The sequence below is a fragment of the Thalassophryne amazonica genome, chromosome 16 (genome assembly GCF_902500255.1).
Source record: "Thalassophryne amazonica chromosome 16, fThaAma1.1, whole genome shotgun sequence".
NCBI lineage: Eukaryota > Metazoa > Chordata > Actinopteri > Batrachoidiformes > Batrachoididae > Thalassophryne > Thalassophryne amazonica.
Window position 1 is genome coordinate 53,436,519 of NC_047118.1, and position 72,089 is coordinate 53,508,607.

A 72,089-nucleotide genomic window follows, 5' to 3' on the forward strand; every position below is an offset into this window, starting at 1 on the left:
GGAGAAGTGCTCACTATCACAGATTTAGACTGGTTTGTGAACAATATTTGAGGGAAATGGTGATATTGTGTATGTGGAAAAAGTTTTAGATCTTTGAGTTCATCTCATACAAAATGGGAGCAAAACCAAAAGTGTTGCGTTTATATTTTTGTTGAGTGTATATATATACACACACACACACATTTATAAAAACAACCATATGAAAAAACCTAATTATTAACCTTGCTTGCTCAGTTAATAATCCTTTAGTATTTATAACAAGGGAAAGCAATGGATTTCAAATCATACAAGCGAAGGAACAAAATTGTTTTCCTTATTTTAAGATGGAGGCTAATCTTAAAATAAGAATTCTGTCTAGTTTTAAGGCACATTTTGCGACCTTTGAGAATTCTAACCCATTGGCAAATTTTTGTTTGCATAATACAAGACAATTTGGCTATATTTCACATTATTTTGAGAGGGACAGTATTTGCAGTGTGTACTCTTGCTGTTTCTATGCTTGTGACAAAAGCAAAGCATAAAACCACAAAGCATGAAAGATATTTTGGTATAGTTCAGCATAAATAAGCCTTGAATCCTCCACTGGAATCCTCCATCATGGCTCATGGACACGGGCTGAGACTTGGACGTGATCAACAGCTGTTTTATACAACAGCTATGGGAGAAAACAAGAGCAGGTGTCCCCAACCGAACAGTCCACCCTAAAAATCAGTCCACCCTGCCTTCCCTCCGCATGCGTCATTTCGGAGCATTTACTGCTGATGAATTATACTTTAGCTGTAGTTTTTTTTAGAGCTGACTGATTCTGCTCTTTTTCTCTCTGTCTGAGGTACGAACGACAGATAGATCCAAACTGAAGGACCCAGACAGACTGAAGTAGAAGGCCTGAGGCAGGTGCTGCATGCCGTAGTCTGCATTTGAAAGTTACCCTGTTGTGGGGACAGGCCCACTGACTGCGTGGACAACTCCTGCCTGCGGTGCTGACGCCTGTGTGGACTTCTCATCTTCTTTATATTATTATTATATTGTTTGATCTTCTATTTTCTGTTTCTTCAGCTTTGTAAAACTTTGCAAAACCTTGTAATTGTTAGAATGGCCTAAGCATTGGGTCACCCCTTTGAGTCTGGTCTGCTTGAGGTTTCTTCCTCAGTATCATCAGAGGAAGTTGTTCCTTAACACTGTCACCTGTGTGCTTGCTCAAATGCCTTGAGGCAGCTTTGTTGTAATTTGGTGCTATATAAATAAAATATCCCCCCTTATCCAAACTATATACAGGTTAAATTTAACCTCAGGTAGACTTTGGTACATCTTGAGCTTTTACTTTATGATACAACATACACTAGCCGTATTATAACAGATGCATAATATGTGTTACTCTCCCTAGACTAAATAACAGTCCTCCCACTCGTTTCTCAGATGCGCTGCTAAGAGTTTCATATCATAAATTTCACAAAATGACCTCAGACAAAATGACAAATCCTGTGTGCTTGACCCATCCTTGGTTCTCCCAAACTTGCCTGGCAGTATCAGAAATAAATAGAGTTATTTATCACTGTCAGAATCAAATAGGTACCTCACCCTAGCAGACAAGTGAGTGATGGCAGTTTCTGAATAGGCAACAGAAACATTTTGAACAATAACTTTGATATATGATTGGCTTCAGAGCTGATTAAAGAGAGCATCGACCATTTAGAAAACCTTTTCTGTGCACTTCTAAAATAACAGAACTAAGCAAATAATTACACTGTGTTCTGGAATACTGTACGTCATACTTCCACCTGCAGTATAAATCCACCAGAAGAATGAAAATGTTTGCATACATGCAAACACCTTTGATGGGAGGTGGATTCAGGAGCTGAATGGGACCATGAGCAAAGAGACTGTGCCTGCAGCATGCTTAACCATATATACGATTCAATACAGCTGTTTTGACATCCATATCTCAGTAGTACTGAACGGGACAAAGATTATTTTTATGACAGGGGTACTTCAAGTGGAGTCAGTGATATCTGCATGATAAACATACTGAGAGGAATCATGCAGGATCTATTGCACCTGTAGTGCCTTGTTGTCAATATGACATAACCAGAAGTGGCTTTCCTGGAAGAACAAAACCAGTCTGACACCAATGGCCACTGATATTATTTACTTAATATTTACATTTAGAGAATAAATGACTACCCAATTAAAATAATACTCAATGCATTCGAAAGATGAAGACCCTGATGCTTGTCTTCCTGTAGAAGATGACCAGGATGTAGAAGACCTGGATGCTAACTAGTGACTGATGGCAACAACTGATAGTCTTTAGCACCAAGTCTCCTCAAAGTATCCTTAGGTATCACTGGAATTACTTTCCATTAACTTAGCAGGTACTTACAAGATCCAAATGAGTTATACTCCATACAGTGTGATGGAGTGTCAGCTGCAATACTACAGTCATGTGCCACATTTTTCCAATCATGGTCCAATATGTGAGTGCCTCAGTGCAGAAGAGTCCAGTGACTGGGAGAATCTAAAACAACACGTCACCTCGCTGATACAAGCAGAAGACTCATTTTGGAAACTAGTCATAGATCACAGGTCCATTTGGATGGTTGCTATTCAGAACCTTGGGTTGCTCAGTGGGGTTGTGGATCTGGCCCCATGCTGCATCATCGTATCCTCCTACATCTGACATAACACAACTTTTTCAGTGAACATAATATTCTATATGGGTAGCATAATGGCGTAGTGGTTAGTACTGTTTAACGTGCCTTAATTGAGAGAGTGGCGACATGACGAGTTGGAAAAAAACAGTCATGTGACTCATGGTGCCATCTTGGTTCCAAAATAGCGTTCGCTGTTAATCTGTCTGGATGTAAATCCAGCTACTTTATTTATTCACTGAAAATGCCGGGTTGTTGTGCATTTGGATACACAAATAAACACAACAAGGGCTTCAAGATGTACAGATTCCCTTCAGATCCGAACAGAAGAAAAATTTGGGAAAATTAAGTCGGCTGTGTGGGATGGAAGCCAACATCATCGTCAAAGCTTTGAGAGGTAAATTTATTGTTCAGTCCCATGTACAGTAAAACTCACCTAAACCGTCATCATATAAACCAGATATTCGCAGTCACCGGACAAAAAAGTCCCAATGTTTTTGTATTGTTTTCCATGTAATAAACAACGTATATAACGGATTTTGTACAACAGATTTTCACTCACATCAGATAAATGTCCCGTCCGATCACAATGTATTTCCATTAAAAACCCAGAGCAGTCTGGATGTGCACAGTAACAGAGGTACAAATTAAAGTTCAGCTCTGACTGGAGGGCAATTTTATGGTAACGGAATTACAACAGCAGCAAAATCTTGGCATATGGCATCAGGACAGATCAGCTCAGATTGTAATTCCATTACCGTAGAATTGCCCTGGAGTCATTTTTGTGATTAAAACTCAGACCGTTTATTTTTTTTCCATGCCATGCTCAGACTCGGACCCACAACCTGATGTGCACCTGTTAAATCAGACACAAAAGGCTGTGATTTGACACTTTTCTGCTTTTACTCCTTCGTCTGCCATCATATTATTAGTATTTGTGGTGCGCATGCTGATAAATGGATCAAAAAAGAGGAAAATGTGCAGCTTACCTTTGATTTGGAGGTGATGCTTGTAGAAAGAAAAGCTTGTTGAGGGTCAAATTAGTCCAGAATAAAGCATAATTCAGAGACGGAGAACTTTAAAACTGACATGAACGTCATTGCATGACACGGAGTTACAGAGTTGCAGAAGCATAAATCAGGCTTTAAATTAATTAAATAGATCATCAAAAATTGTAAATTTGATAGCGTAACTATTTTTATATTTATTTTCATACACCTGTACCTCGTTGTGCTGCTGTATGTGGTTAAATAATTTTAAAAAATGTTGAAAAATGTTAAAAGGTTCATTCAGTAGTTCAGTGCAGTTGGAACCAAAATGGCTCCATGTTCTGAGTTGACGCCGCTCTTTCAATCAAGGCGCTCTAGTACTGTTGCCTCACAGGAAGAAGTGTGCCAGTGTGAATGTCTTTGTCTAAATGTGGCCCTGTGATATACTGGCATCTCGTTCCAAGGTGTAACTTTAATTGGTGTAAGCGGGTATAAAACAAAGAATGAATGGTAGTACGCTAGAAGACATGAAGGCACGTCTTGGTGTAAGGCTGAGTCTGTCCCCTCCTATTATTTGAGCTGATAGCAAGACCAGTTTGAAGGGGGAAGACTGCAGCAGACAGCATGATACTGCAAACCCCAAGCAATGCAACGTTGGCCTTCAGTATACTACACCTGAATGTGAGAGGGTCAGGAGACTAGAACTGTGTATGCCAGAAGACCCCCTACAGTACATGTCCCAGCTTCAGCTGTGCATGCTTCCAAAAAATAAAAACCCGGCAAAACAGGACTTTAATTTTGTGCTTGAGCTTTCAGTGAGGCGTGACTCTGACATTGATAAATGACGTTGGCTATTGAATGTGAACTGGAACCTGCAAAATTACAAAGATAACTTAACTTGTACTGCAGAGCTGGTTGTAAATATGTTGAATAATTTAAACATGACACCTGATGAATTCACAAAAACTATCTGTACGGTGTAAGAAATTCTTGGTGATTCTTAAGGGAATAAAAGAGAAACAGTGTGGTTTTCTGGTATATATAACAGCCTTTTTGCACTCTCTTGGTCTGAGGGTGATTAGTGTTCTCTCTGATAACCACAGCGTACCTGTCGGTCTCAGCTCCTTCGGTCGCGTAAAAAGACCTACTAAGTTTACAGACTGCGAACACCAGCATTATTGATTTTGGGCTGGCATTTGATATTGTCACATTCTCAGATCTGTTTCCAGGATTACAGTCGTGTGCCTCAAAGTTCGCACAGTGAGCGTGCGGAGGAGGAGGTGTTGCAGTTTGCAGGGGGTGGGGTCGTGCTGGAGCTTGTGACACATGCGGACCTTGTCAGGATCAAGAGGCGCATGGTGGCTTGATGACAAGGCAGAGGCAGCCAGGAAAACCTGATCCTTTTCCTTCGGGAGGACCAGGATACAAAGCCACAGTTTGCCTCAAGACGCAGTATCACCTCCGCTGTCCCACGCAAAGCCACTTCGCCTCCCACTCTACCCCTATCCATACCCACCTCCACTCATGCTTTGATTCCCGGCCAAGGCAAACAGCAAACTGCTTGCAGCCGCAGTCCCCGTTCCCTTGGCGACAGTGCACAAGGGCACAGCGCTGGCCTTAATGATTTGGATCAGCAAGGGCAGACAAAGGGGCCGATTCAGAGCCAGTCCAGAGATGTGGATGCAGGCAGAGCTTCATGCTGGACACTGGGGCTGAATACACAAGGAACAAAATAAATCCGCAGCATGCAAAACGTATCGCATCCAATCAACCAAGTGATATTAACACATCCTGTCACTTGGAGCAGACTCATTGAACAAAGAGGGTACTTGTTCGTGCTGGATGTGACCATTAATAGCAGTATAAAAAGGAAGGACACCGCTTAAGCAAGTGTAATTACCTCTATACTATTGACAGGGTCCTGCTGTGTCAAATCTGAAAATACACTAGGCAAGTCATAATAACAAGCTGAAAATTTTGTATATCTAGACAGAAACATTGTCTTTTAATTAGACAAAATTTGTTTTGAGAGATGAAGAAGTTCAGCCAATCCATACCCAACGTGCACTGATGCAAATTAAAAAAAATAACGTTCTCAATTATACACCAGGAGCAATTTGAGGACTAAGTTCAGTGGGACCTGTGAGATGCATGTTGTTCCTTCATCAAACCCTACCATATTTTGTGGCTGCTTTTCTAACCTTTCTTCCACCAATTCCAGTTATACATGAAATCTAACACCACCTGTGCATGGGCCATAATTTTAAACCTTTACGGTTTTAATTTAAAGAACAAATTATGACAGTTTTGCTCTTCTTCATAACACTGTTAAACCACACACTCCATTTTAATACAATAATTAAGCTAATGTAACTCAAACTTTGAAAAACGTTATAGTGGCTCATTTCAATTAATTAAACTAACTCAAAAAGGAACTGTTGTCATAACTCAGTTCCTTTAAGTGCATTTAAAGTCTTGGGACATTTAAGTGTTGGTGATGTATTTCCACTGCATTCCATTCACTCATTTTAACTGAGTTTATACCATTATGAAAAACTGCAAGTTCTGTTCATGGTAGCATTTTTTCCATTCTGTTGTAGTCCTTTTAGATTTTTTTTTTTTTTTTTAGAAAGCAGATTATTGCCAACAAGTAAGCCAACGAATGCATCAAAAATTTAATCCAACATATAATGCAAATCTTTAGGCAGAAATTTGTCACTTTTTTATTGAAAAACATAAACTAGATTTACACAACTTTAATTAACTATAAATTGTTAAGTTACTAAAACTTTAACAATTGAATTTTTGAAAATTATTTTATTTAAGTTGGCTAACTCAAATGGTTTAAGGCAATCGGTTTCCTAAAATGGTTTGAGTTCAATTAACTCATTCAGTTTTACAGTGAAGAGGCAAAAATAAGAAGTAGAACAACTGCATTTCTACATTGTATCACCATCAAACAGATACTAAAAGCACTTTACAATGATGACTCACATGTACTTCCCCTTCCCCAGCCAAGGCTGGTGCTCATTTTTACACTTGGATGGGCTGAGCCAACACAGATGAAGTGCTGCTGCTCTGACCAAAATTGATTTATTTATTCATTCATTTATGGACACCTAATTAAAATTTAAAAATAAACTTTCCTTTAAATAAAACTTTAAAAATTTGTGTTGCCTCTTCGGTGACCCATCACTTTATCGTGTTGGAGAGCTGTGTTGTCTGGAGCCTTCAAGCTCCTGGTAGGGTCTCCTATGGCAAATTGGTCTCAGGTGAGGGGCCAGACTAAGAATGGTTCACAAAGACTCCATAGACAAAAGAGACAGAGGAAACATGACCCGGCCCAGAAGAAGCCCAGGGACCCCATCTGGAGTCAGGCCTGGGCAGAGGGCCCGTCAGCTAGTGCCTGGTGGCTGGGCTTGCCCACAGAACCTGGCCAGGCTCAGCCCGAAAAAGCAACATGGACATTCCATGTTGCCTTTAGTAGTAGGTGTCCACTAATTACAGGGGGAACCACTGGGGTCGGGTGCGCTGTCCCATGGATGGCAGTGAAAGTCGTGGGCATTGACGGACCAGACGTGGGTGGCAGAAGCTAGCTCTGGGGGTGTGGAATGTCACCTCGCTGTAGGGGAAGGAGCTGAAACTTGTGTGGGAGGTGAATCACTACGAGTTAGATTTGGTGGGCCTCACCTCCACGCACAGCCTCAGCTCCGGAACCACTATCCTTTATAGGGGTTGAACCGATTGAACTGAAGTAGTTCAAGTACCTCTGACTCTTGTTCACGAGTGAGGGGACAATGGAGTGTGAGATTGGCCAGAGAATTGGTGCAGCAAGAACGGTAATGTATTTGCTCTACCGTAATGTTGTGACGAAAAAGGGAGTTGAGCCAAAAGGTGAAGCTCTCGATCTATTGGTCAATCTTCGTTCCTAGTCTCATGAGGGTTGGGTCATGACCAAAAGAACTAGATCACAGGTACAAGCGGCTGAAATGGGCTTCCTTGGAAGGGTGACTGGTGTCTTCCTTAGAGATAAGGTGAGAAGCTCAGGTCATCCGCAAGGGGCTTGGAGTAGAGCGGCTGCTCCATGTTGAAAGGAGCCAGCTGATGTGGTTTGGGTATCTGGTAAGGATGCCACCTGGGCGCCTTCCTACCTAGGGAGGTGTTCGAGGCACATCCAGCTGGGAGGAGACCTCGAGGAAGACCCAGGACTAGGTGGAAAGTTTATATCTCTACACTGGCCTGTGAACACCTCGGGATCCCCCTATCAGAGGTGGTTAATGTGGCCTGGGAAAAGGAAGTTTGGGGTCCCCTGTTGGAGATGTTGTGCCCATGACCCAATCCTGGATAAGCGGTTAAAGATTAAATGAGTGAAATTTGTGTTTTCTGACAGTAAAGTGCAGTTGCTGTACCATCCACATATTTGAATAATACATTGGTAGATTGTGCAATACACATGTTCAGAACAAAGACTTGGTAGCAAGCAGCAATACTGTTGAGTTTCTTATTCCGATTATTGATTATTGACAAGAAATGAACACAGAAGATTATGCACGTGCATAACCAATTTCAGCTCCGGAAATTTACAGGACATATTTGCGATGCATTTACCTGCACCAAATGACTTCAAACAATATTTCTTTTACGGTCACTAATAAAACCACAGGAGGCAGCGCTGGAGGTGGCAGGGTTGTAACTTTCCTTGGGAGTGATGAGTTTGGACAGACAGGAAAATAGATAAACAAGACGTCAGAGGTGAGATTGATCTGGACATGCATAGAAGAGAGCTCCAGGGTATATAGGGAGAAGGATGGAGCCACCAGGCACGAGGAGAAGAGGGAGGCCAAACACAAGGTTTATGGATGTGGTGAGGGAGGACATGCAGGGGGTTGGTGTGACAGAGGAAGATGCTGAGGTCAGGGTGAGATGGAGATGGATGATCTGCTGTGGTGATCCTGAACGATAGCAGCCAAACTAAAAAGAAGTGTAATTTTAGAAATAAAAATCACACTGGCACTATGGAGTGGGTAAAATGTGGCATTGTGAATCGTTTTGCAATTAAGCACAGCTCAAAGCGTTTTCTGTTAACGCCTGAGGAGGAGGTCTGAGGTGGATGTGATGTGTAACTCAGACAATTTGTGCCAAATCAAACCTGAATAAATCAAAGCCATATTTCAGCATTGCCTCACTGAGATGTAAATCTGGGGCTCAGAGCAGCTCTGCGGCCTCACCCTGGGACTGGAGGTACTGTGTTATTGTTGATTAAAATGGATTAAGGCTGAGATTATGCTCTGTCCTCTCCCAAAGTCCGCTCTAAACTAGCCCCAATAGTCCAGGTCAAATTGAAGAAAAATAGTCTCGGTGAGAGACGCTCTTTCAAACAAGCTCTCAGGTCTGTCTGCATAATGTGGTTTAATGCACACAGTGGCTTTTTCTTTATCAATGGACCACAGTGGGGAGAGGCTGAATGAGAGAGCTGAGAAAATTAAATGCAACAAAGGAGACAAGGAGGAAGAGGAGGTTGGTAGACAAAACTAAAATATCAGTGATCGAAAAACATATTAAAACCCAGTCAAAGCATGCAGCAGGGGATTGTTCAAATTAAGAAACTGTCTCCAATGTTTTTGACAATGTTTTTAAATAATTGTTTTATTAAATTAAAAATATGAACAGTACTACCAAATAAAAAAGCCTTTGTCAACATCATAAAATTAAAAAAGAAAAAGTTTAACTTCTAATTATTTTTGAAAACAAGGTGCCCAATGTTTAAATAATGTGTTTAAAATAAAATAATAGTTTCATTAAATTGCAATATAAACAGAACTACTGAATAAAAAAACTGCCATCATAAAAATAAAGACAACAAAGCAAAAGCATTTTTAATTTTAAATTATTTTGAAAACAAGGTGTCCAATGTTTAAATATTCTAAAATAAAATAATTGTTTCTTTAAATTGCAATATAAACAGAACTACTGAACAAAAAAAACTGTCAATTGTTGTGTGGGCCGCTGAAGAGGAGGTACTGCTGGCCCACCACCACCAGATGGCGCCCTGCTTGGAGTGCGGGTTTCAAGCCCGAGAGGGCGCCGAAACCAGTGGAGTGACAGCTGTCACATCATCACCACCAGCTGTCACTCATCTACATCAACCTCCATAAAAGCCGGACTGCAACTCCACCTCCCCGCCGAGAAATCAGCTACCATACAGGTAATTTCTCTGCTGAATTTAAACTGACTAATAGTCTGAACTTCTTTGCAGCCGTTTTCCTGTGGGTGTTGCTTTATCTGTGGGATTGGCGTTTGGTGTGATCAGCGACGGCTTCGCTTCACACCCCAACCAGATAAGTGGTTAGACAGGAGCTGCACGAGTGTGTGACTGGAGGTGGAGGTGCTCCCTTCCTTACAGAACACAGACTGTGGGATTACTGAGTGTGCGTACTCACACTCATCAAAACTGTTTCTGTTCTCTGCCAGCAGTACCGGGTCTGACTGCTGAAGACAGTGGCCACCTGGGGCGCAGGGCTTGGCGGCTCCGGTGTTCTTCAGATCCGTTGGTGGTGGAAGCCGTGTGGGATCCGGCTCTTCTATCTCCAGATGTCTTCTATCTTCGAGCCTGCCACACGTCACCTTGTGCATGATTGACATTCCGCAATATTGTTATTGTCTGTACTTCGTTGTGCGCTTCACAACATTAAATTGTTACTCTTTGGCTTATCCATTGTCCGTTCATTAACGCCCCCTGTTGTGGGTCCGTCACGACACCTTCCCAACATCAATGTCATAAAATAAAAAAACAGCAAAGCAAAAGCATCAACTTTAAATTATTTTGAAAACAAGGTGTCCAATCTTTAAATATTTTAAAATAAAATAATTGTTTCTTTAAATTGCAATATTAAGAGTACTACTAAATAAAAAGCCTTTGTCAATATTCATTCATTCATTCATCTTCTACCGCTTAGTCCAATTAAGGGTCGCGGGAGGCTGGAGCCTATCCCAGCAGTCATAGAGCGTGAGGCGGGGTACACCCAGGACAGGACGCCAGTCTGTCGCAGGGCCACAAATAGACAAACAAACACAGACACACCCACACACACATCTACAGACAATTTTTTAAAGAGTCCAATCCACCTAACCCGCATGTCTTTGGATGTGGGAGGAAACCAGAGCACCTGGAGGAAACCCACGCAAACATGGGGAGAACATGCAAACTTCACACAGAAAGGCCACAGGAATCGAACCCATGACCTTCTCGCTGTGAGGCAACAGTGCTAACCACTAAGCCACCGTGCTGCCCGCCTTTGTCAATATCATAAAAATAAAAAAAATCAAATCAAATCAATTTTATTTATATAGCGCCAAATCACAACAAACAGTTGCCCCAAGGCGCTTTATATTGTAAGGCAAGGCCATGCAATAATTACAGAAAAACCCCAACGGTCAAAACGACCCCCTGTGAGCAAGGACTTGGCAACAGTGGGAAGGAAAAACTCACTTTTAACAGGAAGAAACCTCCAGCAGAACCAGGCTCAGGGAGGGGCAGTCTTCTGCTGGGACTGGTTGGGGCTGAGGGAGAGAACCAGGAAAAAGACATGCTGTGGAGGGGAGCAGAGATCAATCACTAATGATTAAATGCAGAGTGGTACATACAGATCAAAAAGAGAAGGAAACACTCAGTGCATCATGGGAACCCCCCAGCAGTCTAAGTCTATAGCAGCATAACTAAGGGATGGTTCAGGGTCACCTGATCTAGCACTATGAGGTCCCTAAGATAAGATGGGACCTGATTATTCAAAACCTTATAAGTAAGAAGAAGAATTTTAAATTCTATTCTAGAATTAACAGGAAGCCAATGAAGAGAGGCCAATATGGGTGAGATATGCTCTCTCCTTCTAGTCCCCGTTAGTATTCTAGCTGCAGCATTTTGAATTAACTGAAGGCTTTTCAGGGATCTTTTAGGACAACCTGATAATAATGAATTACAATAGTCCAGCCTAGAGGAAATAAATGCATGAGTTAGTATTTCAGCATCACTCTGAGACAAGACCTTTCTCATTTTAGAGATATTGCGCAAATGCAAAAAAGCAGTCCTACATATTTGTTTAATATGCACATTGAATGACATATCCTGATCAAAAATGACTCCAAGATTTCTCACAGTATTACTACAGGTCAGGGTAATGCCATCCAGAGTAAGGATCTGGTTAGACACCATGTTTCTAAGATTTGTGGGGCCAAGTACAATAACTTCAGTTTTATCTGAGTTTAAAAGCAGGAAATTAGAGGTCATCCATGTCTTTATGTCTGTAAGACAATCCTGCAGTTTAGCTAATTGGTGTGTGTCCTCTGGCTTCATGGATAGATAAAGCTGGGTATCATCTGCGTAACAACGAAAATTTAAGCAATGCCGTCTAATAATACTGCCTAAGGGAAACATGTATAAAGTGAATAAAATTGGTCCTAGCACAGAACCTTGTGGAACTCAATAATTAACCTTAGTCTGTGAAGAAGATTCCCCATTTACATGAACAAATTGTAATCTATTAGATAAATATGATTCAAACCACTGCAGCGCAGTGCCTTTAATACCTATGGCATGCTCTAATCTCTGTAATAAAATATTATGGTCAACAGTATCAAAAGCAGCACTGAGGTCTAACAGAACAAGCACAGAGATGAGTCCACTGTCTGAGGCCATAAGAAGATCATTTGTAACCTTCACTAATGCTGTTTCTGTACTATGATGAATTCTAAAACCTGACTGAAACTCTTCAAATAGACCATTCCTCTGCAGATGATCAGTTAGCTGTTTTACAACTACCCTTTCAAGAATTTTTGAGAGAAAAGGAAGGTTGGAGATTAGCCTATAATTAGCTAAGATAGCTGGGTCAAGTGATGGCTTTTTAAGTAATGGTTTAATTACTGCCACCTTAAAAGCCTGTGGTACATAGCCAACTAATAAAGATAGATTGATCATATTTAAGATCAAAGCATTAATTAATGGTAAGGCTTCCGTGAGCAGCCTGGTAGGAATGGGGTCTAATAGACATGTTGATGGTTTGGAGGAAGTAACTAATGAAAATAACTCAGACAGAACAATCAGAGAGAAAGAGTCTAACCAAATACCAGCATTACTGAAAGCAGCCAAAGATAACGATACGTCTTTGGGATGGTTATGAGTAATTTTTTCTCTAATAGTTAAAATTTTATTAGCAAAGAAAGTCATGAAGTCATTACTAGTTAAAGTTAAAGGAATACTCGGCTCAATAGAGCTCTGACTCTTTGTCAGCCTGGCTACAGTGCTGAAAAGAAATCTGGGGTTGTTCTTATTTTCTTCAATTAGTGATGAGTAGTAAGATGTCCTAGCTTTACGGAAGGCTTTTTTATAGAGCAACAGACTCTTTTTCCAGGCTAAGTGAAGATCTTCTAAATTAGTGAGACGCCATTTCCTCTCCAACTTACGGGTTATCTGCTTTAAGCTGCGAGTTTGTGAGTTATACCACGGAGTCAGGCACTTCTGATTTAAAGCTCTCTTTTTCAGAGGAGCTACAGCATCCAAAGTTGTCTTCAATGAGGATGTAAAACTATTGACGAGATACTCTATCTCACTTACAGAGTTTAGGTAGCTACTCTGCACTGTGTTGGTACATGGCATTAGAGAACATAAAGAAGGAATCATATCCTTAAACCTAGTTACAGCGCTTTCTGAAAGACTTCTAGTGTAATGAAACTTATTCCCCACTGCTGGGTAGTCCATCAAAGTAAATGTAAATGTTATTAAGAAATGATAGACAGAAGGGAGTTTTCAGGGAATACTGTTAAGTCTTCAATTTCCATACCATATGTCAGAACAAGATCTAAGATATGATTAAAGTGGTGGGTGGACTCATTTACATTTTGAGCAAAGCCAATTGAGTCTAATAATAGATTAAATGCAGTGTTGAGGCTGTCATTCTCAGCATCTGTGTGGATGTTAAAATCGCCCACTATAATTATCTTATCTGAGCTAAGCACTAAGTCAGACAAAAGGTCTGAAAATTCACAGAGAAACTCACAGTAACGACCAGGTGGACGATATATAATAAATAAAACAAATAAAACTGGTTTTTGGGACTTCCAATTTGGATGGACAAGACTAAGAGTCAAGCTTTCAAATGAATTATAGCTCTGTCTGGGTTTTGGTTTAATTAATAAGCTGGAATGGAAGATTGCTGCTAATCCTCCGCCTCGGCCCATGCTATGAGCGTTCTGGCAGTTAGTGTGACTCGGGGGTGTTGACTCATTTAAACTAACATATTCATTCTGCTGTAACCAGGTTTCTGTAAGGCAGAATAAATCAATATGTTGATCAATTATTATATCATTTACTAACAGGGACTTAGAAGAGAGAGACCTAATGTTTAATAGACCACATTTAACTGTTTTAGTCTGTGGTGCAGTTAAAGGTGCTATATTATTTTTTCTTTTTGAATTTTTATGCTTAAATAGATTTTTACTGGTTATTGGTGGTCTGGGAGCAGGCACCGTCTCTACGGGGATGGGGTAATGAGGGGATGGCAGGGGGAGAGAAGCTGCAGAGAGGTGTGTAAGACTACAACTCTGCTTCCTGGTCCCAACCCTGGATAGTCACAGTTTGGAGGATTTAAGAAAATTGGCCAGATTTCTAGAAATGAGAGCTGCTCCATCCAAAGTGGGATGGAGGCCGTCTCTCCTAACAAGACCAGGTTTTCCCCAGAAGCTTTGCCAATTATCTATGAAGTCCACCTCATTTTTTGGACACCACTCAGACAGCCAGCAATTCAAGGAGCACATGCGGCTAAACATGTCACTCCCGGTCCAGTTGGGGAGGGGTCCAGAGAAAACTACAGAGTCCGACATTATTTTTGCAAAGTGACACACCGATTCAATGTTCATTTTAGTGACCTCCAATTGGCGTAACCGGGTGTCATTACTGCCGATGTGAATTACAATCTTACCAAATTTATGCTTAGCCTTAGCCAGCAGTTTCAAATTTCCTTCAATGTCACCTGCTCTGGCCCCCGGAAGACAATTGACTATGGTTGCTGGTGTCGCTAACTTCACATTTCTCAAAACAGAGTCGCCAATAACCAGAGTTTGATCCTCGGTGGGTGTGTCGCCGAGTGGGGAAAAATGGTTAGAAATGTGAACTGGTTGGCGGTGTACACAGGGCTTCTGTTTAGGGCTACGCTTCCTCCTCACAGTCACCCAGTCGGCCTGCTTTCCCGGCTGCTCGGGATCTGCTGGAAGGGAATTAACAGCGGCTAAGCTGCCTTGGTCCGCACCGACTACAGGGGCCTGGCTAGCTGTAGAATTTTCCACGGTGCGGAGCCGAGTCTCCAATTTGCCCAGCCTGGCCTCCAAAGCTACGAATAAGCTACACTTATTACAAGTACCATTACTGCTAAAGGAGGCCAAGGAATAACTAAACATTTCACACCCAGAGCAGAAAAGTGCGGGAGAGACAGGAGAAGCCGCCATGCTAAATCAGCTAAGAGCTAGTAGCTGCGCTAAGCTAGTGGATTCCTAAAAACACACAAAGTGAATAATGTGTAAATAATTTAGAGGTGATTCAGCAGAGGGAGTGCTTTAGTTAAGGCACGTGAAGATTACACTGTGAAACAAATCGTTATCTAGTTATCTAGATCAATCTAACTGCGCAGATTATACAGCTAACAGATACAGCAAAACACCGCTGTGCTCCGGAACAGGAAGTGATACAATACCGCAGTGAGAGCCAACCACCAGTAGAGGCAAGCAAGAGTCACCTTGCTTGCCTCTACTGAAAAAAAAACAACAAAAACAAAAGCAAAAGAGTTTTTAACTTCAAATTATTTTTCAAAAAGGTGCCCATAAACCTGAATGAAAACAAGGTATCCAAAGTTTAAATATTTTAAAATAATTGTTTCATTAAATTGCAATATGAGTAGCACTACTGAATAAAAAAAAGTCTTTGTCAGTATCATAAAAATTAAAAACAAAGCAAAAGAGTTTTCAAATTATTTTTCAAAAAGATGCCCATTTAAATAATATTTTAAAATAAAACTGTTTCATTAAACTGCAATATTAAACACATGAGGATGTTGACAGTGTGGCAAGAGTGTAATAACACCAACAATAACAACTTTACGTTACATGGTTCTTTCAGGATAAACATGAGTCTGCATGAGCAGGTACACCACTTGGAAAACGTCCGCTAAAGTAATTGTTTTCTGGAGCTCAGTGGACTCCCAACCCTCAGCATGGAGCAGAACGGGGGAGAGAAACTCAATCATCTGAATTCCTCAGCTCATAATATTTCAGAGTAATTTTTTCCTGTGTTTGGCCCGAGACATGCATCAAGCTTCAACCAGGCTAACTTGAGTGGAGCACATTGTGTAAGAGACTGTCTGCCTTTAACATCCTCTGTTCATGTGAACACACACTTGCTTTTTCTCTGCTTTGATTTCACCACAAATCTACATTAAAATGTATGTAATTTTGAGTTTAAAAACAAGTCATGACAGTAAATCTGTATTTCCCACTATCAAGTAAACTTTTCATGTATTCCATGGTTCATACGTCTGCTGTACCATGGGGGGAGGGGGGGAGTCATGGATCAACTATGTGCTTTACCCCACCTTTGCACTTGCAATACATATACTACTAACTTTGTAGTTTTACCATAAATAACACTTTCTGGCCGCCACGCTTCCTTTTTACTTTGTCAGTCTGCATCTACACACTTCTGTCCAGTTGGTGGAATTAATGCTCCCGTATCATGTCATGATAATGTAGCAATTCTGCCGTAACATCATTCGATTGCGGTCATCCATTGACGCTTATAAAAATGTTTGACTGGTGGATGGATATCTGCTGTGGACACTGTATTATTTGTTAATGCCGCTTCATACAATATTCTAACACCCTGATGAACATGTACCTGGACACTGAGCTTAATCAACATGACACAATAATTGATGATTCTGGAATTTTTAAACGGATCTAAAACTCCACAATGCAACACAAATCCTCTGATAACTGGTTGGGGAGTTTTCTACCAATAAGTACCAAACAGGACTTTCCCGTGAGAATTAATAAGTTTCATGTTGGACCGGCCATAACTGATCAAACAATCCAAACAAAACTACAAAGATCGTGAACGCCACATCCAAAAAGAAATTGATTGTCAGTAATGTAAAATCTTGACGTATTTTGAACATTTTCTGGGTGGACTGGCTTTTATTTTCTGAAACATTATATCAGTTCAGCAGAAATCCTGAAAATCAAGGACTGTCTGGAAAACGTTCATAACTTTCCATGTTTCTGCTCTTTGTTCTACTGTAGAAGTCACGTTTTAAAGCTTTTCTCTTCAAAATTCTCAAAATATAGTTTATGTCTGCATTTCTGATATGCATACACCACTAACCTAAATGTGACCTTGAGGGAGGACCCATCCGATATTGGTAACAAGTTTAAGGTCATAAAAAGTCACTCTGCAATTTGCCTGATTGCTGCCGGCAAGCTTGAAAAAAATCCTCAAGATGACTGAGCACGTGGTTTTGTTTTCATAAATCAGTATTTATTTCTGTTTTTAATGAAGGAAAATGATTCCATCTGCTGAAAAGTTATTGTTTTGCTCATTATCAAAAGCTTGAGTAAAACACTTGATTAACTGAGCGTGTCATCAGTGCAGCACCAGACCTGGACCTGACCAACCAATTATCACAATCCAACTCTGTTTATTTTATTTTATTTTTCTCCACTGCCAGTCATGACACGCTGGTGAAACTGGTGTTTTGCATCACATAGTTCTCCAACAGGAGATGTTCAGGAGGCAGAGGAGACGAGGTCTGCCCAGTTTGTCAGTCATCCAAAATGCTGTAAACACTGAAAGCTGACCCTTCCTAAGGGACGAGGATGACACCGATGCTGACAGGTCACATGGGCTTTGAGCTCATTTATTATATGAGCAATCATTTGTGTTTTTCATTTGAAGTTCATTTAATGGAACGAGAAAGTCATGTAGCTGCTGAAACAGCAAATCCAAAATTGCTTCAAAATCAAATTAAATCTTCCTTGATCTATGGCTTTTCTCTCCACAAAATTTCACAGATTTCCACTCTTTTTACAAAATCCTGCTGACAGACAGGCAAAAAAGAAACAATCAAACTCAAAAAAATACGTTGATGGAGGTCATTAGACAATGTATTTGGAGTAAGGACCGTGTAATTTCTGTAATTCCTTCATTTCCTTGAACAAAAATTGGAAATGGGACCAAAATCAAGTCTAAAATGAGGGAACTGAATTCTAATTCAGTTCAATTGAATGAAGGAAATAAATGTTGTACAAATGTTTATAAATTCAAAAAATATATGAAGACAAAACTATAAGAGAATATAGAAAATTAGAAGAAAAATTAATGTAACTACTGAAATGTAAGACAATCGTGTTGCTTGGTGACTTGACGAGGAGATGGCGTTGGGGCTGGAATTGAGGTAACAAATGTATTTTTAACTATAAGGAGCAGAGAATACAAGATTTATCTTCCTTCTGTTCCTTTTTGATCATGAAAAACTCAAACTATTTCTCTTTTTAACAGAGCAGAGCATTCTGCGCTGCAGCTGACTCATGCACTTCTTCCTCTACTCCTTTCAGTCCGCGACTCATAACCCGACTCGGTACACTACCGCTACCAACTGTTTGGTGGGGAGCATTGCAAGCAGCTGCATACAAAACTAAAATAAATAAAACCACATAGACCTCCCCCAATGCCCCACTATCCTGTCTTATTAAACAAAGGAACAGGCTGAGCTGGTAACACTGAGCTTTTGACAAGAGCCTTGGAGTTAGCAGAAGTTAGCATGCATGCTAACATCCCCTAAATGTCTTGTCATTTTTTTTTTTAGCAAAAATACAAACCCTTGTAGAGGACTATATTTAAGACAAAATACAAAAAGCAAGTGAGCACAAAGGGTACATCGAAAGCATATATCACAGTTACAATTGTCAAGCAATGCGCTAAGGAAAATAAGCAATAAACACTATTATTATTATTATTATTATTATTATTATTATTATTATTAAAATAAAATCACTTTAGCAATTTGGTGGTTGACAATTCTCGCTGCTTTTCAATTTTTTTTTTTTTTTTTTTTTGAGTGGTCAAGGAGCTGTAATATAATTTGAAATCGTTCATAAAACAGGGGAAGGAGGGATTGTTTACCTTCCATTTGCAGCAATGAATATGATATTTAGATAGTAAAATTACTATATTGACAATGTTAGATGACATTTCCAAATTATCCATGAAAAATAAAATATGTGACAATTCAAACAGGGGAACATTTAGCTTAAAATTTAACCAGCAGTGGACTTTCAAAAATGTTTGGGTAACTCAACATTCAAAAAACAGATGACAAACAGATTCAAACTCATGGTTGCAAAAGGTACATGGGTCAACATCAAATTTAAATATTCGTTGAAGAAATTGGCCCACAGGATATAGAGTATTTATGATTCTAAAATTAGAATCATTGATGCCTTTACCATCATACAAAGGTTGACATTAAAGTCCAGTTCCTTGAAAGAAGTTCTGTTATAATTGTGGTAAATTATATTTGTCAAACCCTCATTGATGAATCTATTATTACACTTGAAGTCAATCAAATCACAGCCATTAATTGTCAGTTTGGATAGTAAAATTGTTACTTGAGAATACAAAAGTGTATTTTGGATTAGTTGAATCAATGACTGTGGAAGCGACCTGCAAATTATCAAATTATATTAAATTATCACAAAGTTTAGTATCACAGTTTAAATTGTATTTGTGTACAAATGTTGTAAATTCCAGGAAATTTCCACACAAATATAAACATTTCTATCAAACCAATCTTGTATGAAGATTGATTTATGGCCAGTCAAAATCGTTCTATTATTTCAGAGTCGCATGTGTTGTGATTAAAAACATTTTCCAAAATAAAACTATTTGTTTGTGGAACCTAGATACATTTATTTGTAATTTGGTGATCTTGAAATCACAAGTTAAGAGAAATTCTCTCCCTCCTAGTTGTTTGAATAGAGAATTTGGGATGTGGAAGTACATGGAGTCTTTATGCATCACAAATGATTTTAACCATTTAATTCTGAAGGTGCCAACTAAGGCTTCAAAAGCCAAAGCATTAATTCCACCCTTATCATAACTTAACTAATTGTGATCTCTTGATATGTGTTTTATTACACTACAAAAATTGAAAGATAATAGAATTAGCCTTCTTAATATTTAGAGATGAAATAAACATGGAGTGACAAGGATAGATGAGCTTAGAAACACCTTCCATCTTAGACAATAGATTTCTTCCAAAAATAGTCAAATCTCTAGTCAACCACTGGTTAAGATCTTTTTTTCATGTCCGTTAACCGTTCAGTAATATTAACGTCCTCTCTTCTAAGGCTTTAAATCAGAAGTGCCTGACTCTGTGGTATAACTCACAAACTCGCAGCTTAAAGCAGATAACCCGTAAGTTGGAGAGGAAATGGCGTCTCACTAATTTAGAAGATCTTCACTTAGCCTGGAAAAAGAGTCTGTTGCTCTATAAAAAAAAGCCCTCCGTAAAGCTAGGACATCTTACTACTCATCACTAATTGAAGAAAATAAGAACAACCCCAGGTTTCTTTTCAGCACTGTAGCCAGGCTGACAAAGAGTCAGAGCTCTATTGAGCCGAGTATTCCTTTAACTTTAACTAGTAATGACTTCATGACTTTCTTTGCTAATAAAATTTTAACTATTAGAGAAAAAATTACTCATAACCATCCCAAAGACGTATCGTTATCTTTGGCTGCTTTCAGTGATGCTGGTATTTGGTTAGACACTTTCTCTCAGATTGTTCTGTCTGAGTTATTTTCATTAGTTACTTCATCCAAACCATCAACATGTCTATTAGACCCCATTCCTACCAGGCTGCTCAAGGAAGCCCTACCATTATTTAATACCATTATTTAATGCTTCGATCTTAAATATGATCAATCTATCTTTATTAGTTGGCTATGTACCACAGGCTTTTAAGGTGGCAGCAATTAAACCATTACTTAAAAAGCCATCACTTGACCCAGCTATCTTAGCTAATTATAGGCCAATCTCCAACCTTCCTTTTCTCTCAAAAATTCTTGAAAGGGTAGTTGTTAAACAGCTAACTGATCATCTGCAGAGGAATGGGTCTATTTGAAGAATTTCAGTCAGATTTTAGAATTCATCATAGTACAGAAACAGCATTAGTGAAGGTTACAAATGATCGTCTTATGGCCTCAGACAGTGGACTCATCTCTGTGCTTGTTCTGTTAGACCTCAGTGCTGCTTTTGATACTGTTGACCATAAAATTTTATTACAGAGATTAGAGCATGCCATAGGTATTAAAGGCACTGCGCTGCGGTGGTTTGAATCATATTTATCTAATAGATTACAATTTGTTCATGTAAATGGGGAATCTTCTTCACAGACTAAGGTTAATTATGGAGTTCCACAAGGTTCTGTGCTAGGACCAATTTTATTCACTTTATACATGCTTCCCTTAGGCAGTATTATTAGACGGCATTGCTTAAATTTTCATTGTTACGCAGATGATACCCAGCTTTATCTATCCATGAAGCCAGAGGACACACACCAATTAGCTAAACTGCAGGATTGTCTTACAGACATAAAGACATGGATGACCTCTAATTTCCTGCTTTTAAACTCAGATAAAACTGAAGTTATTGTACTTGGCCCCACAAATCTTAGAAACATGGTGTCTAACCAGATCCTTACTCTGGATGGCATTACCCTGACCTCTAGTAATACTGTGAGAAATCTTGGAGTCATTTTTGATCAGGATATGTCATTCAAAGCGCATATTAAACAAATATGTAAGACTGCTTTTTGCATTTACGCAATATCTCTAAAATTAGAAAGGTCTTGTCTCAGAGTGATGCTGAAAAACTAATTCATGCATTTATTTCCTCTAGGCTGGACTATTGTAATTCATTATTATCAGGTTGTCCTAAAAGTTCCCTGAAAAGCCTTCAGTTAATTCAAAATGCTGCAGCTAGAGTACTGACGGGGACTAGAAGGAGAGAGCATATCTCACCCATATTGGCCTCTCTTCATTGGCTTCCTGTTAATTCTAGAATAGAATTTAAAATTCTTCTTCTTACTTATAAGGTTTTGAATAGTCAGGTCCCTTCTTATCTTAGGGACCTCATAGTACCATATCACCCCAATAGAGCGCTTCGCTCTCAGACTGCAGGCTTACTTGTAGTTCCTAGGGTTTGTAAGAGTAGAATGGGAGGCAGAGCCTTCAGCTTTCAGGCTCCTCTCCTGTGGAACCAGCTCCCAATTCGGATCAGGGAGACAGACACCCTCTCTACTTTTAAGATTAGGCTTAAAACTTTCCTTTTTGCTAAAGCTTATAGTTAGGGCTGGATCGGGTGACCCTGAACCATCCCTTAGTTATGCTGCTATAGACTTAGACTGCTGGGGGGTTCCCATGATGCACTGAGTGTTTCCTTCTCTTTTTGATCTGTATGCACCACTCTGCATTTAATCATTAGTGATTGATCTCTGCTCCCCTCCACAGCATGTCTTTTTCCTGGTTCTCTCCCTCAGCCCCAACCAGTCCCAGCAGAAGACTGCCCCTCCCTGAGCCTGGTTCTGCTGGAGGTTTCTTCCTGTTAAAAGGGAGTTTTTCCTTCCCACTGTTGCCAAGTGCTTGCTCACAGGGGGTCGTTTTGACCGTTGGGGTTTTTCCGTAATTATTGTATGGCTTTGCCTTACAATATAAAGCGCCTTGGGGCAACTGTTTGTTGTGATTTGGCGCTATATAAATAAAATTGATTTGATTTGATTTTGATTCTAATAGCATTTTTAGAAATCAAAACACCTAAATATTTTATTTCATTTTTAACAGTTACTGACACAATATTAATTATTATGCTGACAGGTATGAATAGGGAGAATTTCACACTTCTTAATTTTCAATTTTAACCCTGAAGCTTTTGAAAACATAGAAAATGGGTCAAGGGCATTTCCAACTATTTCAGCGTTTTCCAAAAATAGTGCTGTATCATCAGCAAATTGGCTTACTTTAAACTCGATTAAAAACACTAATTCCTTGTATATTGGGGTTGTTCATTATAGATAGGGCTAAAAATGTGTAAAACATCTTTATTTGGCTTAGGGATTAAGGTAATTATTCCCTGTTTCATAGATTACTTTTAGATATGCATTCTAAGAATGCTTTGTGGAGCAAAATCCTAATGTCCTGCCAAAAAAGGTGATTTTCCCAAGGACATTTTTAGAATAGTTTTATCAGTTTTTGTAATGCAGTCTTTAATGATATTTAAAAACATTTGAGAGTCAGATTCAGAATAGCTGGGCTCATATAATTTAGAATAGAACATATAAATTTCCCTATTTATTATGTCAAGGACCACGGTGACATTACCATTTACATTTAACTCAGTAAATGTCTTTTTCAGTTGTCTATGTTTTTCAAGATTAAAAAATGTGAAGTGTTTTTCTCCCCCTCTAACCATCTAGCATGAAACCGTACAAATGCACCTTTTGCCTTCTCCAAATATAGTCTAATTCCGATTGCAGTTTATTTAGTTCAATAGTGTCCTCATTTGGCATCTGGGTTATTTCAGAAATTTTGTTTATGCTATTTATAATGTCTAGTTGTTTTTGTCTTTTCTGCCTTGATAAATATTTACTAGTTTGAATGGCTTGTTCTTTAACTTTAAATTTTAACTATTCCCACTTGCTGAGTGAAGACATGCCCAAGGCATCAGTTTCTATTATTAACTGTTTAACTTTATTACAAAAATAAGAATTCTTCAATAGAGTATTATTAAATTTCCATATTTGATTCAACCTAGGATTTACTCTTGAATATAAAATAGAAAGTGTAATAACACAATGTTTGGTCAGTGGAGAGGCAGAAACAGTACAGTCATTAATAAAATTTGCCAAGGACAGAGATCAACCAAAAGTCTATTCTCGAGCTTTGATCATTTCCCGATGCATTAAACCAAGAAAACTGAGAAGTGTGTGGATTTTTAATCCCCCAATAATCAATCAAGTTTGCATTATTCATCAGTGTGACAAGAATATCATCATTTTTATGGTTTGAGGTCTTGGAGGTTCCTGTCTAACCATAGATCTGGTGCTAAATTAAAGTCACCATCAACTATTTTATCTGTTGAGTAAGAATTTTTACAGTCTATCAATTTATATAAATCCATAAACAGCATCTTGTTTTTCCACTCTATCATTGTACCCATATATACATAACAGAATATAATTTTCATCCTTAATTTTAGCTACTACTACCAACCAATCACCATTTTTGTTGCCAATATGATTGATGATTTTTCCTGGAAACCTATTCAGCAGAATCATCACACCAGCAGACTGTGAAGTACCATGACTAAAAATAAACAGTCACCCCATTGTAACTTCCAAATTTTTCATCTTCCACCGTGGAGTGAGTTTCCTGTACAAAAACACAGTTTCCTTTTTGCTCTTTACAAAAAAAAGCTTTCCATTTGACAATGTTTTTAAGCCCCCAAGCATTTAAAGAATTCAAAGGGAACATACCTGAGAACTAAAGTAAAGCGCAAGAACCATCCAATGCGCAGGAATAAGACACTGTGTGTCCTATTTAACAAAATAAGGTGCATTTAACTTTAAACCATTTAGTCATATCTAAGTCAAGAGATCTTGTCATCTTGAGCCTTATTCTGGTGGGTCCACCCGTCGACCATCTATTATTGCATATCCTTCCATCAAGTAAGCTTTCAGATTCTTCTTCCTTGCTTCCTGTACCAACGGGTACAGCTTGGCATGAGCTTCCCAGTCTTGTTTGATGAAATCTTTTTTAAAGTAGATGTCCATCTGCTCACAGACTGGTGCCTCTCTCCATCTCTTCCAGAATTCATCCTTGACAGTTCTCAGTGCAAACTGTATGATTATTGATCACAGGTGGTTGTTGGAGGTCACAGCTATTCCCTTCATGCCCAGGTGGTGCACCCTATCAACTGTCTCCACGGACATGGGCACCACTCTGGTTAGGATCCCAGTGATGACTTCCTTGGTGTCTTTTTCACGCAGACCGTTCAGTCTCAAATTCTAATGTCGTCTATATCTGGCTTGATCCAGAATATCTCCTTTGAGGTGCTTGTTATCCGCTTTAAGCTCTTCCATCTTCTTTTGCAACTTGTCAATATCCTGTCTACTGGTCCTTGATTGCTTCAGTATTTTTTTCAATCTTCTCAAATTTTTTCAGGAGATCAGTTTGTGCATGTAATTTCTCGGTCTGTCTGTCCATCTTTCCCGTTAGCTCAAACATCGCTTTTAACATGGAGTCCATTGTGTCATCTGGGCATTTTTTTTTTCTTCCTTTTGGGATTCAGCGCTTTCACAGGAGTGTGATCCAGGTTAATTGACTTTACTTTGGAAATCAGCTGGTCTATCTCAATTTCTTCAACAACGTCTTCTTCGTTCACAGTGACAGTGGATATGTTGTAATCGTGGTCATCCATCAGAGACGTTGCTAAATTTGCTAGTTACCTTACTGTCAGTTCAAAAGTACTAACACCACAGATGAGACAAAGACTTGTTTCCTAACTCAAGCTGTAGGTGTTCACTTTCTGGCAATGACGTTTTAGGCGGTTAAATGCACGGAAAAATCACTTTTAAGGACAAAATGAAACTGTTTACACAGGAGCCTGCAAATTTGCGACTGCTCACTCCGCCATCTTGGATCCTCCTCCAAATGTCTTGTAAATAAGTTCAAAGGTGTTATTGTGTTCTAAATACAGTGTTTAGTGTTTCAGTTTTAGAAGCGTTTATTTCTTGCTAGCTTTTTCCATAATATATGAGAAACATGCATATAAACACAAACTGAAGCGGTTTTGGAGAGACCAGCCACTGACCCAGTGGCCATATTTGATTGCCTCAAGTAAAAATTGGATAAAAATTGGATTTTCTTTTGACAGTGGAATCAACTAGGCCTTGCTCCTAGTTCCATCAAATCACAGCCATGCTGCTATAAGCACACCTAATCCTGTCAGACCTCAGCACTGAAGCAGAAAGGGACCTGAATAGTATTTGTCTGGGAGACTACAAATGTACTGAAATATCAATGTCATGAAAATGTAATAAGTAGGCTGTCTTATGAGAGGAAAAGGAAGGAAAATGGAATTTTTGATAAAGCAACTTTTTGCTGTCTTTTTTTCAGTGGAACCTGTTCTCTAGAGCTTGAACTTTCATTTTTCATTTTATGAGAAAGTAAACATTTCATATGTTTCATCAGGAGAGTAATTTCAGCATTCAAGTATCACCAAACAGCCTCATACTATACAGCAGGGGTCACATGGGAAAAATGCAGTGCAGGTACTCTCCAGGAGCAGGATTGGTGACCTCTGCTTTACAGTGTTTTACCTATAATAGTATAGGACTGGTGGACCACTGGCAGCAAGAAATAAGGTGCCCTGACACTTGCACGACTTTGATCCGCCCACTTGCATGCACGTCGTCGTGACGATCCCACCCGCTGTGTTCCCAGCTGGACGCTGTGCTTTGTTACACCGGCTGCCATGCGCTCTGCGCTGAACGCTGTGTATATTAAATAATTATTTCATAGCGGATTAATCATTTTCTCTGCAAGCTGGCTGCTGAAAATGGCTCTAGTCCAGGGGTAGGCAACCTGTTCCAGAAAGAGCCATGAGGGTGCAGGTTTTCTTTGCAGCCACTGACTCCACCAGGTGATTTCACTGATTAGCTGATTCCATCTGCTCAAAGTGATATTAATCAGTAAAATCACCTGGTGGAGTCAGTGGCTGCAAAGAAAACCTGCACCCTCATGGCTCTTTCTGGAACAGGTTGCCTACCCCTGCTCTAGTCGGTTCCTGAATCACAGACGGCTGCTGGAGAAAGCCTTTGGAGCCGTCTAAAAAGGTAATTATTTGTCATGTTTACATTGTCATGGCTTATTAAAACAGTTGCATGTTCTTTCCTTCTTGTGTGCAGCTGTAAAAGTATGTTTATGATGGATTTAACATTTTGTTATAATTCTTCAGACGAGCTGCACTCTGATGCTGTGCACTGACGCAATCACTTGCTCTGTTCACTTCTTTACTCGACTTGACGAGCTGCTTGAAATGTTGGCGAGCAGATCGCACCACGTTGCATGACATTTATGCATGAAAGACTTTTGAACATTTCAAAATTCTCTTTGAACAGTTGCACGCACTGGCGCCCCTCTCACGTTCAATCTATACCCATAAAGCCACGTTTACTCTCCTGCATGACACAATGCGTGCACGTGCGTGCATCAAAGTTGTGTCAGGGCACCTACAATCTCAGTGGACTGCAACAGCTTGTGTGGGCCATTTGCAAGGGATTTTGTGAGATTTTGCTCGACATTTGCCGAGTATCGCGATTGCCTGAATTTTGAACAGTTTCAAAGTTGACAAGGTCCTCGCCAAATACTCAGAGCCATTGTAGGCACCGCAAAGCCCATTGAATGCAGTCTCTGCAACTCACAACATACAAGAAATGTGAGCGAACCTTGTGAGGAGTTGACAACACACTTTTCCTTTTATACGAGGTCTGTTAGAAAAGTATTGGACCTTTTTATTTTTTTGCAAAAACCTGAGGGATTTGAATCACGTGTGCTTGCATGAGCAAACCTTGAACCTTTGTGCGCATGCGTGAACTTTTTCATGCCTGTCGATTGCGTCATTTGCTGGTAAGCAGCCTTTGTGTGAGGTCATGTGTTGTGCACTCGGCGAATTTTCATTGCAAGGAGAAAGACGGAACGACTGGAGCAGCACCGCATCAAATTTTGCCAGAAACTGGGCGACAGCCAGGTGGAAACCATTCGGATGATTCAGACGGCTTTCGTGACTTTTCAGTCGTGTGACTATCTGAGAAATGGTGGAAGAGGTGGGCATGTCACAGCATGTCCTGTGAGACTTCAACACAAAGGTGCTTTTGCTCCGGCGTCGGCAGCTTCGTGCCGAAGCCATCGGCATGATTTTCACCGCCACTCTTTTCATGGCCAAATCTTCTGTCACAGTGGAATGTACCGAAAAAGTGCTGATGTCCACCACTTCTGCAATTTCTCGGACAGTCACATGACGGTCCCACATCACCACAGCGTTCACTTTGGAAATGATCTGGTCATTTCAGCATGTTGATGGCCGACCGGCGCGTGGCTCGCTCTCCACTGTTGTCTTTAAATCGGTTGTACTGCTCCTTAATCTGTGTGATGCCTATAGGATCGTCACAGAAAGCCGTCTGAATCTTCCGAATGGTTTCCACCTGGCTGTCGCCCAGTTTCTGGCAAAATTTGATGCAGTAGTGCTGCTCCAGTCATTCTGTCTTTTTCCTTGTAATGAAAATCCACCGAGAGACTACACCCGTCCTCACACAAAAGCTGCTTACCATCAAATGACGTAATCGACAGGCATGAAAACATTTACGCATGCACACGAAGTTTCAAGATTTGCTCATGCAAGCACATGTGATTCAAATCCATCAGGTTTTTGCAAAAAATAAAAAGGTCCGATACTTTTCTAACAGACCTCATATGACTGGAGAGGAACAGCACTTCTGGAAATGGCCGAGTGACTCCAGCAGCCTATATTCATATGGTTCCGCATCCATTTGGCTCGGAACCACCATGCATGCACAACCCAGCTGAACGAAACCTGTCTGGCAGTGAAGGCATGCAAATCCAGATTTATGGTGGTTTTTTTAAACTAGTTGGGAAGGGGGGGGTGATGTGGTTGTTTTAGTTGTGTGTTGAACTTCACTTTTTTTTATATTTTGGAGGACCACAGAAGTAATAACTTTAATGCTTTATTGTGTCTTGATTGCCAATTCACAGAGAGGTAGCCATTCCAGCACATCGAGGAGTGCTTCAAGTGAATCCCAACCACTGTATAAGCAGAGGATAGTATACTAGACATTCGTGGGAAGAGAGGAGAGTGCATCTAGTTGGGACAATAATACTGACTAGACGCAGCTCCTGGAGATAATTCAGCAAGTTGGTGAGTGGGCTGTCCACACTTTTCTTCCTGTTTTTTATTATGATTATTTATTTTATTAGTATTTATAGGGCTGTGCCTTCTATGGCCACAGTCCCCAGACATCCTGAGCACTTTATTCGCAAACATGTCATCATTTCAGCGAAGTGGCACTTGACAGTCGCGAGAGTGCCGTATTCCAACAGCACTCGCGCTATGCACACGGAGTTCTCACCCCATTTTCCTCACTAGTCCATGCGACAATTGCCCCACATTCAGGCGACATGCGCTAACATGCCATAAGTATTAATTTAGTGACATACCAACTGAGAATTTGTCGCTGATTTGCGTTTTGTTGCAAATATGTGTCTCCAGCTACTCTCCAACAGTCACAGCCCAGTGAGAAAGTACCCTTAATAACATCAACAAAAAAATAACATCTATAAGATAAATAAAAATAATGGCACATAGACAAATAGAAACTCAATAATCACCTCAGGATATACAGCGCATTGATCAGCCCTGCAATGCTGAGGCTGTTAAAAAATGTTCAGATTCCACTCACAGACCACACAAGTGAGTCAAAACACCTATTTTAACTTGATTTTATTGTTTGTAACAGATGTAACTCACAATATTGTCATTTTCAAATGAAGACATAACTAATGGCTTTGGAAATATGGTTTAAAATGTGATTCTGTTAAGTGAACCAAAACTGTGTGCAATGCGCATGTAAATGGGGTTTTCATTAAGGAAGTAGACGTTGGAATGAAAAAAGATAAAAGATGCACACTTTTCCATCTTCTCAGGGTAGCTTCATGTATGACTTCTATGGTTTTTACAGCAATTGGACAATCAACTAAATAAAATACACAAATGCACCACTAGAAGGAATATTTTCAATGCATTTGCAATGCAGTTATCAAGGTTATCAGCAAGTATAAAGTAATTAAGCCTCTTAGAATTTGAGAATAAGTGATTTTTGCAGTTCATGGGGTATATATGTCTTACATAAGTGTTCCTGAAAGACTCATGAAGAGCAAATCAACATTTCAGATTTTTCTTTACTATGTTGCACAAAATATGCCAACATGCATTAATAATTCAATTTCTTTTTTAACTGCAACAGAAACTCCAACATTTTCAGACTAATAGAGTCCTAATTGTCCTGCTGTGTTGGAGCTTGATCATATTATACTCTGCCTGGTCTGGTGCCTTCTGGCTACTGTGCAAGTAGCCAGAAACGACTTTAGCAGTAACCAATGAAAATGTAATTCCCTTTCCGATCTGATAATGGCCTCTTCCACAAATCTGCTCCCTCCTGACCTTTGCTTCCACCTGTTTAAGTCGTGGTCTGGCTCATGTCAATCACCTCATAACTTTGACAACACCACTTCTCTGGGCGCTAATTGATACGTTCACAACTTGGTGTCCCACGTAATAATCCTGGATGGCTGGAGTTTTAAACCAACATCACGGCATAACTGCTATCTCTGTGTCCGAGTTAACGACAGCAGCTGTGATCATTTTCTCAACAGTTACACCTCTAAACACCTCTGGTCCATTGCAGGGGGGAACAGATTGGCAGAAAAACAGAATAAGCCACTATAGGCTTGTAATGTTTTGTTTTTTTTTTTTCTCAGAACAAAATCACAATATATTGTTTTGTTTCCCTTTTCTTTGGAACTGTTTGGGGGAAAGTATAAATGCATCAATTGTGCTACTATTTTTTACGTTAACCTTTATTTAACCAGGTTAGTCCCATTGAGATCAAGATCTCTTTTGCAAGGGAGCCCTGGACAATTATCAAGTTTCCAATTCACCTAACCTGCATGTCTTTAAATGTGGGAGGAAACCCACACAAACACAGGGAGAACATGCAATCATACTAAACATACTATCATCAAAACTGCAGTGCTCTGTTTTAAGTCAAATGAAACAACATCTCATCAAACAGGATACAAACAAAATGATTTATCACAATAAAGATCTAAAGAAAAATGTGTAATTCTAAAGCTGTAAACTGCATTGCCTGCCTCATACAAGACCACAACAATTCTCCTGGCATCCTATTGTATTAAGAATGTCCTACATAGTCACTGACGCCCACTGGTGCCCGACTGCCCATGCTCATCTCCAGAGTCCATGTCAGAAGTGAATGTCACCAGTGTTATCACAGTTACTTTGAAAAAGTAATCAATTAGTCATTACTGATTACTCCTTGAAAAAGTAACTTAGTTACTTTACTGATTACTCAATTTTAAAAGTAACCAAGTTAGATTCTGAGTTACTTTATTAGTTACTGTCAGCAGCTGCCAACGACAGACCCCCCCCCCCCCCCCCCCCCGCCACCGCTTTCTTGACTTTAATGAACATAAATACTTGTTTTATAAAAAATTAAATAAAGACATCTTTTTTGACCTCACTTTTGACAGCAATGTAACTGTAAAAGCTGCAATTTCTAACCAACATTGTTTATAAATGTAACTATGAAATTCTAACATTTTCTAACATTTAAATTCTTTCTAAACATTTTAGTTGTTGGAATTAATCATTATTATTACTACTGCAAGTAGTATTAATAGTAGTAATATTATGAAAACTTCAAAAGTGGACCTTTAATCTAGGGGTGTTGTGGGGAGCCCTGCCTTCCCCTGCCCACAACCTCTTACCGCATGGATTTGCCTCTGTCTAGCTTTCTGAACAGAAGAATGGATAGACCATTTATTTATGCAGAAGACATGACCAGATTGACAGGTAAGAAAGTTTTATTAGTGCTTTTTTATGTCATGTTGTCCTCAGAAAGAGACTTTAGGCGCATTTGGGTGGAAAAAAACATTAGTATTTGTTGATAACGTGTCGTGGATTAGCTGTTTTTAGTGAGTACACCCAGCAGCACAAAGTGTTAAAAAAAATTGCAAAAATGTCTTTGTAAAACCCTAGTTCTGAGTGTCTCCACGCTTTGAGAGACAACTGTTTTTCAACTCTGAGCTGCTGCACAGCGGATGAAAAGCTCGCAGCTCGCTGAAAGTGGGCGAAGTGGGCAGTTAAGCTGAACCCCAACATCCCTGCTCACGGCCAGTTTTAATATTGCGATCCACCTACAATACAAAAATAAGAATGCACAGTGACTTGGAGAAGTAACTTTAATGTGAGTACTGATTTGTGCAAAGATTAACACATTAGATTACTCGTTACTTTAAAAAGCAGTCAGATTAGAGTAACACCGGCATCACTGGATGTCAGTCTATAACTCCCCCTGGGTGGGACACCAGTCCAACTCAGGTTAAGTCCCCAGCCAAGGCCAGTACCCACTTACAGCTGGGTAGACTGGAAGAAGGCAGATGAAGTGTGCTGTCCGTGTTTGCAGCCAGAGAATTAAAATCTTGTGATACATATGAGATCAAATGCATCGATATTTGATGTACAGACAGTGCCAAGGCACTGCAATAGCGTGGTTGCCTTATATGAATAATGATAACTGACAGATTACAAGGTCTCAGACTCAAATTTTACTTTGTAAAATATAGGCTACCAGTCAGAACTTCACATTCGACTGAAAGGGAGAGTGGGCCCAAACTTTTGACTGGTACTGCATGATAAAGTACCACTTTCAGAAGGTCTTGATCTTCATACACTTCGCTTTTGCTGCAGAAACTGTTTTCTTATCTTGTACACTTTGAGACTGTGAGGCAATATCGTGCACGTGTGCTTTTTCCAAAGCCAGTAGCACTGGCGGCTTCTGTCTGTGAAGGAAATTAAAATGAAATACATCTCCCTGCCTGCTTCTTGCACTTCACACACATATAAAGCACTTCTCTGTGACTGCAGCCTTTGCTGCACACATCATTTAAGGAGCGATTTCATGTGGCTAAATAAACTCAAGATCTGCCTAGCAACAGTAATCAAAAGCAGGAAGCATTGCGGGCAGCAAAAGATGGTGACAGTGTTGTTTTTAGCAGTCTGAAATGCACAGTATTGCCAGAAAATGGGTGCCAGTTAGAGTTTATTGTTTAAAATGGACAAGGGCAAGAAAGTTTTATCATCAGGTTCAAATACAGTATTAACATTTGTGCCGAAAGTTCAGTTTGGTCTGGACCAGCCTAGACTCTGACTCAAAGGGTCTTTTCATCCATGGCCGAATGAATCAAATGCATAATTTGGAGAAACCCGCTGACAGAAAATCAGTAAGGAAAATATTTGGCTCCCCAAAACACATCACATGTTAAAAATACAGAATGTACTTCCTGCACATGCATGCGAGATGCACGAGACATGGCGCCTGGCCACCTTCTCGTCTCACTCTGTCAGCCCCACACACTCTGTAAATATCCCATCATTCCCAGGTGGTGGAGACAGGACTCAACGCCAGGAAACTGCCAGCGTGACGAACACATGTCCTAATCCGTCCTCTGCCCCCCCCCCCCCCCCCCCAACAAGTAATACTACAGTTGTGACAGTCCAGCTCACTCAGTCTCCTCAGTAGATGTATATGTATAAGAAAGAGCAAAATTATGAGTAATCTGGAATTCAGTATTTCTTCTCAGGTATGAGAGTCACACTGTGTTTATTTCCTCAAAATTCTCTACCTCTTTATGACACACCTACAGACTGTACACCATATTTTCTGGCGTATAACTCACACTGGTACCCAAATATACGTATATCGTATATTACAACTTCCTTCTCTATTATCAGCTAATTTGGGATTTTTGGGATTTTTATAATTTTGGGATTTTTATACAATGCTGTAGTCTCTCCTCTTTACATATTACTAGCATTTGTTCTTTCACTATTTGGCAGGGGTGGTGGCCAAGTGGTTAATACACTTGGTTTCAGTGCGGAAGGTTCCTGGTTCAAATCCCACCCTGCCACATTTCTCCATGAAATGTGGAGTTGCATCTGGCGTAAAACCAATTCAACATGCAGATCCACCTTGGATTTGCTGTGGCGACCCTGAGTGCAAACAAGGGAGCAGCCGAAGGGACTTACTATTTGATTTTATTTTGTTTAGCGTTTGATTCCTGTTAAAGCCCTATATAAATACTTATTAATGAAAGTGTGATATTTTTTCCCAATATATAGGTTGCACCGAAGTGTAAGGCACAGGACCACCCCACCTACCCCCTTCCCAATTAGTTTTAATAGGGTTTATACTAGGCAAACCCTCCATGCCATCACCCATAGATTTTCTGAGGAGCAGCCTTGAATCTCAAATGGAGTGGCTCGGGATGTTGCCAAGTTGCTTACTCTGCGCTTACTCTGCCTAACTCCTGGCCAACCTATAAATGGGTAAAAAGGTGGCACACAGACAAGACAGACGTGACCTGGGTGGGGCAATAAGCCAGTGCAGTCTCGTTTGAGCCCCTAAATGTTATTGCAGGATTTCACCACTTTCAGGGACAGCCTCTGGTTGTGCAGTACAAACAGCATAGCGTCACACAGATAAATGGTGTACCGTTTTGTTTTCGGCTGCAGTCACCAAATCAGTCACAAAAAGTGCAGTTTTTCGGTTCCCAGTGGAGAAGGGAAGATCAGAAATGGAAGAGGTCATTTTCGGTTAGTGTTAGCCTACACCAGTGGTGGGCCCAGCTAACCAAAAGGTTAGCTTCGATAATAGTTAATCTGCTAACTGAAAAGTTATCTTTTACTAAGCTAAACCGATAAACCCCTAAAAAAATTTGTGGGAGTTACAGATAAAAGCTAAACTGATAACTTTCAGTATTGATTTCAGTACACTAGCAGCTACTGACACAACAAGCCAATGCTTCTGTGTCAGATTAGCTTTCTGTCAGCAAAAGAGACCTGGTGACCAAGGAAAAAAAGGAGGAGGAGGAATAAAGACAATTTCTCTTTACACCATACAGACTCAACTGGCATATCACACAAGTTATCAGCAGGCATACAGTTTTAACTTATGGTTAATTTTTTTTACCAAACTAATTCCAGACAAGTTATTTAAATTAACGTCATGTCTGGCATTTTATTAAGTGAAAATAGCTATATGTTTTAGTTTTAAAGTAATGCACTAATTTTAAAGGTTTTAGTGTTTGGACAGACACACATGCTGCAGTGCATTATGAGTAAAGTTTCACAACAGGAAACTTCCATTGAGATGTTCTGATCAGGCTGCACTTTATCCACTGCACACGAACAGCATTAAACTCTTTGTATATTGTGCCTAAAACTCTTGTGAATATATTCTCTGGGTTTATAGACATTGTTATTTTTATTTTATGTAAACATGCCAGTAAATCAGGTTGTGTGAGCTGCGATCGTTTCCTGTTTATGTCATTCTGGGGGAAAGTGAAGTTTGCTCTTTAACGTCCTGCTTATTGTCCTGTACAACACTGTTTGTCCTCTTTGTTCCAGAGTAATATATATATATAAGATGTCTGAAATTTGGTTTATGTTTATTAAATTCCACACAGAATTGGAATATTTGTTTTAGCAAATTTTCAGGATCTCTACTGGCTAGTAGATGGCAGTGTTCATGGCAGTATTTGTCGTCATATTGAGATATCCCATAATCCCACCAGAGAATTTCTGCAGTCTCTTATTAATGTGATGAAAAGCATAAAAATGTATATTTTGGTTGTATAGTGTTCATTTACAATTGTCGTCATGTGGATTCTCTGTGCTGTTTAGACCGCAACAACTCTCTGGCTCGCAAAGAATTACTGGATATCTCAATAGATGGCAGTAGAGGCCTTGAAAACTTTTCTTTGCATTTTCACATTGTTTGCTGTGTAATTTGCCCAAAAACTCCAAGACGGCTGTCGCCAGCTGTAGGATTGTTGCATCATACACCCACCTTCAAACGAGACTGCACTGCCAAATTTAAGTTTAAATAAGCCCTGGTCTCAAAGTTACCAAACATACTATTACTAAGAGGCTAATGTTGGGTTGGGTGTTTTATTAACCATATTTTTGCAGACTGGGTAGTGGTTTTCATAAACTGTGCCTTTTTGCATGTATTAAACTTTATGACAGGCTTATTACCTCAGTAACTGTGTATTAAAGGTGGTGTTGATGCCATCAAGCTTCCCATACCTGCTAACATACAAATTAGATAACACAAAAATTTAATTTGATGGAAATACTGGAGCACAGACTTCTTTGCTGTTCCATTAGTGCAATTAACCACACAGTAAGCCATAGTTAGCTCAGATATTTGTAATAAAATGCACAGAAATAACCATCATGTTCAATCCACAGCAACTAGCAGCTACTGCTAGCAGACTTTGGATTGGGTTTGACGGCACACAGTAGCTGTCACTCTAAGTGACTCCCATCAATTATTCATAACTTCCCGGCTTAAAATATTCTAAATGACTAAGTTATCAAAAGGAATCACCCCTACAGTTGTCATGAAGGGGGGAAACAACTAAAGAGACATTTTTGTCGTGACATGTTTATTTCTGCTCTGAAGTTGACATTTTAACATTGGTCTAAGGACAGTGACTCACTTCTGGACACAGCCTCAGGCCACAATTCTGTATTTGCTTCATTTAAGAGGACCAGAAGCTGGGGCTTGGTTGTGCCACAGGGATTTTCCCCAAAATGATGCAGAACAATACAAATATATAAGACAGTGGCCTTTATCCAGATGATCAGTAAAGCACATTTGCCATCTGATGCAGACACTTAAAGAGCTTTGTAATGATGCCTCACATTCGCCCAGCAGACACAATTTTGTCAGCGTGGTACCATGCAAGGTGGTCAACTGCACATCAGGAGTAATTTGGGGATTAAGGACATTGCCCAAGGGAACTTTAGACAATTTTCTGTTCAATTCCCCGCCAAACAGGAAAATCACAGACACAAGCCACTCTCTCAAATGCGTGGCAGGTTTTCAGTTTTTTCACTATTTCACCAAGAGTCTGACTTAGTAATATTTCCATTTGTGATTTGAGGTGGGATGTAAAATGTAGTGTACTAGTTCCACGCAGATTCCCTTTGAGCACAATCATGCGGTTGTTTCATACATTACTATACTTCTCCTAGCAACCATTATTTATTTAATATTCCTTCTAATTCACTGTTCCATTTTCCCTTGTGCTTATGCATAATTATATTTTCTTTTCTGAAAGTTGGTCTTTGGTGTTTATAAAATGTAATCACAAGTTATAAGTGGGTGCTGCTTTTGATCCCCCTCTCTTCTTCTAAGTCTTTTGGACAGCTAAAGTTCATATATCTTGGGAAAGGGCCTGCTGCATTGCAAAAAAAAAAAAAAAAAAAAATCTAAATTGAATGACAATGTGGTTCAAATCATAAGTGGTTCATTTCCTGGCACATGGTTCAAAGAACACAAATGTCCAACACAGTAACTCTAACCTATAATCTTTGAAATGACCAGCCCATAACAATAATTAGCATTCCCTCAACCATTACCACAACCAGAATGTTGACAATTTACCGGGAAAACAGAGGAAATGAAAATGTTTAATCATTCCAAAAACATATGACATTTGAGAAAGGACATTTCATTTAAAAACATGTATATGAAGTGAAAGCTTTAACCTGAAAGGTTACAAAGTGGTTTTCAATTGAATTTTTATACAAAAATAAGTACATTTTCATATTACAGCTATTAGATTATACAATATTCCATGTAGATCAAATAATCTTCCCTGCCAAGAATATCGTTTCCATAAAATTGGCACATTATCAACACCAAAAACCAGTGCCAGGCATAAAACACATTGTTTTTCTAAGTAAAAACAAGCCAGACACTACAGCCACTAACTAATTAAAGGACACAGCACTGTAACATGTTTAGTTTTAGCCTTAAACCTGTTATATATTTCTCCTAAATCTTCATTTGTTGGAAAATTATTAACGGTTGACACGTTGCTGACCCAAAATTTGTGAGGTTTTTGCAAATAAGCAAGGGAACATGCAAAATTTGCCTTCATTAATGTACAGTCATTATGAATGTCCAAGGACTGAAAAAAACAGCTTTTATTTTGACAACTAAATGCCTTTACTAAATACATTCAGTTTATGCTTAGTGCCCCACTACACTTATTTCAAGCTTCATTTTTGGACTGGAATGGTGGATCTGACTTCAAAGCATATAAAATTCATTAATTTGCATTACTTTTGGATTTTCTCTAAGTGAAATGCACTCCAATGTGAAATATTAAACATATACAGTAAGGTGACTTTTACCGAAGTGGGTTCTGCAAAACAGTGTATTTTTGTTCACAGTAGCTCCGTATTACAAATGGAATCAGTTTCACTAATCACAAGATATCTTGTAATGTCATTAAGCTGTAATTTGTGTGTTTTAATGTTTTAATGATGTAATAACCAGTGCATTGAACTCTTATAAGCAGTCAACTAATAATGGTTTGGTGCTTTTTCTTTTGTCTAACAACAAAATGTTTATAATTTGTTCATCATGATCCCCACTTTTCAGCAGCTACAGGAGTTGCAAAGCCTATAATTCAGATTATCTCCATTAAACTTCAGCCTTATTGTATCCTGAGAGTCCTGACTATGTAAAAACATTTTAATTATTCTGTTATTATTGGATACTGATTCAAAACAATAAGAAATAACTCCTGTATAGAACCTGAATGCTGAAGAAAGTAAACACCTCCCCCAGGAAGGGAAGCCAGTCCATCACAACTTACTTCCCCCGTCATACTCATTTAAGACCCATTTTTGCACATACATACATACATAGTACATCTATTTGTGCATTTCAAACACTGTAGCCTTCGCTGCCCACATATTTCCACAACATCCTTCACATTAACACGGGCATTAAAAAAAGTGCCCTGTGGCGATGGTCATAGAAATCATAATACTGTTTCTACCGCGCCAAAAAAAAAAAAAAAACACAGGTAGTGGTGACGACTCTGTGCAGCCAGTAAATACTTCAGGACACAGTTTTACATACAGTATACTGTATTTTCTGGAGTGTGACTCTCAGGCTTTTTATACTCTGGTGACACCTATATGCCGAAAAATATCCGTTCATTATTAATAATAATAATGAATATTTCTATAGGGCTTGCCTTTCCCAGGTAACAACCCAAAAAACAAAAGTATACTAGATCCATGCACAAAAATCCACAATTAAAAAGCTGATTTAAAACAACATCAAATCGACTAATTTTTCCAAAGTTGCGGGTCAGCAATCCACATTGATATGCAGCAAATAACATCAGATATTGACCATTGCACATTTGTTTGTCCATCTTTCCTATGCTTGAAATTATTTCGTTTTGCCTGAGGGCCTCCTGTACACATCCACTGTCAACTTATCTATGTCCATCTGATGATTTTTGTCATCCAAACTGTATCAAATTATATCCAGGATATGGTCTTTTGATTATTTATTTGTCGATTTTGCTTATTTTTTGGAATTTAAAAGACCTTATATTAAGTAACAGCACAAGCTGTGGTGCGCACTGAGTTCCTGCCCATTATTAAACTCATTGCCTGGGAAGTGCTGTGTTAAAAAGTGAATTCCACATTTTGAAAAAAGGTGCAACTCACTCTTTTTTCCTCTTATTCAAGGGTTTTTGTTTTTTGTTTTTTTTTTTTTACACACACACACACATATATATATATATATATACACTCAACAAAAATATAAACGCAACACTTTTGGTTTTGCTCCCATTTTGTATGAGATGAACTCAAAGATCTAAAACTTTTTCCACATACACAGGATCACCATTTCCCTCAAATATTGTTCACAAACCAGTCTAAATCTGTGATAGTGAGCACTTCTCCTTTGCTGAGATAATCCATCCCACCTCACAGGTGTGCCATATCAAGATGCTGATTAGACACCATGACTAGTCCACAGGTGTGCCTTAGATTGTCCACAATAAAAGGCCACTCTGAAAGGTGCAGTTTTGTTTTATTGGGGGGGGATACCAGTCAGTATCTGGTGTGACCACCATTTGCTTCATGCAGTGCAACACATCTCCTTCGCATAGAGTTGATCAGGTTGTCAATTGTGGCCTGTGGAATGTTGGTCCACTCCTCTTCAATGGCTGTGCGAAGTTGCTGGATATTGGCAGGAACTGGTACACGCTGTCGTATACGCCGGTCCAGAGCATCCCAAACATGCTCAATGGGTGACATGTCCGGTGAGTATGCCGGCCATGCAAGAACTGGGACATTTTCAGCTTCCAAGAATTGTGTACAGATCCTTGTAACATGGGGCCGTGCATTATCCTGCTGCAACATGAGGTAATGTTCTTGGATGTATGGCACAACAATGGGCCTCAGGATCTCGTCACGATATCTCTGTGCATTCAAAATGCCATCAATAAAATGCACCTGTGTTCTTCGTCCATAACAGACGCCTGCCCATACCATAACCCCACCGCCACCATGGGCCACTCGATCCACAACATTGACATCAGAAAACCGCTCACCCACACGACGCCACACACGCTGTCTGCCATCTGCCCTGAACAGTGTGAACCGGGATTCATCCGTGAAGAGAACACCTCTCCAACGTGCCAAACACCAGCGAATGTGAGCATTTGCCCACTCAAGTCGGTTACAACGACGAACTGGAGTCAGGTCGAGACCCCGATGAGGACGAAGAGCATGCAGATGAGCTTCCCTGAGACGGTTTCTGACAGTTTGTGCAAACATTCTTTGGTTATGCAAACCGATTGTTCCAGCTGCTGTTCGAGTGGCTGGTCTCAGACGATCTTGGAGGTGAACATGCTGGATGTGGAGGTCCTGGGCTGGTGTGGTTACACGTGGTCTGCGGTTGTGAGGCTGGTTGGATGTACTGCCAAATTCTCTGAAATGCCTTTGGAGACAGCTTATGGTAGAGAAATGAACATTCAATACACGAGCAACAGCTCTGGTTGACATTCCTGCTGTCAGCATGCCAATTGCACGCTCCCTCAAATCTTGCAACATCTGTGGCATTGTGCTGTGTGATAAAACTGCACCTTTCAGAGTGGCCTTTTATTGTGGGCAGTCTAAGGCACACCTGTGCACTAATCATGGTGTCTAATCAGCATCTTGATATGGCACACCTGTGAGGTGGGATGGATTATCTCAGCAAAGGAGAAGTGCTCACTATCACAGATTTAGACTGGTTTGTGAACAATATTTGAGGGAAATGGTGATATTGTGTATGTGGAAAAAGTTTTAGATCTTTGAGTTCATCTCATACAAAATGGGAGCAAAACCAAAAGTGTTGTGTTTATATTTTTGTTGAGTGTATGTATATATATATATATATGGTGGGTAAAATATACTGAACAGCTCTCCATTTTTTTTTAAGTTAATACTTTTTTTAAAGGAGCTATTGACATGAAATTAGTGACTCAAGTAATCCACACATACAAAGAAATAAAACCACAGATGTCCATAAATTAAGTTCTGTGTAATAATGTGAAATGACAGTGAAAAAGTATTGAAGTATTGAAGTATTGAAGTATTGAAGAAAGGTTAGGTGCAAAAAGTCATGGAAAGCCAAGACACCAAGTGAAATCTGTCAGGAATTAGAAAATAATCCTGCCCCTTGTCAGTGTAAATTAATATCAACTGGTTCAGTCCCAAATGATGGCCTATAAAAAGGTGTCTCATTGCCAAGGTGTCACGCAAGAAACAGCTCATAAGTAAAAGCAAAAAGCTCTCAAGATCTTTCCAAAGTTATTGTTGCAAAACATACTGATTGCATTGGTTACAGAAGTGTTTCTAAACTTCTGAATGTTTCAGTGAGCACTGTTGGGGCCATAATGTAGAAGTGAAGAACATCATTTCACCCTAAACCAGGCTCCTTGTACACTTTCTGACAGAGAAGTGAAAATTATCAGAAGAGGTGTGCAAGAGCCAAGGACCACTTTTGGAGAACTTCAGAATGGCCTGGAATTAACAGGTACAATTGTTTAAAAAAAAAAAGGTAATGCACTTAACAGCCATGGCCTGTATGCACGCTCACCACATACTGACAAGACTCCTCTGCAGAAGAAAAAGCATGTTGAAGCTCGTTTAAAGTTTGCTGCACATTTAGACAAGCCTGTGAAATACTGGAAGAATATCGTCTGGTGAGATGAGACCAAAATTGACCTGCTGGGATAGGCTCCACCCCCCTGTGACCCTTGATTGGCGTAAGTCGGTATAGAAAATGAGTGAATAAATGACCTTTTACAGGCAGCATAACCAGGAATCAAACTTGAGTCTACATATTGATAGTCCAACTTCTATCCCACTGATCTAACAAACAGCAAGGACGTATTTATACACATTAATGAAAATGTCTGAAACAAATGTGCTTTTCAGTACAGGCATTACTTTTTGCTACTTCAATTTTGATAGCTGCCAGTGTACCTTTCTGTTTCACATGACGCTAACGGGGATACAATAAAAGGATTGAAGCCAGAGATACAAACATTTGCAGCTTTAGAGGTGAAGTCTGTTTTTTTACTGAAGCTGTGGGACTGTATACCGTAGAACTGCCGCGGCCCATAAATGTAAATCAGCGTGAGTTCTCCGAGAAAGAAATATATGTTCTGCTAACAGTAGAAGCCTCTCTGGATTAGTCTCACTCAAGCAGCGTCTTCCAGCCTCTACTGGTGGCCCTCTGAGATAAATGCCTGAAATTTCAACAAATCTGGTTTTATATCATTTTTCTCCCCCATTGTCGAGCTTTTCAAATGTTTTCTTACAGAAGCTGAATTCTTTGGCTCTCCCTCTTGAGAGAAGCCCCTAAAATTAATGCACCTCAGCCATTTCTGAACAGACTTGGAGGAAAACAAAAGTAGCAGTGGACCTAGTACTAAAACAAATGAACCAGAAAGCTGCACGTGTTTGTGTTGTGCACGTGCATGCACGCGGTCATGTGCAACTGCATTGCAAGATTAGAAATTTGACAAAATAACGTAGAATAAACACTTTTTCTCTCTGCTGAGCAATCCAAAAAAGTGACACCTTTTTTTTTTCTTTTTTTTTTTGCTGCATAACGTAAAACAATATGCTGCATATTTGCAGTGTTTGGCATCTAAGATCTGATCTACTTACTGACACAGTATCTGTAATGGTCTAATCCTGCACAGGGCAAAGTCCAAAACATGCAACACGCTATCACAAACCAGTGCAAATGGACCGCCCACATGCAAGATAAGCAACACAGAGATATTGAACAAATTCTCTCATCTTTGGATTAAATAGCCAGTTCGGCTATTAACAAAACAGGGTACATTTAAGTGTTATTAGGACCATTTATTTTCAAATGGAAACAACAAGCTCAGTAGGTTGATACTGCACCACCCCTTATTTCATTCTGCAGTAAGAGCTTATTTGTGCCCAAACTGAGAGGAGAATATTCTTTTTTTAAGATTGGATAATAACACTGCAAATCTGATAAATTAAATCTTATGCGTAGCCCATTAGATCCGCTGAATTTAACACTGAATAATGGTCATTTAGTTCGGACCCCCACCATCAGCAGAAGTCAGAGAGTGTATAGTTGTTTGAAGCACATTATTTCAAACCACCATAGACTAAATCAAATGATCAAATTAATGTGGTGAATATGTGTTTATATTTTTCCATTGCAAAACACACTTTCAATGCTGGTGTTGCAGGCCGAATGGTCCGCCCCTAAAAATTGGTCCGCCCTGCTTCCACTGTGCATGCGTCATTTTGGAGCTCAACCACTCATCTGAGACTGCGTCTCTTCACCCAAAGCGATCAAATAGCTTAATAGGATTATTAACCATCAGATGATAAAGGTAAAACCTCTTAAATCATTCTAAAGTCAGTTTTAAGCAGAAACAAGGATGTTTTAAGCAGAAACAAGGTGATAATCGGTGACACTTTGAAATGACCGACGTGCAGTGAATGCATCAGCTAGCAACTCATGTAGCCGCGGCGCTCTGATCGCTTCCTCCGTCTTTTATGATGAAATAATACTGAATTTATGTGGAAATGATTGTTGTACAAAAGCTTCACATATCTGCCACTGAAACAGATGATGACTGGAGTGCAGTTTGAAGCAGAAACGAGGTGATAATCCGTGAACCGCGGCTGATGATGCATGCGCAGTGAAGGCAGGGTGCACCGAATTTTAGGGGGGGTGCATTTGGCCGGCAACACCGGAATACAACACAGCCCAATCTGTACCCACTGCAGGCAAATCACTGAGATTATTTGTTGCACAACCAAACATACTATAAGTGGTCATCATCCACTGACCAGCAAACTAAAGGCTGCAAGTGCCAGAACGTTCCTCAGGATCGCAAAAATGTACGGAAGATGAGTGGGGGGGTGGGGGTGGGGGGAGTAGGAGTTGGGGATTAATCTATTGTTTGTGTCAGAAATAACTCAAAAACAATAAATGCTATCATCTTGTAACTCAAGACATTACAGGAGCACATAAAGATGAAGTGATGTGACAGTGGGTAACTTTGCCACCAGATCAATCAAACAACCAACTTTGTTTTAACTTTTAACTAATATCTCAGATGTGTCTGTCACCTTCCGGATACTGCACCCCACCTCCACGTGAGTGTCATTTAACACAGATTAAGCCTGGATCACACAACAAGATTTTCAAATATTCTGTATGTTTCCAGTACCTGAGAGACCACACACACGGAGATTAAAAAAAAAATCATAGATCTAACAGTGATGGTCATACAGTGTGTGGTGTGCAGCCACACCGTAATGATAACACACGAACATTCCCAGGTCAGACGAGAAATCTCACAAAATCTCTCGAGATTAAACATGACTTTGGGGTAAACAAACATGGTGGATAAGGAAGATGCAACGGAGATAGTTTGTAGACTATTTCTAACAGAGAAAAAAATACAAAAAGAAAAGGCGTTGGTTAAAGGAGTGGAGACAGAGCAACCACCGGACTTTCTGGTGCGCTATAACGGCCGGATTGATTTTGGATTCCGCTCCATGCGTCCTTCACCTCACTTTCTGATTGGCTACATGTTACATTCCGCAGACTGCGTGTCCGTTTGTGATCGGGGGACACCACACACGCTGGGATATTGAGCCAAGACAATCCAACATGTTGAATATCCCCAATTTGCAGTCTGAGCGGTCCCGACGTCCTTCCGAGCAGACTAGAGTGCTCCAAACACGCCACACACATGGCAGGGATATTTGATAAGATTATCTTTAGCTCCATCATGATAACCAGGCCGTCCTTATGATTGTCGGAAGAGGAAGATCGGGTCCGATATCGGCATAATTATCTTAGCAACCACAGGGAGAAAGTTGATGTCCACCGCTTGACTGAATGCGATTTGAGTTATACAACAAAACTGGGATTAAAGAATGGACACAAGTTCTTAAGGATCATACCAAAACTTTCCATCAGTACTACAAATTACTGATGGAAAACTGGAAATACTGTTCTGTGATGTTTCAAAAACTATGCAACAGCCATTTCAGAACAATTTTCTGGAGTCTGTATCAAACGGAAAACCTCACATGCTGCCATCTGCAAAACAGTGACACCTGCTGGACAGCCCAGGAATGTGAATCAAATTCATATTTCAAAGCTACAGTCAGTGCAGAGTTTGCATGCACACTAACCCATGTGCTGCAGATTTACACAAACACATCTATATATATATATATATATATATATATATATATATTTTAAACAGAAACAAATATAGTAAACATTCAGAAAAAAAATGTAATATTTAAATTTATTTGACTTGATCTGGAATTATAGCCAGTCAGTTCTTAAAGTGGTACTCTCATTAAATCAACAATATCGGTAAAGAAAATCTATTGGCAACAAAAAAATAAATCAAAGTGATTTTTCAGAGACCTGAAGCACGTGGCCTGCTGTAGTCTCCATGTGGGGTCACATCCCCTCCGTCGGGCCATAAACACCTGCCGTACAGTAGCTATGCTGCTGTCATTAATCCACAGCTGGACATCTTTAATCTGGCCACTGTTGTTGTCTCACTTGTTGAGCACAAACAAAGTCACACGGAGGCTGCCTGATGCCATTAGCTGGAAATTGCCAAGAACAGTGTGAATACCCAGTTGAAACCATGTGGTTTCAAACCTTCTCTTTCACTGTGTTTTTGGAATCACTTCCAGCTGCTCCACAGCCACTAATGGCACCATGGGCCCACAACGCTGTTTTAACACTGGCCAAGTCTCAGCTCCCTCCTGCCTGCTGGAAGCTGAATAGGTTTTCAACTACTGTCGAACAAATGATTTTAGCCCAAGTTATGAGCAATAAAAAGACATCCTGCTGTGTGTCCTGAAAGCTCTGTTATGTGCAGAAGAGCAGATAATACAGTATATCAACAATGATGGAAGTGCTTTCTTTTCAACTTGAGAAATGTCTACAGTTTAAAGAATAGTGCAACTGCAACCACTTGATTTCTTCGGTAAGTCATTAATTTGGAGTGGAGTTGGTGCTTCGCCTTTGGCCTGGAGCTGCCTCCCCATGCCTTTGTGTAGTTGGGGGGTGGGGGTGTCTAGAGGCATGTGGGCCTTCGGGGTGGATGAGTCTGGTTACCCCTATGTCGACCTGAGTTTGATTCCTGGTCATGCTTCCTGTCCGTATCCTTGGACAAGACACTTCATTTGAATTGTCTCAGCTCACCCAGCTGTAAATGGGTACTGGCCTTGCTTTGGGAAGCAATCGAAATGGATTGGTGTCGCAAGAAAAGTTTTTTCACACTACAGAATCCAGAGATAAGCACTGGTGCCATTGGTCCACAGGAGTACTACGTCTTCTTCACTTATTGTAGTTTATTGACTTTGCTCCTTGCAAGTACACACAGCATTGCCTGATGCCACATAAAAATGTTTATACAACGTTTATATAATATTTTGCAGTGCAGTCGGAAGAAAATAGAAATCAGTGGTTGCTGCCTCGTGGGCTGCCTACTGGTTGTTTATGCAAGGTAACAAGTTTAACAACCCTCATTTTTAGAAAGTGGAGGATCATACATGTTGCTTATCAAAAGAGAAGGCAAGGAAACATGAGTTCCCATCGCCAAAGAAGCAAAAATACAAAGGGAAACAGCATAATGCATTCTGCAGCCTGACCACAAGGCATCATGGTTAGGTCAACAACACAGTTACTCGTTTTTACCCCGTTCTCCATCAGAGGGCCCAGGGCTCTCCACGAGAAATTCTGCCTGAAGAGTGGAAGGGCACGATGCACGAGCATGGCCAGTATCACGTACATCCAAATAAAAAATATCACAAATAGCTCACCTGATTATGTCCATTTTTGTCCTTTTCCAATTCATTAAATGTATTTCATGTAATTTAATTAAATTTAAGGTGGGTCTGTAACCAACTTTCTTAAAAAAAGGGGTGGCTGATGATTGGCCTCGGCCCCTCCAATGGACAAATACAGTATTTCCAAATACAATATCAAAACACAAAAGACATGCTTCATTGAATCAAAGTGATCAAGCCAACATTGCTTGACTGCCACGGTACAAATTCCTGGCGAGGGATGCTTGGTGCATGAGCATGCTTTGCTTGTAATTTAATGGTTTAACTCGTCTCTGTCTTAGAAGGTGTTTCCCATCAGTTTGGTTACTGCACACGTTCACAGCAAATAGTCATTACAGAAACATAGCAATATCACCAATAGCTGCACCATTTAAGACCCCAGTCTGAATGGGGTCTTAAGGTTCGAGAAAATACGGTTTGATGACTTGAACCTGTTGCCAGCTCCCATTAACACCCATAAATTTCCTTTGCAGCAATTGGTGGAAAAGACGGTTTTTCGCTGTAGTGACTAGAGAGCACTCAGAGGCTTGATTACTAACCAGATTTAAGTAACTATAAGGTTGTTTATTAGAGCTCCAATATGCACTGTTCATTTGTATTTTGGCAGTTAGCAGCTGTAATTCAAGTCCATGTATAAACAAGAGGAATCTGAGATTTCTGATGTCTAGCAACGGTTGACGAGGACCCAAAATAAAAGATATGTGATTCACATCATGACCTTGGACTTTACTTGGATCCAGATTCCACAACACAATGTAATAATGACATACTGATGCAGAAAGGTACGACTAAGATGTTGCAATCTTCTTCTTTGTCTTTCGGCTGTTCCCGTTAGGGGTCGCCACAGCAGATCAATCGTTTCCATCTCACCCTGTCCTCTGTATCTTCCTCTGTCACACCAACCACCTGCATGTCCTCTCTCAGCACATCCATGAACCTCCTCTTTGGTCTCCCTCTTCTCCTCCTGCCTGGTGGATCCATCCTCAGCATCCTTCTCCCTATATACCCTGGGTCCCTCCTCTGCACATGTCCAAACCATCTCAATGTCACCTCTCTGACTTTGTCTCCAAACCGTCCCACCTGAGCTGTCCCTCTGATATGTTCATTCCTAATCTTGTCCATTCTTGTCACTCCCAAAGAGAATCTCAACATCTTCAGCTCTGCCACCTCCAGCTCAGCCTCCTGTCTTTTTGTTAGTGCCACTGTCTCTAAACCATACAACATAGCTGGTCTCACTACTGTTTTGTAAACTTTCCCCTTCACTCTTGCTGATATTCTGCAGTCACAAATCACTCCTGCCACCTTTCTCCACCCACTCCACCCTGCCTGCACTCTCTTCTTCACCTCTCTACCACACTCTCCATTACTTTGAACAGTTGACCCCAAATATTTAAACTCATCTACTTTCACCACTTCTACTCCTTGTAACTGCACTATTCCACTGGGCTCCCTCTCATTCACACACATGTACTCAGTCTTGCTTCTACTGACTTTCATTCCCCTTCTCTCCAAAGCATATCTCCACTTCTCCAGACTAGACTCAACTTGCTCTCTACTCTCACTACAGATCACAGTGTCATCTGCAAACATCATAGCCCATGGGGACTCCTGTCTGATCTCATCCGTCAACCTGTCAATCACCACTGCAAACAAGAAAGGACTCAGAGCTGATCCTTGGTGTAATCCCACCTCCACCTTGAATGAGTCTATCATTCCGACTGCGCATCTCACTGCTGTCACACTATTCTTGTACATGTCCTGCACTACCCTAACATACTTCTCTGCCACTCCAGACTTCCTCATACAATACCACAACTCTTCTCTTGGCACCCTATCATAAGCTTTTTCTAAGTCCACAAACACACAATGTAACTCTTTCTGTCCTTCTCTGTACTTTTCCAACAGTATTCTCAGAGCAAACATTGCATCGTAGTGCTCTTTCTCGGCATGAAACCATATTGCTGCTCACAGATCTTCACCTGTTTCTAAGCCTAGCTTCTACTACTCTTTCCCATAACTTCAAGTTGTGGCTGATCAGCTTTATGCCTCTGTAGTTACTGCGGCTCTGCACATCACCCTTGTTCTTGAAAATAGGCACCAGCACACTTCGTCTCTACTCCTCAGGCATCCTCTCACTTTCCAAGATTTTATTAAACAATCTGGTTAGAAACTCTACTGCCATCTCTCCTAGACATTTCCATGCCTCCACTGGAATGTCATCTGGACCAGCTGCCTTTCCACTCTTCATCCTCTTCATAGCAGCCCTCACTTCTTCCTTGCTAATCTCTTGTACTTCCTGATTTACTCTCACCACATCATCCAGCCTTTTCTCTCTCTCTTATTTTCTTTATTCATCAGCTCTTCAAAATATTCCCTCCACCTTCTCAGCACACACTCCTCACTTGTCAGCACATTACCATGTGCATCTTTTACCACCCTAACCTGCTGCACATCCTTTCCAGCTCTGTCCCTTTGTCTGGCCAATCGGTACAAGTCCTTATATTTAATTCACAAGCTGAAACAAAATAGTGTCTTCCTGATTTCAGCTTTATATTTGGATGTTGTATCTGTGAAGTAGTTTTTGTGTAATCCTCAAAATCCAACAAAGTGAAGTGTACAAATTGAAATCCTGATCCAGAATCCGGATCACCTCCAAAGTTCAGTGGAGTCTTCCATGGTCTAATATCTATCGGTCGTGCAAATTTGCTGAGAATCCATGAAGTAGGTTTTTTGACATAATCTTTCAGTCTTTCTTGGCCTAATATCTATCTGTGGTGCCAATTCTTTGTCAAAATCTGTGCAGTAGTTTAGCCATAATCCTGCTAAACTAAGAATGGCAAATAAATAAATGATGATTTTATTATGTCCTTGGCGGATGCAAAAAGGTTGTGGTGTCGTGAGGAAGGTTAAAGCCTCAGTGTGGGTTTGAGAGGTGGTCGCAATAACCATTTTGCAAAATGAACACATACCAAATGCAAATACACATGAAAGATCGAAATAAACAGAGTGGGTAAGATTTAAATGCACATCCTGACAGGAACATTTACACTCTGCTCGTGTTTATTTTGAAGGGCTCGTGGTCTGTTAAAGGGCATCAGTGACATCAACTTACAGTGACGGCTCTCCCTGATAACCTCTGACCCCACCGTGCCCTCAGTTATTGAATCAGCAGAGGTTTTGTAGAGAACCTAGGAGATAACTTGCCTTCAATTAGATTAGAAGTTTCTGGGATTAACATGATTGCATGATCACAACGTCAACAACATCACCACTTATAGATTTTTGCATAATAGTTATGGTATTAAAATTCATTGACTTGGAAATAAAGATTTATTTATTCCCAGATTTGTGTCAAGAAAAATGATGATTTGTTCAGTTACTTGTGGGTTCTGAAATAGCTGTAATTCTGCAATAGTTAATGAGATATTTTTGTTAATAAACCCCTTGAATTAAAGTTGAAAGTCGACTCTACAGGCACAACATGATTGTTTAATTTCAACTCCATTATGATGGTGTATGGAAGTAAAATTACAAAAATGATGTCACTGCCCAAATACTTATGGAGCTGACTATATATGTTTATCATGAACTGACAAATTACAAACTGCCTATCTTGTGATCTTTAGTATCCTTATCATTATCTTAGCTAATTATAGGCCAATCTCCAACCTTTCTTTTCTGTCAAAAATTCTTGAAAGGGTAGTTGTAAAACAGCTAACTGATCATCTGCAGAGGAATGGTCTATTTGAAGAGTTTCAGTCAGGTTTTAGAATTCATCATAGTACAGAAACAGCATTAGTGAAGGTTACAAATGATCTTCTTATGGCCTCAGACAGTGGACTCATCTCTGTGCTTGTTCTGTTAGACCTCAGTGCTGCTTTTGATACTGTTGACCATAAAATTTTATTACAGAGATTAGAGCATGCCATAGGTATTAAAGGCACTGCGCTGCGGTGGTTTGATTCATATTTATCTAATAGATTACAATTTGTTCATGTAAATGAGGAATCTTCTTCACAGACTAAGGTTAATTATGGAGTTCCACAAGGTTCTGTGCTAGGACCAATTTTATTCACTTTATACATGCTTCCCTTAGGCAGTATTATTAGACGGCATTGCTTAAATTTTCATTGTTACGCAGATGATACCCAGCTTTATCTATCCATGAAGCCAGAGGACACACACCAATTAGCTAAACTGCAGGATTGTCTTACAGACATAAAGACATGGATGACCTCTAATTTCCTGCTTTTAAACTCAGACAAAACTGAAGTTATTGTACTTGGCCCCACAAATCTTAGAAACATGGTGTCTAACCAGATCCTTACTCTGGATGGCATTATCCTGACCTCTAGTAATACTGTGAGAAATCTTGGAGTCATTTTTGATAGGATATGTCATTCAATGCGCATATTAAACAAATATGTAGGACTGCTTTTTTGCATTTACGCAATATCTCTAAAATTAGAAAGGTCTTGTCTCAGAGTGATGCTGAAAAACTAATTCATGCATTTATTTCCTCTAGGCTGGACTATTGTAATTCATTATTATCAGGTTGTCCTAAAAGATCCCTGAAAACCCTTCAGTTAATTCAAAATGCTGCAGCTAGAGTACTAACGGGGACTAGAAGGAGAGAGCATATCTCACCCATATTGGCCTCTCTTCATTGGCTTCCTGTTAATTCTAGAATAGAATTTAAAATTCTTCTTGTTACTTATAAGGTTTTGAATAATCAGGTCCCATCTTATCTTAGGGACCTCATAGGGACCTGTTTCATTGGTTGACTGGGTCTTCGGAGTGAGATTGCATCAGAATTTTGGCTCTCTGTTGGGACTGTTTACACAGAGACTGCTACCTGCTGCTTTGGACTTGAACTAACAGTCTTTTTCAAGACTTTTTTTACTTTTTTACTGTGCTCCAACGCCTAAGGAAGACCTCTAACGGTCGAAACATCGCGACGGAGCACTTTTATCAGCTAACTTTCATTAGCGTTGGCAAGCTAACTAGCTTGCTAACGCTTTCGTTTTTATTTTTTTATTTATTTTTTTAATTTTTATTTTATTTTAGCACCGTTGTTGTGCGTTCCCTGTGCTGCTTCATGGCCTGTTTGGTGCCTTGATTGGGGCACTCCTTCTGCTGAATCACCTCTGGATTATTTGCACATTATTCACTTTGTGTGTTTTTGGGAATCCGCTAGCTTAGTGCAGCTACTAGCTCTTACCCGGTTTAGCATGGCGGCTTCTCCTGTTTCTCCCGTACTTTTTTGCTCTGGGTGTGAAATGTTTAGTTATTCCTCGGCCTCCTTTAGCAGTAACGGTACTTGTAATAAGTGCAGCTTATTCGTAGCTTTGGAGGCCAGGCTGGGCGAATTGGAGGCTCGGCTCCGCACCGTGGAAAATTCTACAGCTAGCCAGGCCCCTGTAGTCGGTGCGGACCAAGGTAGCTTAGCCGCCGTTAGTTCCCCCCTGGCAGATCCCGGGCAGTCGGGAAAGCAGGCAGACTGGGTGACTGTGAGGAGGAAGCGTAGCCCTAAACAGAAGCCCCGTGTACACCGTCAACCCGTTCACATCTCTAACCGTTTTTCCCCACTCGACGACACACCCGCCGAGGATCAAACTCTGGTTATTGGCGACTCTGTTTTGAGAAATGTGAAGTTAGCGACACCAGCAACCATTGTCAATTGTCTTCCGGGGGCCAGAGCAGGCGACATCGAAGGACATTTGAAATTGCTGGCTAAGGCTAAGCGTAAATTTGGTAAGATTGTAATTCACGTCAGCAGTAATGACACTCGGTTACGCCAATCGGAGGTCACTAAAATTAACATTAAATCGGTGTGTAACTTTGCAAAAACAATGTCAGACTCTGTTGTTTTCTCTGGGCCCCTCCCCAATCAGACCGGGAGTGACATGTTTAGCCGCATGTTCTCCTTGAATTGCTGGCTGTCTGAGTGGTGTCCAAAAAATGAGGTGGGCTTCATTGATAATTGGCAAAGCTTCTGGGGAAAACCTGGTCTTGTTAGGAGAGACGGCATCCATCCCACTTTAGAGGGAGCAGCTCTCATTTCTAGAAATCTGGCCAATTTTTTTTGGATCCTCCAAACTGTGACTGTCTAGCGTTGGGACCAGGAAGCAGAGCTGTGGTCTTATACACCTCTCTGCAGCTTCTCTCCCCCTGCCATCCCCTCATTACCCCATCCCCGTAGAGACGGTGCCTGCTCCCAGACCACCAATAACCAGCAAAAATCTATTTAAGCATAAAAATTCAAAAAGAAAAAATAATATAGCACCTTCAGCTGCACCACAGACTAAAACAGTTAAATGTGGTCTATTAAACATTAGGTCTCTCTCTTCTAAGTCCCTGTTGGTAAATGATATAATAATTGATCAACGTATTGATTTATTCTGCCTAACAGAAACCTGGTTACAGCAGGATGAATATGTTAGTTTAAATGAGTCAACACCCCCGAGTCACACTAACTGTCAGAATGCTCGTAGCACGGGCCGAGGCGGAGGATTATCAGCAATCTTCCATTCCAGCCTATTAATTAATCAAAAACCTAGACAGAGCTTTAATTCATTTGAAAGCTTGTCTCTTAGTCTTGTCCATCCAAATTGGAAGTCCCAAAAACCAGTTTTATTTGTTATTATCTATCGTCCACCTGGTCGTTACTGTGAGTTTCTCTGTGAATTTTCAGACCTTTTGTCTGACTTAGTGCTTAGCACAGATAAGATAATTATAGTGGGCGATTTTAACATCCACACAGATGCTGAGAATGACAGCCTCAACACTGCATTTAATCTATTATTAGACTCTATCGGCTTTGCTCAAAAAGTAAATGAGTCCACCCACCACTTTAATCATATTTTAGATCTTGTTCTGACTTATGGTATGGAAATAGAAGACTTAACAGTATTCCCTGAAAACTCCCTTCTGTCTGATCATTTTTTAATAACATTTACATTTACCCTGTTGGACTACCCTGCAGTGGGGAATAAGTTTCATTACACTAGAAGTCTTTCAGAAAGCGCTGTAACTAGGTTTAAGGATATGATTCCTTCTTTATGTTCTCTAATGTCATATACCAACACAGAGCAGAGTAGCTACCTAAACTCTGTAAGGGAGTTAGAGTATCTCGTCACTAGTTTTACATCCTCATTGAAGACAACTTTGGATGCTGTAGCTCCTCTGAAAAAGAGAGCTTTAAATCAGAAGTGTCTGACTCCGTGGTATAACTCACAAACTCGTAGCTTAAAGCAGATAACCCGTAAGTTGGAGAGGAAATGGCGTCTCACTAATTTAGAAGATCTTCACTTAGCCTGGAAAAAGAGTTTGTTGCTCTATAAAAAAGCCCTCCGTAAAGCTAGGACATCTTTCTACTCATCACTAATTGAAGAAAATAAGAACAACCCCAGGTTTCTTTTCAGCACTGTAGCCAGGCTGACAAAGAGTCAGAGCTCTATTGAGCTGAGTATTCCATTAACTTTAACTAGTAATGACTTCATGACTTTCTTTGCTAACAAAATTTTGACTATTAGAGAAAAAATTACTCATAACCATCCCAAAGATGTATCGTTATCTTTGGCTGCTTTCAGTGATGCCGGTATTTGGTTAGACTCTTTCTCTCTGATTGTTCTGTCTGAGTTATTTTCATTAGTTACTTCATCCAAACCATCAACATGTTTATTAGACCCCATTCCTGCCAGGCTGCTCAAGGAAGTCCTACCATTATTTAATGCTTCAATCTTAAATATGATCAATCTATCTTTGTTAGTTGGTTATGTACCACAGGCCTTTAAGGTGGCAGTAATTAAACCATTACTTAAAAAGCCATCACTTGACCCAGCTATCTTAGCTAATTATAGGCCAATCTCCAACCTTCCTTTTCTCTCAAAGATTCTTGAGAGGGTAGTTGTAAAACAGCTAACTGATCACCTGCAGAGGAATGGTCTATTTGAAGAGTTTCAGTCAGGTTTTAGAATTCATCATAGTACAGAAACAGCATTAGTGAAGGTTACAAATGATCTTCTTATGGCTTCGGACAGTGGACTTATCTCTGTGCTTGTTCTGTTGGACCTCAGTGCTGCTTTTGATACTGTTGACCATAAAATTTTATTACAGAGATTAGAGCATGTCATAGGTATTAAGGGCACTGCGCTGTGGTGGTTTGAATCATATTTGTCTAATAGATTACAGTTTGTTCATGTAAATGGGGAATCTTCTTCACAGACTGAAGTTAATTATGGAGTTCCACAAGGTTCTGTGCTAGGACCAATTTTGTTCACTTTGTACATGCTTCCCTTGGGCAGTATTATTAGACGGTATTGCTTAAATTTTCATTGTTACGCAGATGATACCCAGCTTTATCTATCCATGAAGCCAGAGGATACACACCAATTAGCTAAACTGCAGGATTGTCTTACAGACATAAAGACATGGATGACCTCTAATTTCCTGCTTTTAAACTCAGATAAAACTGAAGTTATTGTACTTGGCCCCACAAATCTTAGAAGCATGGTGTCTAACCAGATCGTTACTCTGGATGGCATTTCCCTGATCTCTAGTAATACTGTGAGAAATCTTGGAGTCATTTTTGATCAGGATATGTCATTCAAAGCGCATATTAAACAAATATGTAGGACTGCCTTTTTGCATTTACGCAATATCTCTAAAATTAGAAAGGTCTTGTCTCAGAGTGATGCTGAAAAACTAATTCATGCATTTATTTCCTCTAGGCTGGACTATTGTAATTCATTATTATCAGGTGTCCTAAAAGTTCCCTAAAAAGCCTTCAGTTGGTTCAGAATGCTGCAGCTAGAGTACTGACGGGGACTAGCAGGAGAGAGCATATCTCACCCGTGTTGGCCTCTCTTCATTGGCTTCCTGTTAATTCTAGAATAGAATTTAAAATTCTTCTTCTTACTTATAAGGTTTTGAATAATCAGGTCCCATCTTATCTTAGGGACCTCGTAGTACCATATTACCCCATTAGAGCGCTTCGCTCTCAGACTGCGGGCTTACTTGTGGTTCCTAGGGTTTGTAAGAGTAGAATGGGAGGCAGAGCCTTCAGCTTTCAGGCTCCTCTCCTGTGGAACCAGCTCCCAATTCAGATCAGGGAGACAGATACCCTCTCTACTTTTAAGATTAGGCTTAAAACTTTCCTTTTCGCTAAGGCTTATAGTTAGGGCTGGATCGGGTGACCCTGGACCATCCCTTGGTTATGTTGCTTTAGACGTAGACTGTGGGGGGTTCCCATGATGCACTGTTTCTTTCTCTTTTTGCTCCGTATGCATCACTCTGCATTTAATCATTAGTGATCGATCTCTGCCCCCCTTCTCGGCATGTCTTTTTCCTGGTTCTTTCCCTCAGCCCCAACCAGTCTCAGCAGAAGACTGCCCCTCCCTGAGCCTGGTTCTGCTGGAGGTTTCTTCCTGTTAAAAGGGAGTTTTTCCTTCCCACTGTGGCCAAGTGCTTGCTCATAGGGGGTCGTTTTGACCGTTGGGGTTTTTCATAATTATTGTATGGCCTTGCCTTACAATGTGGAGCGCCTTGGGGCAACTGTTTGTTGTGATTTGGCGCTATATAAGAAAAAAGTTGATTGATTGATTGATCATAGTACCATATCACCCCAATAGAGCGCTTCGCTCTCAGACTGCAGGCTTACTTGTAGTTCCTAGGGTTTGTAAGAGTAGAATGGGAGGCAGAGCCTTCAGCTTTCAGGCTCCTCTCCTGTGGGCTCGTTGGGCTTTTTACGTAATTATTGTATGGCCTTGCCTTACAATATAAAGCGCCTTGGGGCAACTGTTTGTTGTGATTTGGCGCTATATAAATAAAATTGATTGATTGATTGATTATCAACAGCTATATAGTAAATAGAATTTTTAAATGATTATATTTTACAAAGTATAAATTGCAGGGTCTTTTTTACTAGTTTGGGAATTCGTTATTAAAATAAGAATTGTAATGATATTTATAGGACGTCCTCATGAATCAAGGAACAAAACAAATTATAATAAAAAAAGAATAAATGCCAAATATAAAGAACAGTATAAAAAAAAAAAATCCTAAATTAAAGAACTGATAATACAACAGTGCAAGTTATACTCCAGAAAATACAGTAATTAAGCTTTCTAAAAATTGTTTCTTCTACTTAGTTAAAAATTGTTCAGAATTAATGCTGTGTTGTTGTAAAGCATTTTCTAATGGTTGCTTGAAGGTTTGTTTATCTGAACTCAACACCACGTTTTTCCAAACCTTAACATTGTGTAACTTAATTATACTGGTTTCTTGAATTGTATGATTACTTACAACGTATATGTCTGCTGTTAGAATAAATAAATGCAGGGACTATTTACCACAACATCTGTACTAAACAAACCTATCGGAACCATCTTTGAATATTGGTAAAGGGTTGTCATAACTAGTAAATTAATAAGAAATACACCAAGATGACCAGACTTTTTGTCGACTAATGATGAGTAAAAAAAATTAGATAAAAAAAAGTAGGTTATATTGCGACACACTACAGATTTATGTAACCCCTGGGATGGGTGCCCTATTGGCTCTTACAGATTACTTACTTCCAACATTAATTTTGGAAGAAAAGGGATTTCTTTCATACAAAGCAGTTGCCAAAGCCGAGTACAGCACTCAAAGACTCGATTGCTCACATTTTACGACAACTAGGATGGTCAAAAACGAGAATTTGTCATTTATCTGGCCCTTCATAGTTTGCACGTCGGGTTTGCATTTCTACACAGATCTTTCACTATTTTCACTCCAACAAACGTGAATGTAAGCAGAATATCTGCATTATACTCTACACAGAAATATGCAGGCTTTTGTAGTTCCAGTCATGATTACTTTGTGAAATCGGTGTGTATAATTGCAACCTGCAAGAACAAAGCTGCAGAAATACGTCATCCAAAGGTGCATTCATGTGTTCATGTGCTAATGAACCATGTTGGCCAATTACTGCTCGTGCCTTTTTGGTGTGTCTGTAGAACAGGGGCAGGGCACATCTGGTGTCAATACATCTTAATAACTTATTGTAATTCACCTTTTCCTGGACTGAACATGCCGGGACAGAGGCCCATTTAACAACTTGTCAAGTGTCCTAAGTCTACTTTAAATGGAGCCAGATTGCCATCAATGGATCAGACCAAGTACTGCAAGAAAGAACAGACTTTGTGGATTTCTGCACAGATGAGTGTTCGGTTAGTTCAATTTAAAATGGAACTTTTTGTATCAGTGCATTGGATAGTAATGTTCCAAAAACACCATCAGTAAGATGCATTCATTCAGAAATCAGTAGTTACATGCATACAAGATTTGGCTGTACAACTATGTTGGATTAGTAGAAATACAACCAATAAATATTTCTATCCAATCATGTTTTAATGCATTTATACTCACATAACGCTTTCATTCAATCTCATATCCTCCTGAAATGACACCATAAAATGCTTTAAATCCCTTGGTATAGTTGTATTCTTTACACATATCTTTATTGTGGGGCGTTTAATTGACATAATAAAAACGTCGACACGCTGTTTGTTTGCAGAGATTCCATTCGAAAAGACACGGTGAGCTTTCCAGCCACTAACCATGATCGGTTTTAGCAGATGTTTGGATAAAAATCAGCATGTTTCTTCCAGTGAAAGCAATTCAAGGTCCACTGAAAATTAGATTTAAAATACAAGATACAGTAATGATGGTTTTTGTGTTGTTTGTTTGTTTGTTTTAACTACCTGTGTCATAGTCAGAAAACAAACTCTAGTGCAGTAGGGGATAAATTGGAGGATACAGTCTTCAGAGAGATTTGAATGTAAATCTAAACACTGTGCAATTTACTCATCAGGCTTTTGGCTGGTCAGCTATGTTCTGTGTGTCCTGTTGGCTGCCAAGGCTTTGACAGAGCTTAATGTTAGGGTTTAAATCCATAGTCCTTAGTCCTGTGCACCATTTGTACTACACAAAACTATATTATTGCTGTTATCTATAATATAACCCCAAATCTGAAAAAGTTTGGATGGTATGGAAAATGCAAGTTTTAAGGAAAATGCAGTGATTCTAACATTGACCTCTATTTCACTGCAGACATTATAAACCTAAGATACACATGTTGGGACAAAAACACGTTTTTGACTTAATGTTGCCATTCAGCCTTACAACACCTGAAACACATTTTGTATTGAGGATATTGAGGACCATGCAATGTGTTTCGGGTGTTATTTTGTCCAGTGTTGCCAAAGTAACTTTGAAAAGTTACTTTATTAGTTACTTTATACAGTTATTAGCAGCTATTGACAACTTGTCGGCAGCTGCTGAATGCAACTAATGTAGCAAATCGCAATCTGACTTTGTTATTTTTAAGACCGAGTACTCACAAAAGTTACTATTAGTTACTTTGCTGATTACTTAGTGTTAAGATTAACCAAGTTAGATTACCTGTTACCTTATTAGTTACATTACTTACTAGTTGCAAGTTGTCGGCAGCTTCTAATAAAATAACTGCATAAAGTTGCTAATGAAGTAACTGTATAAAGCAACTGTAAAAAACAAGTAAAAAGTAACTAATAAAGTAACTTTTCAAAGTTACTTTGGCAACACTGATTTTGTCCCTTTCTTCTTGTGAATACTGATTAAGATATGCAACAGTACTGGGTCATTGTTGCATTTTTTTTCTTCAAAATTGTCCTCTCATTTTCTATTGAGGATGGGTCGGGACTACAGGCAGATCAGCCCAGTACCCATACCTTCATCTTCTGCAGCCATGCCTTTGTAATGTTTGCAGAAAGTGGTATTGCACTGACTTGCTGAAAAATACATGGACGTCCCTGAGAATGATGTCATCTTGAAGGGAGAATATGTTGTTTCAAAATTGTAATGTACTTCTCTGCATTAATGTTGCCATCACAGAAGTGTAAATTATCTTTGCCAAAGGCACTGGTGCAGTCCCATACCATGATAGGCCTTGTCGTTTGGACTCGTCTCAATTCAGTTTCTAAACCATTCTAAACCGTTAAGGGTCACTGGGGAGAAGAGTCTAGCAGTCACTGTGCGAGTACACCCCGGATGGACTACCAATGTAAATAACAGACAGAATCAAACAAACACATTCACACTCCCACTTACGCCTTCAGTCAATCATTTATATAAAGCTCCAACTGTGTCTGTGGACAAGATGTCTCAAAAACAGCTGCATGGAATTTCTTCCAACTTGGTGATAATATTACTCAGATATCAAGTGATTTGATTTTGGAGAAGTTTGGTCAAGAGCAAGATAAACATAGTCTAAAAAAAATATTAAAATATAAGAAGCCTAGAAGGCTCAAACCTGTTGAGAATATTACTTGAATAGATATCTAGAAGTGATTACATGTGGGGGTAGTTTGGTCAAAAGTCAAGGAAAAGATGATGGGAAAACATCTGTTTTGGATAGCTCAACAACCAAGAAGCCTAGCTATAACAAACATGGTGGGGGTATTACTTGGATTGATATATAGACGTGGTTAGATTTGGGAGTAGTTTGGTCAAAAGGTCATGGTCAAAGAAAACATAATCTGAAAAACAGTTTAAAAAACTACTTCAACAATCAAGATGTCTATATTTTTAGATTAGACATAAATTTAGATTTCCAAGTACTTTGTTCAAAGTACAAAGGTTAAGGTCAAGGAAAGCATAGCCTGAAGACACCTTTTTTCTACATCTCAGCAATGAAAAAGGCTAAATGGATCATTAGTTTTTGCAGTAGTTTGTCCAAGATCAAAGGCCAGTGTCAAAGAAAGCATGGCCAAAAAACACAGGGGTTTTTTTTGTACATTTTGTACTCAACAACCAAGAAGCCCAGATAGATCATTATGTTTTGGAGTAGTTTGGTCAAAAGTCATAGGTCAAGGAAAATGATTTATATATCTCAACAACCAAGAAGCCCAGATAGATCATTATGTTTTGGAATAGTTTGGTCAAAAGTCATAGGTCAAGGAAAATGATTTATATATCTCAACAACCAAGAAGTCTAGATGGATTATCTAAAGCCTATATTGATAAGCAAAATATTTTTCATTGATTTCTTCATCATGAAGTCACATGATGAAGTCATATATAGTGAAAATACATGTGCATTTATATTGTGGTGTGCAGAGTGTGCAGAGTATACAATCAGTAATAGTAGTAGTAGTAGTAACAGTAGTAGTAATAATACATTATTGAAATGGAAAACAGACATATTTTACTCAAACATTGTTGAATACACCAAATTCCCAATAAAGAAATTATTACTTTTTTGGTAAATATTCAATCCCACACACCAATACGTACACAAATATACACCTCAACAAATGTATTTACACACACACACTCTTACTCACCTACACACACTCAGAACCCACTGGTAGTATTCTGGGTAGCATGGGCAGAAAATTGGATAAACATTAAAATAGAAGGTGTCCTTACAGGCGACAGTTTCCTATATTATTCAACACTAAAATCCTCTGTTCCCACTTAAAAAAAAAACAAACAAAAAAACAGCTTATTTGGGCAGAGAGCAGATATGTAAAAGCAAAGCATTTATATAGCTGTGGTTGATTTTTGAGGTTGCTTCTCCTCTCACTGTACTGTGTAATTAAGTTTTTAAAAAGCCCTAAAATGACTATAATTTAAATTATTCTACCTAATTTTGATGTTCAAGATGCAAAAGTTGTCATACGTCAGTGACGGTTGGTCAGCAACGACGGCGACGCAACAAGAGAACGGCTCTGCCTGTTTTGGTCATCTCTGCCAACCCGAGCAGGGCCGAGCACAGGGAGGAGTTCCCCTGAGTCCCACTTACCTCATGCTGTCCCACGCTGTGACAGCCGGCATGCCGTCATCCTCCAGCGCCGTCTGTCTTCCTCAGGAAGTGATGATTACGAAGGCTGACGTCTTTGGGATCAGACAGGCTCACAGGGCTGAGAGTTAAACCGTTAGGGAACTTTGTGTATGTTTGACAGTTTCCACGGCAAACGCACCAAACGCTTCGTGAGTAGGTTTGCTGATCAACTGAACCCGCCATCTGTCTGCAGGAAAACGTAAGAGTTATGCAACTTAGATCTGTGGAAATAATAAAGAACACACATTCTGATAAACTGCTATGTTGGATTATGATTTATTTGTTATATCTATGGAACATGTTATGTGCTAGCCTTCATTTTCCTTTTCACGGGATTTCGCAATAAAGTTTAAATTGATTCAGATATGACAAGGTTCCTACAGCTGGAAGAACCTGTAAGATTTTAATGATGATCCAGAACGTCAATCTGTTTCAAGATGTGGATTTCCATATGGAGGATCACTGCACATATTTTAAACATCTAATTCCACGAGGTTCACTGAAAAAAATTTTGGAGCAGTTTTTACTTTCTTTAATAATGGATTTCTTTTTTTTCCTTTGAATTTCCAAAAAGAAACCAAAGGTCTATCATGTTACCCTGGATGTTAAATCACAACAGCATTTTATGTTTATTTTTATGACCAAAGTATTGTCAAAATTTAACTAATAATGATATCTTGTTATTATATTGCATTGTTATTGTAGCACACTTCTCTTGCTTTGAACTACTTACCAGTTGTGAAGTACTGCAAACTATATCTGCTATATAAATACTAAGCTAGTATTATTAATTATTATTACTGTTAGTTCAAACAGACCCCTGCCCATTCTCCATGTAATGTGGAGTTGCGTCAGGAAGGGCATCTGGTGTAAAACTTGTGCCAAATCCAAATGAAAATGGAAGAAGCTGAAGCGACTTATTATTATGACTATTAGTTGATCAAAATACTTCAAAGGTTTTTGATCCCATTTGGATAGAACATGGTGGAAGGACTGAGGGTCAGTCTAGGACAAAATGGTTTGATTTTGAGAAATAATGTTAAGTTAATGGCCATAGGCAAAGCTCAAAATATGGGCCCAGTTGTTACACTCACCAACCACTTCAAGAGGTACACCTGTTCAAATGCTTGTTAACACAAATAATTAATAAGCCAATCACATGGCAGGAACTCAATACATTGTAGGCATCTAGACGTGGTGAAGACACTTTTCTGAAATTCAAACCAAGCATCAGAATGGGGAAGAAAGGGGATTTAACATTCATTGAACATAGCATGGTTGTGGTTGCCAGACGGACTGGTCTGAGTATTTCAGAAACTGCTGATCTATTAGGATTTTCTTACACAACCATCTCTAGAGTTTACAGAGAATGGACCAAAAAAGAGAATATATCCATTGAGTGGCAGCTGTTTGGATGAAAATGCTTTGTTGATGTCAGAGGTCACAGGAGAATGGACTTCAGACTGATACAGATACATCGGGACCTCATACAGGATGTGATACATAAACAGACATGTAATAAGATATTTATCACACATTACAACAAAAATTAAGAACCATAAAATTATCGTCAACTCCATTTGTCAAGTTCCACTGGAGAAAGAACAAGGAGCCCTCTCTTCTCCTTCTGGACAAGTTCATATCACTCTGTTTTCCTGATGGTGTTCTTGTCTTATGCCTCTCTATAACGTCATGAGTGTCTTCTTCACTAACTTCTTGATGTCTCACAACTTCAGTATAAGACTCAAGTTGTAGAATTCTCCCTGCTTAGGAGGACTAAAACTCTCACCTTGATCACCTTGGTTGAATGAAATGATCTTGATCCTGTCCCAGGGTAACACAAAATGGGCGCGTGTCATTGGTGGGGTTGAGAAAAGGGGGCTCCTGATTGGATGAAAGCGGGGTTTGACAGGCAAGTTGGTTAGGACACAAATGCAAGGCTCACAAACACAGCTCTGGTTGAAAAACTTTAGTGGTGTGGTAAGCAAAGGTCTGTACATGGGAAGGCAGTCCAAAAAACACAGCAGCAGTAATATAATCATCACGCTAAAGCATGGTCGGAACAAACGGGCAGGAGGTCGAGAACACGATGAAGCAGGCAGGACTATGGAATACAAAACCGAGAGCTGGAAAGAAGGCACAGAGCGTATCAATCTGGCGAAGAAACAAAGCAGAATGAGCAGTATATATATATATATATATATATATACACCCAAGTGATGAGCTGCAAATTGCGAGCAGGCGAGCATGGAAAGCACCAGAAGGAGAGCATGACCAGGGAGAGAGAGAGAGGGAAACAGAGACAGAAAGACCCAAGCAGGAAAAAGTCCAACAAGGAAATAAACAAACGGGAAGGCAACCAACAGACAAAAACAGATCAAGGCAAAGAAATAAAAGAAGATCAAACACACCCCCTGACAGTACCCCCCCCCCGCCACGGCCAACCCCAGATGGCCCAGGAGAACTGGGGTGAGCGGCATCCTGCACGAACAAGGGCAGGATGCAAAATAAAGCTGGAGGGGACCCACGACTGCTCCTCGGGGCCATAACCCTCCCAATCGACTAAATACTGAAACCCGTGACCGCAACAGCGAGAGGACAGGGGCTGGCGCACGGTGAAAACCGGGCCACCATCCACACACCAGCCAGGTGGCGGGGGAACGGCAGGAGTGCATAACATGCTTGACTAAACAGGCTTGATATTGCTGACATGGAAAGTGGGATGGACCCACATGGACTGAGGGAGACGGAGACAGACAGAAACAGGATTAATGACCTTGGACACCGGGAAGGGACTGACGAATCTGGGAGCCAATTTCCTGGGCATGCCCCTAAGAGTCAAGTGGCGTGTCAAGAGCCATACCTTCTGACCCGGGATGTAGGACGGGGCAGCAGTCCTCCTACAGTCAGCGGCTGTTTTATAAGTCATCATGGAACGTGACAAAATGTTCTGTGCCTGCTCCCAGGTTCGTCTGCAATGAAATATCAGAGAGCCAAGGGAACCGGGGAGTTGAGATCAACCGAGGGAGAAAGTGCAGGCTGGTGACCAAAAACTACGTGAAATGTGGAACAACCGGTCTAAGTTGAGGGTAAACTGTTATGGACAAGTTCGATCCAAGGAAGTTGTTCTGACCAGGATGTGGGGTGTCGTGACACAAGCAACTGGGGGCCTTTTTCTAATTCTTGATTTAACCATTCCGCCTGCCCACTGGCCTGTGGATGGTAACCTGAGGTTAAGCTGGATGTGACCCCGAGGAGATGGCAAAACTCCCACCAGAAATGGGATACAAAGTGTGGCCAATGGTCAGAGACTATATCCTGAGGCAGACCATGCAGTTTAAAACCTGGTTTAACATGACCATGGCCATTTCCCTAGCTGAAAGTAATTTACTCCAGGGAATGAAATGAACCATCTTTGAGAGGCGATCTACCACAGTCAAAACAACAGTATGTCAGTAAAAACGGTCACAGAATCCATCGCAATATGGGACCACAGGCGAGTCGGGACAGGTAACGGCAACAAGGGACCCGCTGGTGGATGGTTAGAGGACTTATGCATACCTGGCAGGCAGACACATATTCGGTGATGTCTTTAACTAGTCCCGGCCACCAAAATCTTTGTTGAACTACAAACAAAGTTTTCTTGATTCTGGGATGACAGAACATCTGGCAGTCATGACACCAGTGGATTGTTTCACTCCTGAGGGTAGAAGGAACGAAAAGTTTTCCCCACGGACACCCAGCAGGGACTGGTGCATCCCCGACTGCTGATTCAGTTTTGGACTCAATGTCCCAGGCTAGGGCTGACACAAAACATGAGGCGGGCAAAATTGTTCCTGGATCAACAAACGCGTCTACTGGGTCCCCCAACCGAGATAAAGCATCGGGTTTGACATTTTTAGTGCCCAGACGGTAGGACAGAGTGAAATTGAAATGACTGAAAAATATTGCCCATCGGGCCTGGCGGGAGTTGAGACATCTGGTAGTGCGGAGATATTCGAGATTCTTGTGATCAATGTAGACTATGAACGGGAATTGTGCCCCCTCCAGCCAGTGCCGCCACTCCTCCAAAGCCACTTTAACCGCTAACAGCTCGCGGACGCCGATGTCATAATTACGTTCTGCCGGGGTCAGTTTTTTTTTACTAAAAGGCGCAGGGATACAGCCTGTTGTCAGAGGGATTCCTCTGGGACAGAACGGCACCCACTCCTACACTGGAGGCATCGACTTCCATGACGAACTGCCATGCGGGGTCAGGGAGGAGCAGCACAGGGCCGTGGTAAAGCGATTCTTTAGGACTCTGAATGCCTCGTTGCACTCCGGCATCCAGACAAACAGATGGAGGGACGAGGTGACCGCATGAAGGGGAGCTGCGACAGTACTGAAACCACAAATAAATTTACGATAGAAATTATCGAAACCCAGAAAACGTTGCACCTCCTTACAAGATGCGGGAACCACCCACTCTTGAACTGCCACCACCTTTGCAGGATCCATCTTAATTTCCCCTGCGGAAATTACAAAGCCTAAAAAAGAGACCATGGATTTATGAAATTCGCATTTCTCAGCTTTCACAAACAGCCCATTTTGCAGCAATTTCTGTAATACCTGGCCAACATGTTGGGTGTGGGTAGCCAGATCAGGGGAAAAAAATAAGAATATCGTCCAAGTAAAGAAAAACAAACTTATTTAGGAAGTCATGTAGCACATTGTTGACCAAGTTCTGGAAAACGGTGGGCGTGTTCGTGAGTCCAAATGACATCACAAGATATTCATAATGACCGGAGGGTGTGTTAAAGGCCGTCTTCCATTCATCACCTTGTTTAATCCTGACCAAATGATATGAGTTCCGCAGATCGAGGTTAGTAAAAACTGTGGCTCCTTCCAATAACTCAAATGCGGAGGAGATTAGAGGCAGCGGGTAACAATTTTTTACTGTGATTTCATTCAGACCATGGTAATCGATGCAGGGGCGGATGTCTTATCCTTCTTTACAACAAAGAAGGAACCCGCCCCTGCAGGCAACAATGATGAGCGAATCAAGCGAGCTGATAGGGACTCCTGAATGTACTCATTCATAGCGCGGCATTCAGGTGTGGATAGAGAAGCTCAATAGCGAAGTCATAATCACGATGTGGTGGTAATGATTTACCTTTTGCTTTGCTTAAAACGGCTGCGAGGTCATAGTAAGACTTGGGAACCCCAGCGAGATCTGGGTTGAAACCCTGCAGAATGCAGTCAGATTTAGGCAGACATACATTAATACATGTTGGGCTCCAAGAAATAATCTTGCTCTTAACCCAATCAACGTTGGGCCCATGACACTGTAGCCAGGGGTGCCCCAGTATAATCACGTGAGTCATATTATCCATTACATGGAAACTAATTGATTCAGAATGAGTGTGAGAAATTAGCAATTTGACCGACCGAGTGTGGTGAGTGATTTGACCAAGAACGAGACCATCCATGGCACATACCAACAGGGGGCGAGAGAGCTTAAACATCTTAAGGTGAAGGGACCTGGCAAAAGAGGACCAGATCAAATTGGCATCAGAACCTGAATCTACAAAAGCAGATACAGCTATAACGGAGTGGTCAGATATTAATTTGGCTGGGATTATATTCTTAGTTGAAACAGAGGAGATGAAATTAAGACTCACCCGTACCTCTGATCTTGGCTGCACGGTGGCACCCCTGGCTTGACAATTGGAAATTAAGTGTCCTGACTGTCTACAGTAAAAGCAGAGGCTGTCCTCACGGCGGCGCCATCACTCCGCTAATGACAGGCGCATTCACCCCAACTGCATGGGCTCCTCTGAGCTGTGTGGCAGAGAGTTGGGCTGAGCGCGAGTGGAGGAAGAGGAACGGGCTGGAGGCATGTCTGTTCGGTGGTCCAGATAGCAATTTCCTTGACGGGGGCGGTCCTGCAGGCGACGGCTGGTGCGGATGGCCAGCGCTATCAGCTCATCCAAATCATTTGGCAAGTCGATGGCTATTAATTGGTCCTGAATGTTGGCTGACAGACCCTGGAAGAAAACATCGAGAAGGGCCGCCGAGTTCCATTCAGTTTTAGCTGCAAGAATGTGGACGTCTATGGCATAGTCTGTTACCCGCCAACTGCTCTGCCTCAGCCTCATGAGGGAGCGCACTGCCTCACGCCCCGGAGCCGTGTGCTGGGATACTTGTTGGAGAGCAGAGGTAAACACTGGGAGGGAAGCACAGGCGGGATATTGTCAACCCCACTCCGCAGTTGCCCAGGCAACCGCTTGACCGGACAGGTGAGTGATCATATACGCGATCTTCGTTCTGTCAGTCGGGAACATGGGTGATGAACTGTCTGACATTGCCAGTTTCACCAGAGAAACGTTCAGGTTGTGACAGCTGATTACAGATGACTGGGACTGGTGCAGGAGCTAGTGCAGCTGCTAATAGTCCCAGTGGAGGTAGGCCGGAGACACCGGTGGCCGTGTCAGATGAAGCCTGAAGACAGTTGCGCCAGAAGCTGACTCATCTGCATGTTGACTGTCGACATGAATGTGTCCTGGTGTTTAGTGAGTTCGCTAAACCCAGAACTGAGCGTAGCAAGCTGGTGTTCCTGCTGCGCGAGCTGCTGACTGTGGTGACGTACCGCCTGCTGGAAGGGATCTGAGCCTGCTGTGTCCATCGTTGGCCACATTGATCTGACAGGCGGGTTGGTTAGGACACAAATGCAAGCCTCACAAACACAGCTCTGGTTGAAAAACTTTAGTGGTGTGGTAAGCAAAGGTCTGTACATGCGAAGGCAGTAGCAAAAACACAGCAGTAGTAAAGGTTGAAACAAACAGGCAGGAGGTCGAAAACAGGAAGCAGGTAGGACTATGGAATACAAAACAGAGCTGAAAAGAAGGCACAGGGCGCATCAATCTGGTGAAGGAACAAAGCAGAATGGGCAGTATATATACACCCAAGTGATGAGCTGAAAATTGCGAGCAGGTGAGCGTGGAAAGCACCAGAAGGAGGGCATGACCAGGGAGAGAGAGAGGGAAAACGCCCACCACCAAGAGAGACAGAAAGACCCAAGCAGGAAAAAGTCCAACAAGAAAATAAACGGGAAGGCAACCAACAGACAAAAAAATAAAAGCAGATCAAACACACCCCCTGACAGGGTGATACAATGCCTGGTATTTTCAATGTCTTTGTATCGCCCCATTTTAAGATTTGTATCGCCCTGATTTTATTGCCACAGTTTCCAGGGCAGTAAAATTGATAGGAAAAATGTATGATTTATCAGCCCTATTTTTTCTTGTATCTCATGAGGGCAGATTTTTCTTTATATATATATATATATATATATATATATATATATATATATATATATATATATATCAGAGGCAGAAGCTCAGCTTCCCCTAAAATGTCAAAAAATAAGTGATCAAATATATACTGTTGTGTGTACATGTCATTGACTAAATATGCACTACAACACGCTCAACGTTTGTTCAGAATCAGCTTCTTATCACTGGTAACAACGCGGCTTTCCTCTCACTCATTCCTGCAGCTTCACAGTGCTTTAAACAGTGTGGACGCTGTGTCCACAGAGTTCAATAGCGAAGCAAAGCATGCAGCGAAACGAGACGAGTCATTGGATAAATTCTGGGCTTTGTCCCGCCCATCGGACGCTCAGCGTCTCTGGGGGTCTATGGGGCAGTGGGCTGGCCTCAGCCGGCCCGGACGCTCAGCTTCTGCATGATGATTGGATGATCTGTCTGAGGCTGAATCCCTTTTTGATTGACAGCAAAATGAGCGAATCTGCGATCTTTTGGTGTAAACATCCGTGGGAGCGTTTTTAAATTTTCATTCTGTTCTGAATTGAACCGGAGACTTTCCTAATCCTCTTAGCGGCATTTTCTTTGTTAAAAACGACTAGCGACAAATCGAGCTTCTATTTCTGGTGTTTTTTGTTTGGTTTTTTTGTAGCTGCTTGTGTTTGGAGACTGATTTCTATCACTCTTTGTGACTGCTATCGCAGTTTCTGTCCCTACTGAGCAGCGGGTGCTGCTGAGCTCCTCCACCGTCACACTCACAGGCGGACAAACTTCACACTAGCCTCGCGCCAGTCCCAGCTAGCGAGCTAGCTAGGTAGCAAGCTGCACATAATGGCAGACAATTTGAATGTTGTGGACCGGATTTTGGCGAAGCCATTTGATAGTCTTCCTTACGAAGAAAAACTTAGAGTTAAACAGCAGGGCAGATCAACTCCTCAGATTAATTTCGTGCAAAAGTTGGGGAAAAGTAACAGGTCTTTTCAGCTGACCTGGTATGACAAAGTGAGCTGGCTGACTGTAACTGTAACTGTAAGTGCTGTAACAAATAAAATGTACTGTTGGCCATGCCTCTTGATGAAACCATCTCAGGGATGTGTTGTCTGGTCAAAAGTGGGTTTTGGGGATCTGTCCAACTTTGACAGGGCAAACAAAAAGCATGAAAAAAGCAATGAACATGTGAGTGCATGTGCAAGGTTAAGTTGCCTGGGCAGAGTCAGGGTTGAGCATGCAATCAATGAAGGCGCTCGCATTCAAGTGGCAAAACATAATGAAGCAGTTAAACAAAACAGAGCTTTCCTAAACCGCCTTATTGATGTGACTTCCTTGCTTGGCCATCAGGAGCTGTCATTTAGGGGGCATGATGAGAGTGTTGAATCATCCAACAAGGGGAATTACAGGGAGTTTAATGAAACATTAGCTAAATGTCCTGGCCACACAATTCCAGTCATCAGCTGTATTTTCTGGTTTGTCCCATGCAATCCAAAATGACTTGATCTCTGCTCTTTCAGCCACTGTTTCTGATGAGATCAAAGATGAAATCCAGGCTGCTCCCTTTTTTGCATGGCAGGTGGATGAAACAACTGATATAGCTTGCCATGCTCAACTCTCTGTCATTGTTCGCTATGTGCATAGGGCAGGTAAAATTCAGGAGCGCTTTATTGGATTTTTTGATGTTTCTGGGGGAAGAGATGCTCAGTCTGTTTTTGAAGTCTTGAATGAGAGGGCTATAATTTCAGGGAGAAACTTGTGGCGCAAAACTATGATGGGGCTGCTGTCATGGCTTCAGCTCTCAATGGTTTGCAGGTCAAAGTTAAAGCAATAGCCCCCAGTGCAATGTTTGTGCATTGCTATGCACACAGACTGAATCTGGTTCTGTCTCAGGGGGCTAAATGCTTATCTGAGTGCAGAATATTTTTTGCATCACTCTCTGGGTTTGCCACATTTTTCTCAAAATCCACAAAGAGGATGTCTTTTCTTGAGTCTGCAGGCTGCTCAAGGTTGACCACAAATGCTCCTACTCAATGGAATTCGACATCATGGATAGTGAGCACTGTGGCAAACAATTATGATGCCCTCCTGCAAACTTTTGAGATGATCATTGCAGATAAGTCCATGGATGATGACACATTAGACTGTGCCAAAGGCCTTCTGATGAAACTGGAGGATTTTGAGTTTGTGTTCATGTTGTACACATATGAACAAATCTTCTCTGAGACTGATGTGGTGTTTGACATTGTCCAGCAGAGAGCTATGGATGTTCTGTACTGCAAGAAAAGAATTGAGTGTCTTCTTGCTTTTGTCAGAGAGAAGAGGTCAGAGGGGGCTTTCCAAGCTGTTTATGCCAAAGCAGCAGATCTCACATCAGACCCACAAACTGAGCCCATGAAAAAACGCCGTCTGTCACAACTACAGGATCCCAAGGAGCGCTACAGAAATCTGTACATGGCCATCCTAGACAATCTCACAGAGCAGCTACCTCGGCATTTTGCAAATTTGGAAAGTCTGCGCTTCTTGGAATTGGTCAATCCAGGGAAATTTGATGAGATGAGACAAGTGTTTCCAGAGGAGGCATTTCAGAAAAGTTTTGGCCAGTTCTTTGATCCAGGGAGACTGAGGTCTGAACTTCAAGTCCTATATTCAAGCCAGGACTTGCAGGGCAACAGGGGAAAGCTATGTGATTTCTTGCTGTTTCTGAAAGACATGGAGTTGGACAGTGCAATGCCTCAGGTGTACAAACTACTGTCATTAGTGGCAACGATTGGCGCTACATCTGCAGGTGTAGAGAGGAGCTTCTCCTGTTTAAAGCGGCTCAAGTCTTACACCCGCAACAAAATGGGCCAAGGCCGTTTAAGCAGCCTAGCTGTGCTGGCCATTGAGAGGACACTAGTCAAGTCCCTGGAAAAGACGCCTTGTTGGTACGACAGGGTCACAGATCATTTTCTTGAAAAGGAATGGAGGGTAGAATTTATGTATAAATAAACCGA

General features: G+C 40.6%; 1 long non-coding RNA gene across 1 annotated transcript; it reads right to left on the minus strand.

Moving 5' to 3' along the window:
• Positions 1-25,463: 25,463 nt before the first annotated feature.
• LOC117528536 lies at positions 25,464-35,079 on the minus strand. Its single transcript, XR_004565803.1, has 3 exons — positions 34,943-35,079; positions 32,357-32,362; positions 25,464-25,475 (listed from the first exon to the last, which is right to left on the minus strand). It is a non-coding gene; the product is annotated as an uncharacterized LOC117528536 (long non-coding RNA).
• Positions 35,080-72,089: the final 37,010 nt, after the last annotated feature.